Here is a 71,574-nt window from a genome sequence, read left to right as displayed (position 1 = left end):
ATCGTACCTATACTTGACACGCTACTCTGATCTATACAGTTGAGCTCACACAGCTTCCTCTTTTTCACTGCATTTCAAACATAACAAAATGATTCTTTGGAATGGTAAAAATAACACAGGATGACAATATAAATTCAGTGCCTATTATCTTTTTTCATTTCCCCCTTCATATAAGAGTAACCCTGCTTTCTGCCCACTATTTTTTCTGCTATATAAAAAGTATGTGTTTTTTTTTTTTAAAAAATGGAATCATTTCAAATACAGCTATCTAGAGAAAAGTCCAGCTGGAATGATCCTTAGAAGCATGACTAGAATTCACCCCATATACTTTGGACATGTTGCCAGGAGAGAGCAGTTCCGGGAAAAGGACATACGGTTGGATCAAGTGCAGGGTCAGAGATCAGAGAAAGACCTTCCTTGAGGTGGGTTAATGCAATAGCTGCCACCGTGGGCTCCCGCATGTCAACACGTGTAGGTGTCAGGCCAGACAAGTCACTCTAAGTCAGAACCAACTACGGCAACCAGCCAGCAACAATGACAACCATTTCACAATCCAGTTGTCTAGCCTTTTCTTTTTTTGCTCAATAGTAAAACTCAGCCATAAAGTATTCACGGAGCATATTTCTGTATGAAGAGTTTTGTTATGATAAGGCCACTGTGTTTCCCTCCCTCATGAGCGCGTGCTCAAGTTTCAACACTCATGCAGGCGAAGACACGGGCTGCGGGGAAAGCTCCAGGCTGGTCCTGGAGAATGGGGTCTGGGAAGACTTCCCTCTGACGGCGAGATTGAAGTCAAGTTCGGGAGAATTAGCAGGAGTTAAGAGCTAACATGCTGATACTGTCCATCATCACTGGACAGCCCCTCTGAATGGGACAACCCATTCCTTCTTCCACGCAGGATTGCATTGTGCTCAGATTCACAATCAACGCTCCTGGAAGCGACACTCAAGACATCGGTGGATCCATTGCATTAGGTCAATCTTCTGGACAGAGTGTTGAAGAGCAAGGGTGTTCATTCAAGGAACGCCTGCCCCAAGCCAGAGTATACCGATGGCCTCCTACGCATGTGAAAGTTAGACATCCAAGAAGGAAGACTGAAGAAAAATTGATGCCTTTGAATGATGGGGCTGGCAAAGAATATTGAAAATACCACGGACTGGCAGAAGAGCAAATGCATCTGTCTTTAAGAAAGTGCAGCCAGAATGTTCTTTAGAGGCAAGGACAGAGAGACGTCAACTCAGGCAAGACCAGTCCCTGGAGAAGGACATCCCATTTGGTAAAGTGGAGAGGCGGCGAAATAGAAGCAAGCCCTTAACAAGCTGGACTGACATGGGGGCTGCAACGACGGACACAAACAAGCACAATTGTGAGGCTGGTGCAGAACCAGGAGGCGTTTCTTTCTGTTGTACAGAGTCGCTATGCATCAGAACCGACTCATCGGCACCCAACAACAACAGCAGCAGCTGACACTGCCTGGGAAATGAGGAGGGACTGTTCTAGGTCAGTCCCTGGGTGATGCGAAAGGTTACTGCATAAGGCTGCCAGCTGAAAGGTTGGAGGTTAAAGTCCATGGCGGGGTCAGAAAGGCCAGGCAGTCCAGTTCCAAAAAGTCAGCCATTCCCTACTTGTGGAGATCTGTTCCACTCTGACACACACACGGGGTCATCATTGAGAGTGAACTCAACACCTATGGGTCCTGGTAGTGGCTGTAGGCAGAGGGGACAATGTGTGCCACCCAGAGGGGGAGGGGCAAGGGACCTATGGAAAATTCAATCTAGAAACGTAAGGTAAGATAGATGGTTGAGTCTATGTTTTAGCCTAAGGACAATGGGATTTCCTTTTGAGCATAATCAGACCTGCAGAGCAGACCATTCAAGTTACAGTCCTAGAGAATGGATCAACCTTTTTATGTGATTGAGTACTAACACTTTATAAGATGATTTGCATTGGCAACATAATCCAGTAAGTGAATGTACCAAGATTGACTTAATCATGGTTCTAATGTTATCAATATTTCATAGTTATAAACAATGTTGTAATAAAGTTATTTCTCTTGGGCTCTGTTCTGTACAAGAACCCTCCCACCCCCTTCTAAAGCTTTAATCCAATATATCTTTTTATAGATAAATAATGTTATCTTTCCTGTATTTCAAATCTACTAGTTCATATTTCATGCCTCAAACCCAACCCAAACTGGTGTTCTAATTTGCCAAGCCCTATTAGGAATCCTGGTGATGTAGTGGTTTATGCGCTGGGTTGATAACCATGAGGTCAGCAGCTCAGAACCACCAGCTGCTCTGTGGGGAAAAGATGAGACTTCCTATGCCTGTGAAGAGGTACAGTTTCAGAAACCCACCCAAGCAGAATTGACTTGATGGCAGTGAGTTTGGTGATCTGTTTCGTTAATGAAGAGCCCTGCGGGTGTCGTGGGTTGATGTACAGTCAGCACTTGGAAACCACCGGCCGTTGTGCAGGAGAAGATGAGGCTGTCAACTCCCATAAAAAGACAACGGTCTTGGAAACTCACAGAGGCAGTTCTAGTGCTATGAAGCAGCATTGACCTGATGCCGTGTTTTGTCTTGTTTATTTTGGGGGGCTTAGTTTATGAAGAGTAGGGGTCATCGGGTGGTGCCAGTGGGTTACACCAGGGGTCGGCAACCTGAAGCTCTTGAGCCATGTGCGGCTCTTTCAGCATGTGGCTCTGAAGTAAAAATGAAAAACTTTAAAGGATATTATACAGATAACAATGATTTCATTTGTTTGTAAAAATACATGTATGAGTCTCGACTAATTTTTAAATTGTTGTGAGGAACAGGGTCACCGCTCCCATCTCAAAACATTGCCAACCCCTGGAGTAGACAGTCTACTTCCAACAGGAAGGTTCGTGGTTTGAGTCCACCCAGAGGCACATGAGGAGAAAGAAGAGATGACCTCCTTCTGACAAAGCAGCGACTTAAAATGGTAGAGAGTACAATTCTACTCGGACACAGATGGGGCTGCCGGGAGTCGAAATCAACTCAAGGACAAGTGATGTATTAGGAGTAGTGGGAGCAGTGGGGACTCTGTAGTAGATTGATCACCTTTCATGCCAGGTTATGCGTTGGGCTGCTAACCCAAGGTCAGCAGTTCGAAACTACCAGCCACTCTACAGGAGAAAGATGAGGCTCTCTACTCCCATAAAAAGTTGATGTCTCAGAAACCCTGTCCTATACGGTTGCTATGAGTCAGAATCAACTCAGTGGTAGTGATGAGTCAGAATCAACTCAGTGGTAGTGAGTGTGTAGATGCAGGAGACCTTGGTTCCAATCCTGACCAATTCTCTTCACATACAACCATCACTTAGCTGCCAGCATAGGCTTGCGTGGTGCCACGGTGTTGAACTGGTCTCAGTGATGGCTCCAGACGAACACGGGCTATAAAGAAAGACCCGCTCATCCAATTCCCAAATTAGGAAAGAAAATCAGCCAATGAAAGTTCTGGTGACTCAACAGTCTGATCCCATTGTGGGCGGAGTCACCATGAGTCTGGAGCCTGACCCCATGGCGCTTCACACCAACATCAGGAGTGGCCTCGAGATCCCAGGTCCCACCTGAGCACAGCCCCTGCTGGTCACCTACCTGCCCCCACCGCAACCACTCCATATAGCACGAGAGACACTCAACCAGCACATTTTACACCAAAAAAGGAAGCTCTGTGGATTCATTTGCATGTGTTCAGAAAACAGTTAGCTTTGTGGGAGGGGACATGGGAAGGGATTGACAGAGTCTAGAGACTCTGACCAAAAATGTATTGAAACACACAGCAAGCATCTTTGAGCACTTCTTCTTTTTCTGTAAGCCCTTTTTTAGTGATCTCAGCTGAGTTCATAAGAAGAGGAAGGAAGCCAAGACCACCCCTCTTGGGTGGTGGGGCTATTTTCGGTCAGACATGATGGGCCACACTGTAACGTATACCAGCAGTCTCATTAAGCTTCACCGAAGTGTTGTAAATCGCTAACCCACCACTCTCAGGTTCGAGTGCCAACGATCCAAAACGTGGATCGGAGGGCCTTTCCTCCTTTACGTAAGAAGGTTGCCCTTCCTACCAGGATTATTATCCATGCCTGGGGGCCCTTGTTAGCTTGCCATCTTTCTTGGCCATCAGCTTCCACTCAGCTTTTATTCATCAGGGACACACTCAGTGCGCATGGTTCATAATTTCTTGTTAACTCTGTTGTGTACACCAAGAGAGGCAACCAACCGTATGCTAATGTTTTTAAATCTTCCTGAAACCCTATGCTAACCATCTGTCGCATGTCCCGTAGGCCTTTAGGGGTTGATTTTACATCCTTTATAACCACTTTGCCATAGGGTCAAATCTGCCTCCCGACACCCCAGGTCTGAGAATGGAACTGTGCTCCATAGAGTTGTCTGTGCGGTAGTCTGAGGGAAGGAGACTGTCAGTCTCCCAGATCGCTGCCCAGCGGACTCGACCCACCAACTGCTGGGTGAGCATCTGAGCACAGAGTCACCCACAGGCCTAAATCCCTTCTGAGACCTGTTTAAAATCCACGTGCTCCATTCAGAAGAGGGGTTACCAGAGAGACGAGTTCTTCATTCATTGATTCATTCACTCATTTGTACAATAAGTAAGTGTGGAGCACATGTGTGACCTTTGGTGATGATTGTGCATGTCGTATTTACCTGGCTGTGGGTAACATGAAGAAAGGAGGCAGGTTTCTTTCAAATCTCACTTCCAATGCACATGCTTCTTTGCTGACCCTGACTATTCCGTATTTTGTTTCGTGGTTACCACTGGACATCATTTTCTCCTCTCAAACCAACTCCAGCTCACGGTCATTGAGTCGACTGGGACTTGCTGCAGCCCTACAGGACAGTGTAGAACTGCCTCTGTGGCTTTCGGAGACTGCAGCTCTTTCTGGGAGCACAAAGTCTCATGCTTCTTCTGTGGCTGGTGGTTTCGAACTGCCTAACACCTAACCACTATGTCCCCAGGATCAAGTAGAGGTGGAGAAAAAGAAAAGCCATTTGCTGTTGAGTGCACTCTAACTCCAGGCCAGGTGTCCTCAAACTACGGCCCACGGGCCACATACAGCCAGCCGAGGACATTTATCCGGACCGCCGGGTGTTTTGGTCCCATTTGGTTTTTTACTTCAAAATAAGATTTGTGCGGTGTGCATAAGAATTTGTTCCTAGTTTTTTTTGAAACTATAGTCCAGCCCTCCAACGGGTCTGAGGGACAGTGAACTGGCCCCCTGTTTAAAAAGTTTGACGACCCCTGCTCTAGGCCATCCCACGTGTGTCAGAGTGGAACCGTGCACCATAGGGTTTTCAATGGTGGAGTCTTCAGAAGCACATCACCAGGCCTTTCTTCCAAGGCGCCTCTGGCCAGATGAGAACCTCCAACTTCAAGGTTAGCAGTCAGTGGCACTAATTGTTTCCACCATCCAGGGTGGTAGTAGAGAGGTATTAACTATGAAGGGAAGGAAGAAACCTCTGTAGAAATGCTAATGATGTCCAGGTTGTCATCCCTTTGAAATTAACCCCAGTGGCTTTCAAAGAGATGGTCACTTTGAGATTAACCTCAGGGGGCTTTGAATTAAAAATAATGATTCCTTTAAAATATCTACTCCAGAAATTCATTATGGATTTCTACTGTACCCATACTGGTCTGTATGGATTTCTACATATATACACACATGCATATATATAATTATGAAAATTTTCATGTGCAGAAATCAGGTAAAACAATGGTGTGATGGTGAAAATTCCAAGTTTTCCTTCTGCAACCAAAAGCAGGGTGAATAATGGTGATAAGGGTTCCCCTCTTCCTGGAGACCAGTGTTCAGGGTATGAAAAAGTGAAGGGTCATTCAAGGCTTGCCATTTGGGTTTCTTCTAGCAATGGAAGGTCTACGTCTTTTGTTATTATTCCACCTTCTTCAAAATCGAATTCTCTTTACTAGTGTCTCCAAGCACAAAACACGAACCTGTAGGAATTCAATCTTTCTTTTGCTCCAGGTGAATTTACTGTCCCGTCCAAACAATAATCTACAACCATCTTTCTGACTGCTACCTTCACCTCCGAACTGTCCACGGTCACTTCTTCCTGCCATCCCAAGAGGAAACTGGCCTGTCTGAGCTCGAGGCTCTACAAACCATGACCGTAATTCTTCCCAGCATTTCCCATAATGTTTCATCTTCTATGAGGCCACAACCACCCTAGACCCCACAAGCTCTCCTTGCTTGTCTCTGTCTCCATGCCTCCTCTTGCCCTCCTTCCTGGCCTGTGCTTCTCTTTCGTTTTCCCAGCCACCATGGAGTCATCTGAAACCCTCTCTCCTGGTGCGCTCCTTTGAGCAAGCTATCTCATCTCCCATCAAATAAGCAAGCAGATGGATGGCTGAGTGACTGAATGGCAAGACTGAGGAAGCCCAGACCCTGTGCCAGATATCTCCCATACACACCCCTCCCTGGACTCGGCTCTCCCTCGGCCTTGGGGGCTGACTTGGGTGAGCCCCATCAATCGACTCTCACTGCACCCGGCCGAAGTCAAGGCCCAGCGAGAAAGCGGGTGAAGGAGGAAAGTGAAGTTGGCCACTGAGTTCTCTATTCGCTTCTTTGTGGGGTCACCTTAAAATGGAAACCATAGCAATCCTAGCAGACAGAGAAGACCTGCCCCTATGCGTCTCTGAGATGGTTTAACTCTTTATGAGAGTAGGAAGCCTCGTCTTTCCCCCTTTGGATCAGCTGGTGGTTTCAAACTGCTGACATGCTGTTAGCAGTTGACCAATGCATAAACCACCAGGGCATCGACCTGGGGGTTGTGACCCCTTTGGGGGTCGAATGACCCTTCACAAGGGGTCACCTAAGACCATATTTCCGATGGTCTTAGGAACCAAGACACTGCTCCTCTAGCCATCTCCAGGCGGGTCAGCCACATGCAGATACGTCCACATGCGGGCTCACCACAACATGAGGAACTGCATGAAAGGGTCCTGGCATTGGTAAGGTTGAGAACCACTGGCTTAGAGGGTCACTGTGAGTTATAATTGACTCGATGGCAATGAATTTGGCAACGAATGGTTCGTCTTTCTGAATTCAGTGATAATCCCCTATGTTAGTCTGGTTGTCTAAAGAAACTTGTGGTAGTCACCTAATCTGGTATCAATTTAAGTATTAAGATTGTAGGGGTCGAGTCTAGGCTGTCAATATGGAGATAGCCAATGAGACTTCTGTGTGGGCATGGCCTTCTCCTGAGAATTCTGGGAAATCTGGTACTTCCTCCTTGGAGGCAGAAGACACCTCTCTCTCTCTGCCGCTCCCTGGGAGACATTGCAGAAGACAAGCCACATGGACGCAACCAGACCTCTGAAGCTGGAGAAGCCACAGAGAGACCCCTGCCAGCTCTGAGATGCTTACAACACCACTGAACCCAAAGACTTTCTACCCACTGGCTTGTGATCATCGTGCATTTGTCTTCATTGCTTGTGTTTCGTGAGTCTGAAGAGGATTTTATAGATTTGTATTGGACATATGGGCTAATATCAGACTTATGGTCTTGGACTGGACTGGGTTGGGATGTTTTCTCAATGTTCAATTCCTCTAGTATATAAATCTCTTTCTTATGCACATCTGTGTGTCCATGGATTTGTTTCTCTAGCTTATCTAGACTAACACAAAACTAAACCAGTGACAATCTTGTATGTATAAGAAAGAACTTGAATTCAACTCTAGTTCATGGGTCCAGTGCTGCCTCGAGCCTTCTTCACACTCACGTCGCTTGTATTATATTATTCATAATACATTATATTATGTATTGTATTCAGTGAGGCCAATGAAGCAGAAGCAGGGACACCACAGCCCAGTGGGTGCAGTCATGTGGGGCTGCCCCTGGAGGAAGAAACAGAATCCCAGCAAGCAGGCAAGGTGAAGGGCATGAGAGAAAGAAGTTCTTATAATTGTGTCTCTTCTGAAAAAAGCCACACCCCCAGGAATGCATCACCAGGCTACCACCTGATTGACAGGTTGGACTCCACCCCTTCACAGGTACCATGTAGCAGGCATCAGATCTAATCACCGTTCTCTGCTTCCTAAATCCCCCTGCCTGGACTTTGTAGGAGCTCGGTTGCCTTGCTGAAGATAGCTCATGTAGCCAAGAAATCAGCGGTGTCTTTTCCTGAAGCTGTGGCCAGTTCGGTATTAAATTACTTCTTATTTGCTTACCCTCTTTTCCTGCCTTCCTTTTTTCTTCCCTCCTTCTTCCTGCCCTGGAATTGGCCTTCCCATAAAGGGTTAGAGCGAAGCCTTGCCACAATGTCTTCTGCTGCCTGGGAGGCCCAGTCTAAGACCCTCCCTGATGTCGATCCTTCCCAGGCCTCTGAGCTTACTGTAGCTCTGATGTTTCTACTTCAGAGCCCTGCACACTCCTCTGTCAGGCCGGCGCACGGAACTACCCCAGGGAGGACACTAAAGGTGCTGCTGGGAATATGTCTACCCGTCCTGGTCTTGTAAAGATGGGAACTCTTGACTAACTCGACCATGGTCTTACACAGTTCTGAATCTATGAATGGAGAGGATATGTTCTGTAGCATAGGTTCACAAATATATTTGGCCAACCGGTTATATATGCATATGTACTATCATATAGTGTAGTACAATATACCATTGCATTGTGTTTTCTATATTATATAGATGATCTGATCTATTGTCTATATATTATATTATTATTGTAGTATACATCACATTATATGTTATATTGTATTATACATCGTATGATATATATTGCATATTTATATATAAACACAATTTTATACTATAGTGCATAATGCAGGATTAAGGACAGGTATCTGCTTTTGCAGCTCCCTTGGATTGTTCCATCTGCCCCCCCCCTCGGGGTTATATTGCCCACTTTGGGAAACATTGTTCTATAATAAATCAAGGAATCCATTCCCATAGCTGGGGATAATATAGGAGAGGATTTATGTTCTCCTCTTTGGCTGGAAATTTCTTTCTTCCCTTCTGTTATGGTTTGATTTGCCTTCTCCCAAAATGATATGCTCCAGTCCTCACTTTGATTCCTGTAAATCTGACCTTTTGTTTTTCGTGTCGATCATTCTCGAAAGAGGAGAAGAGACACAAACAGAAACACAGAAGGAGGACAGTCACGTGAAGGTAGAGGCCGAGACTGGAGTAATGCATCTAACAGTCAAGGAATGCTAATGACTGCTAGCAAGTCTCGCTGGCCCTCATTCCTGGGGCGCAATGATAGGGGAGAGGCATGAGGCAGATCCTCCCTCAGAAGGAAGCACCCTCCTGACACCTGGTCCTCAAACTCCAGCCTCATTCATTCTGGGAGAAGACAATTCTGTTTCACAGCTGTGATTGTTGTCCTGGTGGTCTTTTAAGTCGCACATTTGTGGGCCTTTGGTACAGCATCTCTGCGATAGGACCTTCCCACCTTCCCTCCAGTCATCCAGTAAAGTTCTGTGAGTTGGCCATGAACTTTGGAGTCAGATGGACCTGGGTTCAAGTCTTGGTTCTGCCATTAACTCACTGTCCTCGGTCTGCTGCCCCAACCCCCAGCCTCGGTTCCCCAGTGGCTTGTGTTGATGTATGACAGCAGCAGCCACACTGTCGGTCACAGATGTGGTACTCCATCTGCATTCATTTCCACTTCCCCTATGGTTTCCTCTCCTGATGGACCAAGTTAAAACCGTACATGACTATGTGTGCACGCTAATCTAGCCGGATATATAAGGTAGAACTGGGTCATGGTGGTGGGGTGGAGGAAACATTCAGGAACTAGAGGAATGATGTGTTTCCCCAGTGCTATACTGTACCCTGGTTGAATTGTCCCTTCCTTGTAACCCTTCCATGGGGGCATGTCCAGTTGTCTACAGATGGGCTTTGAGTCTCCACTCCAACCCCCGTCATTCCCATCCATATCATTGTTTGTTTGGGATCTCTTGATATCTGATGCCTGATCTCGTTGACACCTCATGATTGCACAAGCTGGTGTGCTTCTTCCATGTGGGCTTGTTTCCCTGTTAGATGGCTGCTTGTTTAACTTTAAGCCTTGAAGACCTCAGGCACTATGTCTTTTGATAGCTGGGCACCATCTACTCTCTTCACTGCATTTGCTTATGCACTCATTTTGTCTTAGTTTCTTACTTATTAACACAAACCCACTGCCTTCTAAGCTTCCTTTCTGATCTTTGCGTTGCTGTTGTTACCTTTATCCCATATAGATAGTTCTTAAAAGAGCTCAAGGCTCAAGGCAGACATTCTTCACCAGTTAATCGGAACTTTGGGGTAGAGCAGAGCAGTGGCAGTTAAGAAAACTTCAGGGACATTTTTGGTTTAAGGATTAAAGAATACCTCAATGTAATTGTTTCCATTCAACCAACCTTAAGGGGTCCAGAAAATATGGGTACTATGAGAATTTGAAATCCTGAAATTTCTCAGAATTGATCAGAATTTTTCTGAGTCCCATTTTGCCATCATCTAGAACTGCAATTTTGTAATGTCGATTCAGAGTCTGAGGTATCCACAGGTGATGTATGTGCATAGGCTCTACCTGAAAGTCAGGAGTAGTAGCAGTTGCTTTGCTGTGCCCATCAGAGGCCCCAGGCAGAATCAGAGGTGTTGTTGCTTGTGTGTAGACAAGCAGAACTTTATAGATGAACTCACAGGATCCAAATTATTAATCCTCACTATTTCAAATATGGGTGAGGGCTGGCTAAGCCTATGACTAGTCTCTTTGCTCTGAAAATCAAAAACCTGCTACCATCAAGTTGATTTCAACCCATAGCAACCTTATATCGGGTTTCTACAGCTATGCATCACAGAACCATCTAACTTTTTATTTCTCCTGAAGAGCTGTTTGGGGTTTGAACCTTCAAGTAAACCATTATTATTATTATTATTATTATTATTATTATTATTATTATTAAGGCTTCCTTGTGTCACTCTAAATGATATTGTATCAAGAAAAACATTTTCCTCAGCCAAACAGAATCACTCTCCTTGGCTGGTTGGCATGCCTTGCTTATGACAAGACCTACCTTCCTATGCTCTCCTTCTGCATTGTTTAAGAGAATATTCTGAAAGGAAGTTCTAGGACGCACATGAATCAGAGATTATACAATTAGCGTATGCATTGGGGCTCTTCTAACAATAGATTGGGGGCATGTTTGGGAAAGGGGCACAGCAGATGGGGGTCATAGGCACAGTTAGCAGCCTATGAAAGAAAAAGCATGAAGGGCAATGGGGACAGAGTGGAATGGGACCATGAAAAAATGATGAGCCAGAATAAATGACGAGCCGGGGCTTTGAACTATGGTCTGCTGGAATTCAAAACTGCACTCTGCTAAACTTAAAGTGCAATCGGAGCTCTGCTGTATCAGAAGTTCAAAGGGAGTTTTGGTTAAAGTATGTTCTATTTGGATTGTGGTAATGGTTGCATGCATGTTAGTATGCCGAAATGATTCAGTTGCACACTTTAACACGTGAATTCTATGGGATGTAAATTATACCTCAATAAAGGTGATTAAAATGGGGGGGGGGGAGAAACATCTTATATAGCCTTGGCTCAAGCAACACTCCCCTCCCTCCTCCCGCCTCTGCCAATTTGAGAGTTCTGACCATAGCACTCCCCTGCTGGGCCCAGGCACCAGCTTTTAAATTTTTTATATTTTTAAGAAGTTTTTTAGTTGGGAGTTAATACACATATCATTCTATAGTTCTGTCATGTCAAGCAGTATTGTACAATTGCTACCACAACCGGTTTCCAAACATTCTTTTTCTTCCTAGACTCCTTGACATTGTCTCCCTTTTATCCCCTCCCCCATCCCCACCCCTCCCCCCACCCCACTGTGCTCCCCCACCCCACTGAAACCCTTATTCTATTTGCTGTCCCTATGGGTTCATCAATTCTGGGTTTCATATTTCAAAAACAGAAAAATAAGACAACTTCAAGAGGGTGACCGCCCCCAATTACATAACATCTCTGAAATAAACCCTAGTCTGAACAAACAAAACTACGGAAAATGTTGAAAACCAGATCAGGTCCAGCATGCAGTAGCAGAAGGGGAATCCACTGACCGAGTTTGATCTGTTCGAGTCAGGAAGACAGGTCTGTGCCACGCTGGCCTACTTCACCTGAGACCCACCCACCAATGGAAGCCACAGGGGAGGCCTGCATGTCTCCATTCTCGTGTTATCATCTCCCCAATTCACAATTTCCTGTGGCCCTATTCATCCCAAACAGAAGTGTTAGCTACTGTGGAGTATGCCCCAACTCATGGGCACCCCACACAGGGGAATCAAATGTTGTCTAATCCTGAACCACGACAGAAAGGCAGGGCTTTCTAGTCTGTAAACAGGCAGTCTCAGAAACTCACAGGGAAGCTCTCTCCTGGTCACCACAAGGGGCCAGCCACTCAGTGGCAGTGAGTTGTGAGTGAGTTCTGCAACCTCTCCACAATCGGGGGTGGCTCAGACCACTGAGAGCCAAGGCCTTTGTGCCGGATGATTTCTGGAAGTATGCTGGCAGGGCTTTCTTCCTTGTTTTATTGGCATATACTTCACATATCATACAATTTAATCGTCTGACCATGTCAAGAAGAGTCGGCCAATCTTCACCATTACCAGTTGCAGAACTTCTTGTTTCATTGTGGTTCCAGCCCGCTGTGTTTGTAGTTTACTGATTTCATTTGAAAGTTTTTTTAACAGGTGAATTTACATAGATGCACTGTACCACTTGATGGTTTGAATCTTTATCACAATCAATCACAGGGCACTTTCTTCATTTTTGTGCTCATTATTGGTTCCCCTTACCTACCCCCCAACCTTCCCTGTTTTAATCCTAAAACATTATTAATATAGTTATTGTCTATATAGTCTTACCTATCCTGGATTTCACATAAAGAAATCACACACACCCCCCAAAAAATCCAACAATAATAATGAAGTAAAACACCAAAAACCAGGTCAAATGAAAGCAGAAAATAATAAAAACTAGACTATATTGGTCCAAAGGGAGAGCACATTGTGAGGAGTTCGAATTTAACCTCGCTCTATCTGCGTACTGACAGTACGGACTACCAAAAGAACAAACCACCCTGTCATGGAAGAAGTACAGCCAGAAGGCTCCTTAAGGCAGGGATGACGAGACTTCATCTCAAGCACTTTGGACAGGTTGTCGGGAGAGACCGTGCTCGGTAAAGTAGGGGAACAGAAAAGAGGAAGGCCTTCGAAAAGACAGATTGGCGCAGAGGCTGCAACAAGGGGCTCAGGCATAAGAACAAGTGGGAGGGTCGCGGCGCAGGACCAGGCAGTGTTTCCTTCTGTTGTACGTCGGGTCGCTGTGGGTCAGACCCAACGGGACAGCACCGAACAACCACAGAGCCGCATCGATCCACTCTCTGACGCGCTCTGTGTGAGGGCAAGGCTATTCATGTTGACAAGGTTTTCTTGCTTCTCCATCTTAGTCTGGAAGCTCCACCGTTCAGTGTTGTAGCAACATGCAAGCCTCCGTGGACAGATGGGTCATGGCTATGCCTGGAGCATCAGATTTGCAACTTCAACCTGGGACTCCCACAGAAAACATACACCCACCAAACTCACTTGCCATTGAGTTGATGCTGACTCGTAGTGACTCCATGGAACCATGTAGAACTGCCCCTGTGAGTTTCTAAGACCATCACTTAACGGGAGTAGAAAGCTCCGTGTTTCTCCCATGGAGCAGCTGGTGGTTTCGAACTGAGGATCTTGAGGTTTGTAGCCCAATGTATAAGCATATGCCACCAGAGCTCCTTTGGGTCTCCACCTAGAAGGTGAGAATTCAACCGTGCAACTACCAACGCCATATCAAACCACCATACACTGAAAGGGGAAAGGAAACGAATCGGCATAGCGGGTTCACTGGAATATTCTTTGTCTCTATCCACAGCTACATCCTGCAGGGCTTGAGGGCACGGATGTGGTCTGGTAGCATTCTTTGCCGCTGTTGGCATGAATGAGGAGCTCGGGCTTTCTCTTCTTGCCCTGAACACTGTCATTCCTTCTATGTCTTCCACCCGGACCACCTAAAGCCTGGAGTGCAGACCTTCTTTAAATTAGGAGGCTGGGAACTGAGTCTCTCTCTTCCTCTCTCTCTCTCTCTCTCTCTCTCTCTCTCTCTCTCTCTCTCTCTCTCTCATCATAGAAGCCTCCATCCCTGTTCTGAGCACACAATAACTTTCTCTGTCTCTCACACACGTGTGAGCATCAGATAACACCTGGTCAACCCCATTTCTACATCAGGGACTGGGGTCTCTCTCCACTACAGCATAAGAGGGTGCGCATAGAAACATCGCTTCTGCACCCATCCCCATGGGGAAACCCGCTGGCCATGAAGAGCAGCGTCCATAGGTCCATAGGGAAGGTGAGCTCACTTTCTCTTCTATGTGTGAGGAGCCCAGGTGGTGTAGTGATTCTGCACTGGGCAATGAACCCCAAGGTCAGCAGTTCAAAACTACCAGCGGTTCCACAGGCGAAAACTGAGGCTTTCTATTCCTTTAAAGTGTCACAGTCTCAGAAACCCACAGGGGCAATTCTACCCTGTCCTGTGGGGTCACTAGGAGTCAGAATTGACTCGATGACAGTGAGCGAATAAGTGTGAGTGAAGTCTTACTCGGGGCACAAGCAGAGTGGGAGAGCAGCCTTTTTGTCTTCTTCTTTGGAGGGGGGGAGGAGGGACAGCATGGAACTCCGATCCAATGCGATGGCTTGTTACCAGCAGAAGGGAAACTTGATGAGCTTCCTCATTAGTTCTCCACCATGACGGGACACACCAAAGTTTACCTGAACAGAGACTGGGGCCTGGTGTCTGCTCTGGGATTTCCCAGGCTCCAGGTGGCCTTAAAGGAACAGAAAGCTGTGGGATGGTCAGGAGCCCAGATCCAGAGGCCCGAAGTCAAGGGATCTGGCTTGAATATTCTGTCAGGTGCGATAGTACCTATTCCCCCAAAGGGCAATACAGGCTTTGATTAAAAAAACAATCGACCGCTGAACCGCCCGCCAACCCCTGCTTGGTACAGCATGAAGCTTAGACGTTGGCGTTGGCGTTGGTGTTGGCGTTGGTGCTGGTGCTGGCGTTGGCGTTGGCGTTGGCGCTGGCGTTGGCGTTGGCGTTGGCGCTGGTGCTGGCGTTGGTGTTGGCGTTGGCGTTGGCGCTGGTGTTGGCGTTGGCGTTGGTGTCGGTGTCGGTGTCGGTACTGGTGCTGGTGTTGCTGCTGCTGTGGAGTCAGGTGCCCGAGGTTTTCACGGGTTCATCTTCAGCGTAAACCATCCTCGCTAGGAAGTTCCCGGGAAACGATCGCCATCAGCGCAGCGCGTGGGCTTCCGCTCCTGGATTGGCTGTGAGTGCGCTGAGGGGCAGGTGCCCGGGGGAGTAGTGGGTGATAGGTCGGGCTCCAAACCGCAAGGTCAGCGGGGTCAACCCACCAGTGGCTCTGGGGGAGAAAGTCGAGGCTGTGTGCTCCGGGCAGATTTACAGACTCGGGTATCCAAAGGGGGCAGTTCTACTCCGGCCTGCAGAGTCGGAATGGACTGGAGGGACAGGGCCTCCGTGGGTGCTGGAGGTGCCTGGGACACCCACGTGAATGTGTCTCCGGCAGGAGGTGAGAAGCCAACCCCGGAGCCCTTGGTGCCTTAGCGTATCCAGAGGTGAAGTGTCCTTCCGTAGAAAACTAACTTCAAAGGGAGCAACTTGACAGGTCTTCTGACCCCGGCCCTCAAATTCCAAATGAAGGACCAGAAGCATACAGGGAAGGCCGCCCCACGCAGGGCAGCAGTGGTTTGGGGACGGCTCGGGCTACAAACCAAACACCAAACCAAACTCACTGCCATGCAGTTGACTGTGACTCACAGAGGCCCTGTGGGACAGGGTGGAACTGCCCCCGGGGGGGGGGGGGGCTTTGAGACTCCAACTCCTTAAGGAAGGGAAAGCCTCGTCTTTCTCCCAAGGAGCGGCTGGTGGTTTCAAACTGCTGATCTTGCAACCAGCCGCCCATTGTGTAAGATTGCTCGGATTAAAAAACTTCCTTCTGCAAGCTCTGAGAAAGGAAGGAAGGCAAGATGTAAATCGATGTGGAAAGCAGGCTCCCGCTTGTGCAGGGGGTTTTGTTGTTGTTGTTTAACCAAAAAAGGCTGCTGGGCTCACAGATGTTTGCACGTGTTTAGACCATCTCTGCTGGCGGCAGCCGGTCTCTCTGCAGGGAGCCAGCGAGTTGTGGAAGTGGGACCCGGAAGTGGGGAAGGAGACCGGTTTGACCGTGTGCGAGTAATTAGTTTCTCCAAAAAGGCACTATGGAGTTTTATGACAAGTGCAATCCAAGGGCGATGGGAAATTTTGGAAGCAGTGGTAATGGTCGCATCACATGGTGAATTAATGTCGCGAACTTTCACATGTGGAAAAATTTTGAAATAGAAAAGGTTACCACAGTTTGAAAAAAACAAAAACTGACATCTGTTTGGTTTTTTTAAAACATTTTATTAGGGGCTTATACAACTCTTATCACAATCCATACATATACATACATCAATAGTATAAAGCACATCTGTACATTCTTTGCCTTCATCATTTTCAAAGCATTTGCTCTCCACTTAAGCCCTTTGCATCAGGTCCTCTTTTCCCCCCTCCCTCCCCACTCCCCCCTCCCTCATGAGCCCTTGATAATTTATAAATTGTTATTTTGTCATATCTTGCCCTATCTGGAGTCGCCCTTCACCCCCTTTTCTGACATCTGTTTTGCTGGCCTCTCGGGAGGAAACAGGAAGAGGGGAGGGATGAGGATGGGAAGGGGCAAATAACATGGAGGGGTTATCAGGATATTGCTGTTGATTTCATTTCTTGAGATGGCATAAATACATAAATATATACACACATATGGTTTGTTTCTTTAAAAATAAAAAAAATATTATTAAAAATCCCTCTAGATTCCTTTTCTCACATACTTAAATAGTGGTTGCATGGCTTTAAAAAAGAGAGAGAAAAGTGAAATTGAAAATGGACTTGGAGTCTTTAGTGACAGAGTCATTTCAAACAGACAAACAAAAAATAATAAAGAGAGAAGGAAAGTCGTCCCAGATGAAAAACCAGAGCTGTGACCACTGCACTCATAAATGACAAAAATGGAAACTAATAGTGTTGGGTGGTGCGGACGCCCAGAAACGACACTTCTCCTGAAGCCAATAAGGCCCTGGTAGCTCCCTGGTAGAATTCTCTCTTCCCTCGCTGACCAGAGCTGCGCAGGCAGCCATCATCTCTCTGCCCGTGGTGGTTTGTTGACTACTACGATGCTGCGTTCAGGATCTCTGGTGGCACAGAGACGGAGCCCTGGTGGTGCAGTGGTTATGCGCTGGACTTCTAACCACAAGTCCAGTAGTTCGAAACCAGCAGCCACTCTGAGGGAGAAAAATGGAGCTTACAGTAAAGCCGTACGGTCTCAGAAGCCCAGGGGGGCAGTTCTACCCTGTCACATTGAGTCCCTTTGAGTCGGCATCGACGAGGTGGCGGTGAGTGAGTGGTGGTGGCGTGGGTTATGAATTGGGCACACTAACCTTAAAGTCAGCCATTAGAAACTACCAGCAGGGAGAAAGATGGGACTTTCTGTACCTGTAAAAGTTATGATTTCAGAAACCCACAGGGCAGCTCTACTCGGTCCCATAGGGTCTCTTTGAGCCAGAATCGACTCGATGGCTTGAGGTTAAGCTGTAACGATGCTGAATGCAGAGCTTGCAGACTCCGATGGAGCCGGCAGCACTGTGTTCCATGTGCCTGTGGCCTCTAAGGTTGAAGTTGGGGCCCAGGGTGGTTTTGGATGAGTCCTGCCTAGACCTTGAGCAAGAGGCTGAAGAAGCAAATGAAGACAGCAGCTAGCAAAGCTGGCTGCTCTCTCTTGCCATGCAGCAATCCCCAAAAGGGAACTTTGAGTTGTTGTGTTTTTTTCCCTTCCCTGGAACTTTGAGTTTTATTGGGAAACTCTAAAGTAATTACCTTGGCCTTTCTCTTTCTTTTCCATGTAACTTAATTAAGACAGAAACAATTGGAGCATTCTTGCTCTCTAGCCTTGGCAAGGACTCTTCATTAAGTCCACAGACAGAAGTTGAGAGAAGGGCAAGGAGGGGCCTCTCAGGGAGGTGTGCTCTTTCCTTACCGCACAAGCTGAAAGTTGGCAGAAGACCTCTTGGCACCGACCACGGTCACCCTGAGGCCTCTCTCTGCCACCAGCGGTGCAGCTGACTGTAACCCAGGCATCCTTCCAGAGTTACCAGCTTTTTCCCAATGGATTTGGACTAGCCAGCCTCCCCACCACAACCATGTGAGCTGATTCTTTAAAATAAATAAATACTTATCCGTGTCTGTGGATATGGAGCTCTGGAGGTGCTGGAGGTTAGGCGTTGGACTGCTAAGCGTGAGGTTGGTGGTTCAAACCGACCAGCCACTGCTAAGGAGAGAGACAAGGCGATCTTCTTTCATCATGATTTCACAGTATTGGAAACCCTATGTAGAGTTGCAGCGAGTTGAAGTCGGGCGGGCTTGTAGTTTTGTTTTATATGTATGTGTGTGTGTGTGTGTGTGTGTGTGTGTGTGTGTGTGTGTGTATATATATAGAGAGAGAGAGAGAGAGAAAGAAACAGATTTCATTGCCTTTGGAAACCCTAATAAAACTACCAAACAAATTGTAGACCCAAGAAAAACCTTCTCTAGGCCCTCCGGAAAACACTGACTTTTATATTGAGTAATACCATGTTAATGCACTATGCATAACTGATTAATTTTGGGTCAGCCAAAAAAGTAAATAAGCAATAAGAAGATACTCCCAGGGGAGAAGCCCCTGTGATATGGTTGACATCTTTAGGTGCAAAGACCCACTGGGGACCCCCAGATAGGAGCCATCAAATCACCAAGCCAATGGCTGTCGATTTCCTTTCAGGGCAACCCCAAAGGATGGAGTCAAACAGAGTCAGGGAGTTTCCAAGACTAACAGGCTGCTGCATCATTCTCCCGAAGAGGGCTAGGTGAGTTCGAACCAACCTTTTGATTAGCAGTTCAGAACTGAATGGGTTTTGCTATTGCACCATCTCTTCCCAAGCCCTCATTGGCCAGGCGAGCTGCTGGTAAGCTGTCATGTGCACTCGTTTCACGTTATTTTCTAGAGTGCAAGACGGGCACAAAGGGCTAAAAAGAACACAGCGGGAGGAGTGGGAAGGTCGTGAGCATCGGAAGGGGAGGCTCTCTCGCCTAGGCTGTGTGACGTTCAGCCAGCCATGTCTCGATCTGCCCAGGAAGGGTCCTATCGAGAACAGCATCTACAGGCAAAATTAGAGGAATCCCATCTCCCTTACACATCCATCTCAGGGAACCTCTCACTCAGGGATGCTCCACGAGGGCAGGTTTCAGGATGGGATTCTTCTCTTTCAGTGACACTCAAGCCGAGGATCCACTACCCATTTTCTCAGGGTGCGGAGTGACGGATTCGCTCAGAACCCAGTCAGTCAAGCCCCTTTGCTTTTCTTAAGAAGATCCTGTGTCTCATGAATCAGTCAAGGGACAACTGCCTCCCTTTCAGGTGTATGGTTCTGCCCTCAGTTTCTCTTATGACCCTCACGGCCACTTCCTCTGCCGCTGCCACCATTGACCATCTCTCAGAAAACAAGTGTTCCAAAATCTCCCTGTGAGGGTTCCGATTTAGAGAAAATGAATGCATAGGTAAGACTGTGTGTTTTATTGGCTTTGTAGGTTCGTCACTGTTGCTGTGGGGTTTGTTGTGTCCCCTTGAACCAGGGGCAGATCCGGGCTTCGTTGAGTCCCCTTTTGGTCCACAAAAGGGACTTGTGCAAGTCAGGGATGCTAAAGCGAAGGTTTTCTTGGCTTCATGGAAAACTCCCCTCTGCCTCAGACTTGGGGACTGTGCTGCCTCTGTTGAGATGACAGAGCACCATACTATGAGGACAAGCAGGAGCTTTGGAGTCGGAAAAGCCAGGGTTCAAATACCAGTTTTGCTTGCCCTGTGACCTTGGCCACAAAGCTCCCTAGCCTCTCAGTGATTCAGGGTCTTCTCTAAATAAAGAATGATGCACTTTTCGTAAGTGCACATGAGGGTTAGAAAGCATGACATTTTCTGTAAAACAGTGTGACATGCTTTATCCAATGCACTCAATGCCTGATGGATCAGACTCCCATTCAACAGTGTACAACAGAGTTTGATGCACGAGATGTCAGTCGGCCTGATAAAGACGTAAGTTAGTTACTAACGGTGGTAGTTACATGATCTGTTGTTGACCTGAGACTTATGAGTGAAGGGGTGGCGTTTACTTGTCAAGCAGACCCCCCCCTTGATGACCTCACTTAGAGGTGCTAAGATGAAATAGCTCACTGGAGGTGCACAGGACACTCACTCACTCTGCGAGACCTGGCTAACGTGAAGCCACATGAAGCTGCCCTGATGTAGCCAGAGCCCTATGACCTGGCGGAGCCCTGTGGAGACCTCTGCCAGCGCTGAGATGCTTACAACACCACTGGATCCACAAGACTTCCCACCCACAGTCTGTGTGTGATCTTCCTGCATTCAGCATCATTGCATGTGTTTTGTGAGTGTGAAGATGACTTTATAGATTAGTATTGGACATATGGGCTAATATCGGACTTATGGACTTGATCTGGGCTGGGATGTTTTCTCAATATTCAAATGCTCTTGTAACTAAAGCTCTTTCTTATACACATATGAGTGTCTGAATTTGTTTCTATAGAACAGTGGTTCTCAACCTTCCTAATGCCATGACCCTTTAATACAGTTCCTCATGGTGTGGTGACCCCCAACCATAAAATTATTGGTTGTGACTTCATAACTATAAATTTGCTACTGTTATGAATCATAATGTAAATATCTGATATGCAGGATACATTTTATTGTTATAAATGGAATATAATCAAACATAGTGATTAATCACAAAATATATATAATTCTATATTGTGAAATATTTATTTCTAATTACAAATAAATGAAATTTTTTCTTGAAGCATGGGTAACCTCTTAACATAACAACAGTATACTACATTGTTACATTTTGCAAGTGTGCATAAAAAGCCAATGTCACTGAGAAGGTTGAGATAGCTTCTTTCTCACCAGATCAGCATTTCTGCATGTAGGTGGACCCACCTGGAGATGGATAGAGGAGCAGTGTCTCGGTTCCTAAGACCATCAGAAATATGTGTTTGCAGGTGGTCTTTGGCAACCCCTGTGAAAGGATCGTTCAACCCCCAAAAGGGTCACAACCCCCAGGTTAAAAACCGCTGTTGTAGAACAATCATTAATGAGTAAAGAGCGTGCTATGTATGGTCAAGGCAGTCTAAATGTAGGGGTCCCCTGGGTGGTGCAGTGGTTGGGAGTTTGGCTGCTAGCCGAAAGGTTGGAAGCTTGCAGCTATCCCATGAAAACTCCTGGAGAACTACTGCAGGAGAAATAGCCATGAAACCCCTATGAGCACTGTTCTACTCTGACACACATGGAGTTGTCATGAGACGCCAACTCAACGGCAATTGATCATCATATCGATGTATAAGAACAAGACTCCCAGTCAACCAGGGACTCACAATGCTTTTCCCCCCTCAGTATTCCAGAGGGGTTCGACACATCCCACTTAACAGGGGCTCAACCCAGCAGCAAGAGAAGGCCATGGGTCATTACTGTCACACAGTTTCAATAACCCAAGAACAGAAAATGGTGGAGAGAGGGTGGTGAGATCGGGACTCCTAGCCATTGCTGGTAGACTTGTAAATATGTACAGCCACTGTGGAAGGCAAGATGGCGATACCTAAGACAGATGGAAATTGAACTACCATATGACCCAGCAATGCCCAAAGGAAAAAGAAACAGGTCATGAGCAGACGTTTGCTCATGTCATGTTCACAATAACAAGAAGCTGAAAACAGCCTAAATTAGAAGAAACACCCACCAATAGAAGAGTGTATAAAAAAGCCTTTGGGACATACACACAATGGAATATTATACATCCCTAAAAAATAGCGATGAAACCATGAAGTGCCTCAAGGTGTGGAGGAATCTGGAAGACATTATGCTGAGTGGAATTCGTCAAGCACAAAAGGACAAATACTGTGTGAGTCCACTGTGGTAGGAACAAGCAGACGAATGGGCACAAGCTCCAGCTTGCAGGCCATCTGGTCTTCTGGATGGGGACCAGACAGTCCGGAGAGGAGGTGGACCAGTGTCTATGTACCACACACCATTTGCTTCAGGTAAGGCTAGTCTAGGACACTTGGCCAAAAAACACCTCACATCAGCCAGGATCAAATGGTCAGGGAATGCTGCCTGCTGAGTGGTTGCCATGCAGATCTGGGGCGAGGTCTCCCAGAGAGGGAGACGGGCCTGGCAGAGGGATGAGGTTTATTGATGGGAGGGAAGTGTGGAGAAGGAATGATCAAGTTTGGGGGGGAACATAGGGGCATGTCTGTAGAGGGGAGGGGAAGGAGGGCTAACCTCCATGTGAGAGGAGGAAAGACTGAAGATGCTCTTGGGAACATTAGGAGGGGAGGATCTTTAGTGGAATGCATTGGGTGGGCAGAACGGATCTAGGGCATCTGGGGTATTGCAGGAACCCAGGCCGGTTGCCGTAGACCACTGGGATACTGAATCCTGCATCTTCAGGGTGCATGGCATGTTCCAGAAGCTGCATGAGTGGGACATTTATACGGGAACCCCACTGGGTGAACTGAACTCTATCTCAGACACTTGTAGCCTGAGGACTTAAGCAGGAAAACACATGGTATCTGAGGAAGCAAAAGACAGCTGTACACAGAGTGGAGTACAAACACCACTTGTTAAATCAACGTGTTATATGCCTTACTGATAGGCGTATTATTCCGGCAATCCATTCTGTTATAGTCTTCTTATGCTTGTGTATAATAGGTTGTATCTTGGAAGCATGCCACTCTTGAGGGTCACTGTGCTATTTATTTCTCTGTTTTTCAGTAAATGAACTCCAGGGACATTGAGCCGACAGGGAAAGAAAACATAACAAGGGTTTGGAGGGAGGGGCAATCTAGAGGAGCAGGGGACATTAAAAGAAGAGATAATGTCAATAAGCCCAGGAAGGAAAAGTATGTTTGGAGATTGATTATGGAAGCAATTATACAGTTGTTTGACATGACTGAACTATGAAATGATAAGACATATGTATTAATTCCCATGTCCCAGAAAATTGAAAAAAACAAAACAAAAAACGTAGATCCGGGAATGAGTTCAGGGCTCACACTGAATCCAAGCTCTAGCTTAAGAACAATTACTTCTTACATCATGGCCCGGCTCCACACTCACCTTCATGAAATGGTCAATGAAGATAAGGGTGCTACAGCAAAATGTGACGAAGAAAATAGATGGTGCTTGGCTAACAATGGGAACAGTGTCTGGGGTCTTAAAGGCTTGTATTCAACCAAGCAGCCGTCTAAGTGAGGAGTCAACTAAGTCCACACAGAAGAAGCACACCAGCTTGTGTGATCCAAGGATGTCAAGTATAACATTTGAATATGGCATAAAGTATCACAGCTAAAATTATGAAAACCCAATTTGTAGGCAGCTGTGGAGGACAGGGAGTGCCAAAACGCATCTGCAGAGGGTCTAGTCAAACAGAACTGCTGGCAGATCCGCTCCAGCCAAGGGCAAGAGTCCCGGAACAGCCTCACTATCGGGCAAAGACCACTGTCATCTCGATTATGCTGGATTGCACTCACCACTTGACCTCTCTATAGACACGACCTGAATTTGTTTCTTAGATGTTCCGTGATGGCACTTTCTTCCCTGGCTTCATGTTGACGGGGGTCTTCTCCACGTCAATCAATATTTGCATTGTTGTCTTGATACTAGTATGATCGTATCCTTGCCACCTTAGTTCAGTTTGTTTTCCAGTTTTCGGTTAATGCTATTAACTGACACAAGGGGTTATCGGGAATGCAGCAGTGGGGGCTGGGCCATAGGGAGGGAAAGGGATTTCAGGAGTAAGTCATAAAAGTGGAAAGAAGGCAGGAGCACTAGAACTGCTTATGATTGCACAACTCATTTTAAAGGTGATTTAACAACTGGGGCAGGAGCGGTGTGGAGATGCTCCAAGAGCTATGTGGTGCTGGTTGTACAATTCCCCTTGAGATAATTGAATGGTTGAATGATTCAGTTGTATGATCTGTAAGTTGTGTGCCAATAGAAATGTTGAAGAGAGAAGGGGGGGCATGGAGCTTCCAAGAAGCTTCCTCCTTGTGATATGTGTTCTCTTCAAGTCTCTATCCCATCCCTCAGAGCCCCTCCCCACCCAGTCCTGATGGAGAGTCACACTCATCACAAGATTTAAGACAAAATACTGGATTTATTCAGTTGACTTAACCAATCACACTGGGGAAAACATCACTTCTATGGACATAATGTAAAAACATACTTTGAAGTAGAAGTATTCACAAACTTTACAATGTCAAAATACATTTATATATGTATATTTATATGTATATCTCGGATAGTTTCGTGAAAGCATCTGATACGGAACATACACAGTATGCTCTTTTCCTATCCCAATGCTCAAGAGAGAGAGTCGGAGTTGAAGGAATTACAAAAGTAGCATCACTCAGAGTTTACGAAAGTTTCTGCTTTTCCTTTAAGGTCACATTCTCATCCTTTGGGATGTACAGAAATTATGTGATTTACACAGTTTTATCCACATTCAAAACGTTGTGTTTTAAATGTTCTAAGCATAGCCCGTACAGTACAAAATGTTTCCATAGGAACATAACAAGAGACGTGCGGTCGGGCAGCACCGAACTCACCAGTTAGTCATCTTCCAGACACTAGTTCAGCTTATTGCTACAATACTCAAGTTCTTCTACATATCTCGGGGGGGGGGCAGTGTAAGGCATTCAATTTGTACTAGAATCTACCATCAAAGGCTCAAGGAGTTAATGATACACTGTTGGCATCCAACAACTATTCTAAGTAAAACAAAAGACCCCACCCTTAAATTAAAACCGATAACGGTGATGATTTCAGGCTAATATATTACTTTTGTGATTTAAAATGGGAACAAAGTGCAAAGTGAGTGGAACCGGTCACCCCAAATGGTCCTTCTATGGACTCTTCCCGTGAGTCACACCCCTGAGAAAGAAGAACCCAGAGACGGAGTGTAAACTGGTGGAGCCCCACAAGCTCCCTCTGCAGGGGCCGATCGGAGCCCAGCCATCCCTGGGGTGGCAATGGGAGGCTAATCAACAGCGCAGTTCGACAACGGAGCCTCTGTGTCATGTGGGCGGCATCATCTTCCAGTAGAAAATCTTGGCGTGCTCACAGTCAACAGACATGAAGCCATCCATCAGCCATACTCCAGTGTGGGGGGGCCCCGGACAAGGTTGAAATAGCCAGCCAAGGCCCCCAGGTCTATGTAGAGAGAGCGCTGCCTCTTCAGCATCTCCGATTCCTCCGCGCTGCCGGTGCACGATGAATCTGCAAAAAGGGGCATCCAGAGCGATCAAGAACCGGGCAGGTGCCCTGCGAGACAGACCTGCTGTTCCCGCGGACCAACACGCTCCGGGGCCTCCAGCCATTGCTTCGAGGCTCTGCTTTCATCCAAGACTGGTCCAAGGGGAACCATGGACCAACTAGCTTGTGGTTATTACAAGAAATGATTTCGAAGCCCTGGGGTTGTGACTAAACGGGTCAAGAATGCCAGACTTGAGTGAGAAAAATGGAAGGCCCTCTCCTCTACAGATGAAAAGCTCCTGGGGTGCTTACGGGGTCCCCTCAACCAAAAGGCCCCACCTGTGGCAGAGGTCCCCGGAGGAGCCGGGCAGAAACCTGGGCTGCCTTAAATCTAAAGGTTTTAGCTGGGCAGAAGCGCGCTGTGGTATTCACAACAAAAAGTGGGGACCTGCCGGGGGTGGGGGTGGGGGGCTGGTTTGTAAAACCAGGGTGCAGTCTCTGCCGCGCCAAAGCCAGCCACCGCATCCTCTTAATATGCGCCTCGGAAACCTACGATCGCTGGGAAACTGGCCGATAGTCAGGATATTTTAAAATGCTTTTAGTGGGGGCCGAAATGTCTCCAAACAGCTGACAGTACTCAGGAACCCCCCTCTGTCCTTTCTCTGCGAATTCCCTTTGCAAGCCTCGCCGACTCCCGACGTCCCAGAGAAGGAAGGGGCGCCGGGCGATGCGATGCCCACTCGGAGCAGACTTACCAGCAATGTTCTCGGGAAGCTCCAGCTCTTTCCGGCTCAGCAGCCTCTTGCGCTCGAACAGAGCCGAGTCCAGGCTCTGGCAGCGCGGCTGGTCCTCCCTGGGGGGGTTCAGGGCTTCGTGCTTTAGCAGGTCTGCAGCCCGGGGCCGGTGGTTGGGGTTTCTCTCCAGGGCTGCCTGAATCAGCTCCCTCATGCCCGGACTGCAGTCTTCGGCGATGTCTTCTAGCGGAGGTGCCTGTTTGTGAATCTGAGAACATTCCAGCTCTCTTAATGGCAGTGGTGTGGACGCATTCCCCGGCGGGAACCACAGGACACAAAGGAACTGGGGTCCCACAGCTCTGATCCTTAGGCTGCCCTGCAATTTCCTAAGGACACCCCGTTAAACCTTTCAGTTTGGTCCTGTAAGACTCGGGCTAGGCTGAGATATTTATTAGATCTCAGAGGGAGGCCGATGCTGAAGTACTGGACTGATAGGCAAAACTTGAACCCACCACGTAGGCCCCTTGAGCATGCTCCTAGGTGCCTCAGAAACTAGGTCTTTCCCAAAGTTTCGGCCCTGGAAATTCTCTCCAGCAGGGAGAAGGCCCACGTGGGGCCTCTGGGTGGGAACTCACTCAAAGACACTACCACCGATAGGTCTGAATAAGCCGTCCCAGTTCCCATTGTTATATATTTATGGCTCACAAATGAATACATAAAAATAGAAGCGAGACCTGGAGGCAGAGTGGGTTAGGTACGCATTGTGGGGCTAACCACAAGGTTTGCAGTTTGTGGCCACCAGCCACTCCTCAGGAGAAAAAGGAGGCTTTTTACTCCTACAAAGAGTGGCAGTCTTGGCAACCCACTGAGGCAGTTCTACCCAGTCCTATAGGGTCACAGTGAGTCAGCATCGACTCAAAGGCAGCGAGTTTGTATTCACAGCGACCCTTGCAAAGGCCACCTGGCAACAGTGGAGAAATGTCTGCTCTGGAATTTCTCAACAGTAAAGTAGGAGTGGCAAGCTCTCTCGAAGTGGATCAATACATACCCTGATATTCTTTTTGGAAAACGCTCAAAGAACATATATAAATTCCTTGGCTCCCAGTTTCAATGCTATTCTGATGGTTCCAAATGGCATTATATACCTATACACATTATAGGTCATGCAAACAGTTCACATAATGAGCAGAACATTAACAGAATGGAGGTTCAAGTCCACCCCAGGTGCCTCAGAAGAAAGGCCTGGGGATATACTCCTGAAAAATTGGCACAGAAAACCCTACCGAGCAATGTTACTCTGACACACACAGGGTTGCCATGCTTCCGAGTGTACTGGGCAGCATCTGGCTAGTGGTCATGTGCAACAGTGCTTCTTCATTTAGACCTCATGCACATTTAAATTGCACTCCCACCGAAAGAGCAAGGCTTTCTCTGTAAGAATGGAGCTCCTCTTCCACCTGGGAAGAACGTGTGGTGGCTTCTCCCAGATCCATGTCACCCTCATCCCATTCAGGTGTGGACGTCAGAGGAGGTGTAAGAGGGCCTCAGCCTGGGGGGGATCTTCCCCTGTCCCCGGGTTTAGTTTTACCCCCACTTACAATGTACAGGTAGGAGGGGTAGGCTGAGCGAGGGTAGCGCTTCACCCAGGGCGGGGTTCCCGTCTGCATGTGGATGAGCATGGCCCCCAGGCTGTAGATATCGGCTTTGGTGGAGTGGCCCCGGCACAGAATCACCTCTGGGCTCATGTAAATCTGAAAAACAGGAGGGAAAAGTCACGGTTGAATCTCTTCCTTTGTCTTTTGTTTCCATTTCCTCTCCAGTGAGGGAATCTGGCTCATCGCTCCAATGCCTTTATTGCAAACTTTATCACCCTGGGCAGAGAATGTGCTCGTCTGGTCCCCCTCAGCTAAGGAGAACAATGCAGACAGTATCCGGAGCCAAGCAGCTTCGGCTGGAGGCATTGGAGCAGCTGGCAAAGAACACCTTGGACCACAACCTGCACACACGGCTCCTCGGGCCATACGGGCCTGGAAGGAAGAACCCCTGGAAATCCCCCTCATCCAAGTTCTCTACAGCACTGACCTGAGGCCATTAGTCTGTCAATAGAGACGCCTAAGCTTTTCACACTTAAATGTGCGCAACACAAAGTTTGCACAACCTTGCCTTTCGATTTCCAGGCCTCTCTCCTCAGCAATAGAAGGTCTACAGCACAGGGGTCCCAAAGGTATTGGGCCTACGGCCACTCTTTTCAGACACAGAGCCAGTCAGTGCCCCTCGCACCACAAACGTCTGTACTGTTGCCCACAATGCAGGATAAAGTGACCCCCCCACACAGATGGTTCCAGTGACCCACCCCCATGCAATGGTATCACCCACTGTGGCAGAACACTGGTCCCCAGGGTACTCCACCAAGAGGAGAATTTATGGAATAAGACATATGGTTGCAAAGGGGATTGTAGTTATTTCTCTAAGAACTGCTACTTCATTTCTACCTGCCATGTTGCTTGGGGATTAAATATTACATGCCTACCGCCTCATAATTATGTAAGAGCTCGGTTTCCTTGGGAGATGCTGAGCAAGTAAGCTTAGTTTACACCGGCTCTCTCGCACGTGTTTGTTTCTAACTTGAAATTGGGAGAGCGAGAAGGCACGGAGAGGGGGATCGATGGGGCGATGTGGTCGTCAAGACGCTAATTGCCACTGCGCAGATTTAAGACATTTTCAAGTGGTGTCATTAGAGTTTGGAGGGAGGGGCGCTAGTGTTCCCGGAATACACTTCAGAGCAACTAAGTGAACCTTGTATAAAGTGGGGGAATTGCCCAGTTTCCTCATCCTTACCCTGCCCAGCTCGTTCCTACAGCACACTTCCTGTCTGGCGCGTGCGTGCATGTGTGTGTGTGTGTGTGTGTGTGCACGCGCCCCTTGCCGAGTCAAGGGCTTTCACAAGCTCATTCACTCTCTCTTTCTCTCTGCTTACTTCTTCTCAAACTTTGCTTGCAAGGAAAATAAAAAACCTAACCAAATGCAATCCAAGTTTAAAAAATAAATGCAGCGGTAGTATTAGTACCGGTTCTCAGGGTCTAATGAGAACGCCTGTTCCTCCCAGCCCCAACAGAACAGGCTCAGACCAGGTTTCTAAGGTGGACAGCAGGGGCAGCAGAGGTAGTGCTGGGGGGTGGGGTCATATGACTGCAGCCCTGGGAGTCACCCTGAGCTTCTGCTTGCTCAGGCTCTGCAGCAGCAGGCGCAGTCGGGCATGTTGCTTGGGGACAGAGCAGCCCGTCTGGCTGCAGGCCTGAGCGAGGAGTGGCAGAAGGGCGGAGGCTGTGGGACAAGGCTGTGCTCGGCCACACACACAGGGACACGGGACACGGGGACCGACACCTGCCTTGAAGCCCAGACCTGCGTCTCCCACCGTGTTTACTAGACAGGGGAAGCAACTGTCCCTGCGTGCATGCGTGCATGCATGTGTACATGCAAGAGACCGTAAATGTATGTAAAGAAAGACCAAGCAGTCCGGAGGAAAATAAGACCTTCTTAAAAAAGACATGCTTTTAAAAAACCGTAGTTCTAACTGGCTATTGCCATTCACTGCTTAATCTATGTGCCCTGGTCCCTTTAAAGTCTATAGATTCCTCCTGGTCCCTTTAAAGTCTACAGATTCAAGTCTGAGGGGGATTCACAATGTTCGTAGGGGAAGGCCATTATCTGTTATCTTCTCCTTCTGTCTTTCCATACTGTCTGCCGAATGCTCCCGACAAAATATCCTGACTGCGCAGGCTGCGACAGGGCACCAGAACCAGGGCGAGCAGTCCGGCTGGGTCCACGTAAGCCTGTGTACGCACACTGCCAGGATCAGAACTCACGGATCGGAACTCATCAGAACTACTACAGCGCAGTAGCCAAGAGATCAAGCCTTAATGCAAAACAAATTTGCCAGGCCGGATTTTGTTTAATCTTGTTGGGTTGTTTTTAAAATTTTTTAAATTAAATAATATTTTTATTGACACATCTTACTCATTCCAATAGATCCCTTCCCAGACAGTTCGGTTATTCAGTCGTTGAGCACCACGAATAAAAACAGATGCTCCGGGGTGGCTCCCCGTTCATAGCAGACTGTTTACAGCTGCTGAAAATCACTCGCTCTAGCGCTCCTCGGCAGTGAGCACGATGTTAGCATTTCACACCCAAGCACGCATTCTCTTTCTGCTCAAGCATCCCAGAAAGGACGTGCCTTTATCCAGCATTGCAAAATGTCCAATTTAATCATGCTGCCAGGAAGAGAAAGGTATTTCCTATCTTTAATACCATAAACAGTTTGTTTCTCAAACTGGCTCCAGGAAAGAGGGTGGAATGTCACATAGCTAAACTCCTCACGAGTGCCAAAATAGGCTGAAACCATTTCCAAGGAAAACATGTACTAAGTATTAACTCTTATTAAGATTCTGTGCTTGGGGGTGAGGCATTCTTAAAACCTGGAGACGACAGCATTCTTTTAAGATTTAAACAAAGAAGAAAAAGAAAACCTTTAGTTTTCTCATCTGATTATTATTCTGCCCAAAGAAAAAGACTATCAAAAATCCTCTCCGAGTATTTCCCAGGAAGAATTTTGAAGTAACGTTAGTAAACATGCCTGAAGGCATCTCTCCTCTGACCGTTAAGACGAGGCTTACAGAATCCTGGTTTGAAATGAAGGCATTGTTTCACTCACTTCAGCGCAATTCAGCACAACACACGAGCTAGCTCTGCACACATGAGTGACATTAGATTCGATTGAACACCAAGACTGACCTGGGACTCTTGAGGCAAAAGGTGCAGCTAAGTTCACTTTTTATTCCCCACAGCACAGCCACCGAGGAGGGCAAAGAACATCCAAGAGGGGCAGAAACGCTGTTTTGATGTCTCTCTACCTTCCCAAGGGGTTAGAGGCTGGGCAGTGTGAACCCACCAGTCATCTGAGGGGGTAAAAACCCAGAGCCTCGGAAACCCTAAGGGGCAGTTCTACGGCGCCCTGTGGGCTCACTGTGACATAGAGGGAGTTGACAGCGCAGGGCTCTACCCTCGCATGTGCATCTCACCCCAGCATCACCTGCTGGGCCCTGGGCAACTGAGAGGCTCATCTTTTCAGCAAATGAACAACAGGTCCTCTAAAGGGCCACCGAGACCCCTGCCCGGCTAGGTCGGTCCAGAGTCTTATCCACATCAGACACTGCTACACTGCAGATGTGCAAGCAATATGAACTCCATGCAGCCACCAGCAGGTCGAGGAAGGTGATTGAAGAGATTATGTGAAAGCCCAAAGATGCATTTCTCGGAATCTCAGGTAGATTCTGGGGCAGTTTTGTTAGTTTGTTTGTTTGTTCTTCACTAAGGAGCTAAGTATTTTAATGTGCTCATGTCTAGTTAATGCGCGGTACTTGAAGTTAATTACAGTATGTCTAGGTAGGTGTGTGTGTGTGTAGAGAGAGAGAAATATATATACACACACACACATACATATATAATGGCCATGACACTCAAGGGTGTAACAGGACCAAAGCCATGTAGCACTTGTTTAGTGAGCAATCTACTCTAGTGGCTGAGCTACCCTGAGACATTGTGTGGCAGCCAAACGTAAGACTTTAGGCTCAGAAAAAACTGGGATTCAAGGGCCAGATGTGTTTCTACTTCAGTTAATGTTGGGCCCTTAATTTTAACCTGCCCAAGCTCGTGTCTTCAGTTGTACAATATAAATAATAGTAGTTGCTCACAGTAATAATATGAATCCATACAGAGTAATTCTGAGTATTAAATAATATGAAGGGGCTTCAAAAGTTCGTGGAAAAAGAGAGTTATAAGGTAACAGAAATGTCCCCCAAACTATTTGAAGACCCCCTCCCTTCTCCCCACCCCATATAATGTACTAAAATTGCAAACTGCTAACGCAGGATTTGGCACAAGACCAATGGTTTGTCGAAGTTGTCAACCATGATTTATTGCAACAGCTTTAACCTTCTTACCCACATCATTCTGGGCCTCTTTCTAAAAAGAAAAAAAATTCTTACTGAGATATTAACCGCTCTCGTGTCAATAAAATTACCTCAGTTCCGCGGAGATCCTTAGGAAAATAGGTATCTTCAGTCATCTGAACACTTAGTCCAAAATCCACCAAGACAGCTTTTGTAGACATGAAAACAATGTTGCTAGCTGTAAGAAGAAGGAAAAGTTTCATGTTTCTATGACACTGTAAACACAGACATAAGGAGGCGGGGAAACATCATTCTGAATCAGAATTGACTGGATGTGCTTTTCCAACGGAGCTGAGTGTATGACACACAAAAGAAGGCAGTGGGCCCTGGCTCCAGTCCCGGTGAAATCAGTTAATATCTATCAAGAACTCGGTGAGTGTGATAGCACAAAAACAACCCATCCAACGGCCAATAAGGGTTGATTCTGACTCACAGTGACCCCAGAAGGCAGAGAAGAACTGTGTCCTAAGGTTTCAGAGGCTGTAAGTCTTTACAGGAAGAAATAGCCTCATCTTTCTTCTGTGGAGCAGCAAGTGGGTTTGAACCACTGACCTTGTGGTTAGCAGCTCAACATGTAACTCACTACACCACCAGGGCTCCTTACAAGGTTGGTGACCAATAATAAAGTTTAAAAGTTCGAGGTTCACATTCTTATCAGCATGCTAATATTAGGCCACTCTTCTGAAAACAGCAGATGGCTGTTTGTGTTTTAGGTAAAAGTCTCACTGGCCTAATTTAGCTGAAGCAATTAGGATTTATACTGGGCCTCTCTTGGATATTTCCTCATCATGTGTTATTCCTAGAATGCAGTTAATGAAGGCTTGTTTAATGGGCTCTTGCCCAATTGCCCTTTAAAATTAAAAACAAAACAAAAACATGTGTTTCTCAAAAAGATGTGACTGGGTGTGTTCATGCATTGGTTTAAGCAAAATTAATTTTAAAGCAGCGTTAATAAGGACACAGGCAGTACTTAACAAATCAGGGGCTTTATCTTAATTGACAAGTGGGTCATCGCCCTCCTTGTGCATTGCGAGCTCTAGAGACACATCTTGATCTTTAACTTTTCTTTCCAGAGCTCGGGGGGGGGGGGGAGTGGAACTTAGACCATAGGAGCGGTCACCCCTACCCACAGAGGGTCTACAGGCTGAAGGGAGGAACCCCTTGGCCTCCTGTCTAAGCCCATGTCCCTCCCACCTAACTAATCTCTTAAAACCCAGAGGTGTGTCTCCACAGATAACTCACGTTTAATATCATGGTGAATCACTTTCTTTGAGTGTAGGAAATCAAGTCCTTTGAGGACATGTTTTGTCACCCAAATAATTTCAAATTCCCTCATAGGTCCACAGCTCTCCAGCTTCTCCAGAACGGACCCTCCCTCGCCTGCTTCCATGAAGAGATGGACAGTGTCACCCCACAGGACTGCGCCATAGAGCTCAGCGATGTTCTCATGCCGGAAGCAAGCTTGGATCTCAACATCTGAAGGCTTAAACTGATCTACTGGGATCTAGAACGGAAACATATATGTAAGATTCTAGACGATTTCAAGATAACAAAAAAATACCTCATGTAGATCAACCCACATATCAGAAAGCTAGTCAGCCCACACGCGATACCCTGAGCTGCGTGAAACTACTGCAGAATTTTTTTCTAATTGTTCAACTCACATTTGTCTTCACATCATGTCAGCTGTAAGGCATACAACTGACAATCAGGAAAGGAAGACAAAACAGTAAAAGACTCTTTTTGTGGTTTAAAGAAAAAAATCCAACCCAGATTGCCAATGGCTCAGGATAGAACCCGAAAGAGATGAGTTTCTTCTAGATGTGGAGCTGAAGTTTCTGTTTTCAATCCTTCCACTGGCTGCGAGACAGTGAAATCGTGGGTTCCACAGCTAACACTCTCACAATGCCTTCAAAATAAGGACTTGCTCTTGGTCCTTGGAATACCAGACACAAGTAGACCTTCATGTGCGCACGGATACGGAAAGGTCTCCACGGCAGGAACAGGGGAAAAAAGCAAGATGCACAGGTTTCCACTTAGAAACTAAACGGAACTAAAACGACATGAACTCATATATACATTGAAAAATTTGTGAAGGACTCATAGGCAATCATGAATGGTAGTCACTGTGATATTACCTAGTAAGCAAGGTAAGCATGGGCTTTCTTGTGCTTACTGACTAATCTGCAGTGAGCAATTTCACCTATCTTCACCACAACACACCAAGGATTCAGTGTTTAGGTATTCCTGACAGCTTGGCATCTGCCCCCAAACCACCACCACCACCCCCTGCCTAGCACCTTCTTACAGAATCGAAGGACAGAAGACTCAGTAAGCAGGGGGAGCAAGAGCTTACTTGTGCTTACTCACTAATCTGGAGTCAACAATTTCATGTGGGTTTCCCCACAACCTTCTGAACCAGTTGCGGGATTTTAATCATCTAGAATCTAGATGTTTTTCATTCATCAGAAAAAAGAATTCTGGCTTGAAAATTAAATACACCTATCAACAGATCAATGGACAAACAACATGTGGTCCATGCAATAACTGAGTAGCAGAGTAGCATTCCGCCCTAAAGAGGAATTGTTATGTGGTACCACATGGTGAACTTGACAAACATGCTCAGAGGAACACGCCACTCACAAAAGGGCAGATATGCCGTGATCCCACTACTTGACGCATTAAGGTAAGCACTTTCACGCAATGATCAGTGGTTATGGAGTGTGTGGGGAATGGGAGGTGGGGGTGGGAATGATTTCATTTTTCACCAAGTACAAAAAAAGCACTTTCAGATTATTTCCAAATGATAAGATGTGCTAGTTCCACTTCTGAATCTAAACCTCCCAGCAACCAAGCAGGGGCTAGCTAACCAGTGGTTCTCAACTAATGGGTCGTGACCTCTTTGGGGGTCATGTGACCCTTTCACAGGGGTTGCCCAATTCATGACAGTAGCAAAATGACAGTGATGAAGTAGCAATGAAAATAATGTTATGGTTGGGGGGTGGGGGTTCACCACCACCACATGAGGAACTCTCTGTAAGGGTCGTGGCACGAGGAAGGTTGAGAACCACTGGTTTGATCCATGAATATACCCAGTTAAACAAAAATGCCCTTGTTTTAGGACATCACCTGCGATGGCTGGATGGAGCCTTATCTCTTAAAGAAGTGAAATGTAGCAAACCCTTATTAGTGAGCGTCTTCTAGGATTGTAAGTTATGCAGGCTTTCTACATGATCTCAGCAAAGGAAATAGACTTTAATATGCGTCCCCCCAAATTGAATAAAATACTATAAGGAAAATAAGGACACGAAGCTACTTTTCAAAGTTTTTGTGGGGAGGAGTATGTGTGTGAAAATTGAAACACAAACAAAAAACAAGAGTTAGGTTCTTGATTTTTTTAAACCACTTTTAACACATAGCCTCTCATGGCCAGCTTCACGGGGCTCCCTGAAACGACACGTCTTTTTGACTATGGGTACTCTAGCAAGTATTTTTAGGAACGATTTGGTGAAACCCACGTTATGGCTCTTTTAAAGACGATGAGCGAGTGAGCGAAGCAAGATCTTCGACAGTGCTTTTTCTTTCTTTCCTTAAATCAGAAGTGGGTTTATTTTTATGTCACTGCACTTTAAAATTTTTCATTGAACCAACCAGGTGCACATAAAAGTGTAAACTTGGTCAGCGTGATACTCCAATGAGTATCAAGGGACCTCAGGGATACACACCTGCTTAGACCTCTGGCTGTTGTCTGGTCACTGTTCCCCAGGACGCCCTGCCATGCTGACATCCACTAGCCTAGCCTGCCCTGCCTGCGTCTGCACTTTATAAATATGAAATCCCACAGTAGTTCTCCTTCTGTGTTTGGTTTTAAGGCTCATCGTCCTGGTTATGAGTTTCATCATGTAGGTCATCCTCTTTGTTGGACTGTGTTCCATCATCTAAACATGTCGTTGCTCAGCCGGTGGGGAGCTCCCAGTCTGAGGCTACTGTGAACATTCCAATCCAGCCCAAAGCCACTCCCTGCCGTCAAGGCAAGGCCAGGGCACAGTGGCCCTGGGGGACAGAGTAGAGCTGTGCCTGAGACCTTCCCACCTGGTACATCTTTTTCTTCTTCTTTGCATTTATTTTGTGGTTGTTAAGAACATACGTGGCAAAATGCACACAGGTTCAGCGGTCTCTATGTGTACCTTTCAGCAAACCAAGTACGTTGTAGGAGCTGTATAACCACCTCCCAGTCTCGCCCGCCTTTCCTGAGTGGTCCTCCCTCATTCAAACAAACCCAGGGCCCTTCACGGCTCTATCCGAATCTTTCAAAGTGTTGCTGCCAACTGAACCCCGGAGAGATAGCTTTGACAAGAATCTAAGGCTCCAGGCAGACCTTTATTCTCCAAGTCCTGCTAATCATCGCTTGGGTTCAACTTCAGGGGACGGTGTTAGTTTAAGGGTTAGCAGTTATCTCAGGCTAATAGCTCCAGGGGGTCCATCTGCCTTCCGAGGTTACAGAAAGGCCGGAGGATGTGACTATTGGAAATTTGGTTCTGCATTTCTCCCTGTTAGCTCAGCAGTCTTCCACAGATACTTTGATCACAATGTTCAGGAATGGTAGCCAAGTACCAATCAGGTTCTCTGCTCTCATGGCTGACAAGAGGGCAGGGGCCCACGGACAGTAAGTAGCAAGGACGTCCATGGGAACAGCTGCTTGGTACAGAGTCCTCTCAGATGAGCTCCACCTGGAAGCAGTGTCCCTAAGGGAAGGCCATCATGTCATCCATTAAGGCACACTGCCCAGCTATCAAGCACTCACCAGCTTACACGCCATCCTTTTCTTGGTCTTGGTGTCTTGTGCTAGGTACACTTTTCCGAAGGCCCCCCGAGGAATGAAATCAGAGCCAATGTTCCTGTAAGTCAGCTTCCACGGGATGAGAAGCACATCGGAGTCGATTTGATAACGCCCATTTTGGGGGGTGATGACCTACAAGCAAATGAAAGGGGGGGCGGGAGAGTGAGTATCTCAGCAGACCTGTCATTTTCTGAGGGCCACACACTGGGAACGGCTTATGTTAGAGCATTTTTGCCTGCAGCACTTAAGAGGCGCGCCACCACGTGTTGTCGTAACACACTTCCAAAAAAACATAAATCAATACTAGCCCCCTGGCAGCTGAGTCCGTTCTGACTCAGAGACCCCACAAAACACAGCAGAACTGTCCCCCAAAGCATTTCCAACGCCATCATCTTTACAGAAGGAAGTGCACGACTACATCGTTCTCCTAAGCGCTTTATCCACCGCACAATCAGGGTCCCTCCTCCTACAGTGCACCAGGCCTCTGTTTAGAACGTCAGCAAGCTCAAGAAAGCACGTAACAGAAACAGATCCGTGGTCAGGCCCGATCGTATTTCCATCTCCCCATGAGAAATTAACTGCCCGATCGGACTTTTGAAAAGGTATTTCTCTGAGGAGGGCAGCTGTGAGCCGAGGCTAAAAATAGAGATGATGTAACCATAGGCTACGCCTGCAGGTTGCCTGGTTTCTAATTGAAATGCGCTAACCGGCCCGGCCACATAGCTATGACTCGCACGTGATGCCGAGCCAGCTTGCAGAGGCGGCGGGGATCGTGGACCCCAGCGTGGTATGCCCGAGCGATGAACTGACAATGCTGCCCAGATGGAGCAAGGGCAGGATGATTTTCTTTCATCCACTTGCTCATTTGAGATCTATGAAGTGCATAATGCATACTGGGCATTGTGCTCAGGGGACCGCCAGGAACACGGCCTTGGTGTTCCCGAGCCAGCCAGCACCGCCCAGGAGCAGCTGCGAGACGGGGTTAACCAGTTGTGGTACAGTTCGTTCCCAACTCATGGCGACCCCATGTCTCAGGGTAAAACCAGGCTCTAGGGCTGGCGGGGGACCGGCGGCAGGGTATGGCAGTGGCCTTTCAGAAACAGGTCGCCAGACCTTTCTTTGGCAGCACCTCTGGTGGGTTCACACTGCCGGCTGGACAGCAGCCAAAAGCTGAACCAATAGACTACACGACCGGGGACTCCTGCATCGTAGGGTAGCCCACCACGGGATCTATGACTTCCAGCCCAGGACTGAAACAAAAGCTCTTCTTTCGAGCGTCTCAAAAATCCAGTTTTCCCTAATGTAATTAGTGCTCTGTTCTGATTTTGGATTATGCCAGGGATTATGAAACCACCAAAGTGGCATGATGCCATTTGAACTACAGAAGCCGCTCAGGAGGAAACATGACAAACCTGAGCCCAGTGCCCGGGAGAGGCGTGGGTACTGATTCATACACTGGTGCATCAGCCTCTTCTGGCTGGCTACAGCTCCGAGTACCCGGCAGAGTTCTTCACCCCTTTTCCTGCTAATTTTAGTTGCACGTCTGCAGACAGAGGTGCCCACTGTTAGTCAGAGACTGAAGCAGAGACTAATCTGACGTTTATAAATTAGGGTAAAGGCACTAAGTTAAGACATGCAATATTTACTGAGCATGCCCTCAGCGTGGGGCCCTAGAAGGAAGAGGTCCAGGGACCATGGGCTCACCTCGTTGGACATACGACCTCCTTTGAAGATCTGCATCTTCTCCACTAGCTGGGGGCATCTTTTTTACATCAGGCTAAGAACACCCTGGATGGAGTCTGTTTCCACATTTCAACAAAGCCGTCACTGCACTCCGCTGCACTAGCAATGGTTTCCTCTGATGATTACATATTTACAGACACAATTCCACCATCCCCTCTGCTCCGGTGTCTTAGCGAACCTTTTTACTCATGTCAGAGCTCAGTTCTTTGGATGCTAATTGGCCTGGTGTCCTCCAGATCTAGCCAGGAGGATATCCAAGGATAATTCCAGCAGCCCTGTGTGGAGGACTAACCACAGGCCAGGCACTGTGGTAAAGGGACATGCGTGTATTTTCTCACTGAGCCTCACAGCAAGTGCTAGTGACTGTCCCTTCTACAGACGAGCCAGCTGACTTCAAGAGCTTAAGCAACTTGCTGGTGACAGCTCTGGATCCTGATCCCAGAGTTACACCTCTGTGCTTTGGGTAAGAGCCCTTTTCTCTTCCAGGTGGCAATCAATTAAAGCCGAGCCAGAATCAAAACCCAGTTATTTAAAAACCTGCATGTCTATGGCACCAAAGGAGCCCTGGTGGCGCAGTGATAAAGCAGCTTGCCTGCTCACCAAAAGGTCGGCAGTTTCAACCCACTGGCCACTTCACAGGAAGAAGAGACCTGATGATCCACGTCCAGAAAGATTTCAGCTTCTGAGACCATGTGGGGCAGCAGTTGTACCCTTTCTCTAAGGTGCAAACGAACCCAGCCAATAGCAACTGTTGTCAAGTCCGTTCTGACTTGTGGTGGCTTTAGAGGGCAGAATTAGAGGTGCCCGAGCTGATGTCTCTGAGGCTGTGGAGCTTTCTGGAATGAGATGGCTTCGTCTTCCCTCAGTGGAGCGGCGGCTGGGTTCCAACTGCTGACCACCTGATGAGCGCCCCACGGCATCACCCACCACCCGGGATCCTGTCCTCAGAGGTTTCTGGGTTGTGTCCGACTTGACGGGACTTAACAACAAGCATTTCCCAGGCATACCCTGCATTCTTAGCCTTTCCCCACTTAGTTCAAACCTTGGCCTTCTTTGGAAGGCCTTGCAAGTTCTCCAAGGCTCTTTGTTGACAGAGAGAGATGCAAATTCAGTGGGATATGCAAATCAGTATGTAGCACAGAGAAGTCCCTGCTTCTTCCCCTAGTCTGGCTGGTGTTGCTCCTGGCCCTGGACTCCCTCCTGAAATCTCTGGGATCCCCTCCCTCGATCCTCTTCCTCTTTGGGGGTGGGATCCATTTTTTTTCTTCTCTCCAGGGACCCAGCTAAACAATCCCATGGGATGCTCCACTGATTATCCCCACCAGCTTCTTCAAGGTCTGCAAGTCACCTTTCGGTGCAGATGTTATAAACATACTTTCTATAGCCTCATCTACAGGGCTTTCTCCACTAAGCAACTCTGCGTCCGTGAGCAGCACCTGAGGAAAACGCTGTAGGTAAAAAGACTCTCGCTAAGCGGCCGGTATACTGCGAGGAGGGGGGTATGGAATGGATGGGAACATGGGCTTCATTAAGAGCAGTACAGTAACTAGAGCAAAGGCAAGAATGGTCTGCCCTACTCTGCTTGTCACACAACAAATGGGTTGGCCAAGACCTGTGCCCAGGCCCAGAGGGGCGTCACCTCTGCAAGGAGAGGAGCAGACACACTGAGAGGGACGATCTTAGGAGCCTGAGCTTTTTTTAAACAGTGGGAGAGCTGCCCGATAAGGGAGGGAGGTGCCCACTGTACATAACTCCCAGCTGAGAGCTCACACTCAGGAAGCTGTGTGTGTAAACAGGTCCCAAGCACACTGTTGGTTCCTATGGGGTAAATGACAGGAGGGTGGGTACTCATTTGATAGAGCAGTAAATGGAGACATGGAACAGTGAACTAACCAGCCGTGGTCACCCAGTGAATCCCTTTCAGAGCTGAGACATATACTGAGTAGTCCCTTTAACTCACAGGCCTGTAGCTGTAACCACTACCCATTGTCTACAACAGTTTCCCAAAGCGGGGATACCACTGGAGGCTAAGACCCCAGGGGGTGTCAGAACCCTCCTAGCGGACTGCAAGCACAGAGACCTGCACTTTATCCTGGATTGTGGGCTACAGTGTATAATATATGTGTGGCATATATCTTTTGATGGCTCACAAGTTGAGCCAGCCCTAAGAAGAACCAAAGACACATTTAGGGCCATGTAAAGAAGAGCTCTCTTACACGCAGAACTGGCTGACTCTGAAACCACGTGCCCAGGTGTGTAATGAGCTCCTCATCACAGGTGTTCAAGCACACAACGAAAGCCTCCACCAGTCCCTGGGGAGTCTGAATGGTGTGAGTCCGCAGACAGAAAGCTGGATTCAAGAACCTCTAAAGCCTCTTCAGCCCTGAGAAGCCACGGATTCAAGATAAGCTGTTGAAAAACAGAACTCCGTATTCACAAATAGGCCCTAGGCCATGGCCCGTCAGCTTCTTGTACACCCATCAGAGGATACAGGGTTTGGTACTTCAGTACTGAGGTACTTCGTCCCCAGATCAGGTCATGAAGCAGGCCAAGGGAAAAATCACTGGCTCTTTCCTACAAAGCAAATGCATAGATCAGCATCCCAGCCTCAAGTTTCTTCTCCAGGTCTTGCTGGGTGTTGATGGAAATCTTTAGTAACAGATAATATTTCTAGCAAGACAGCACATACATGCATGTGCAGAGAGACCACCATCCAACATGCCTGAGCTTCAGGCTATTTGTGTCCTTCCTGGCCCTCCGCCCTGTTTAATTACAGTTATGGTCCTGTGGTTGTTGGTTTCCCGGGACACGCCATACCCACTCTGCCCTGGGGCCTTTGTCCATGCCATTAGTCCCTTTATCTGGAACATTCTTCACTCTCCACAATGCTTCAAGCCTCAGCTCAGGCATCCTCTTAAAAGCCTCTGCAGACATTCTCCCCATCCAAGCTCCAGGCTGTGTAAGGCATCTTGTCTGGGCATCCCCATAGCAAAGAGGGCATAGTTTTATACTTGGGCAAGTGTCACGCGTGATTGCTGTAACCGCCTCCTGCATTCACTAGGCAGGCAGTATGTGCACAAAGGGTACAGACTGTCCTCGGGGCTCAGACTAGGCACCTGGCCCACTGTGGATGCTCGAACACATGCAGCAAATGAATGGATGAGTTTCCATCACATGTACTTTATCGATGGATTTTCACCTTGGAGCAATCCTTTTGGTAAATGATAGGAGGGTCATTTTGTAAAGCCGGGAAACAGTAAGCAGCAAATACATGCCGGAAGAGAAACTTTTTGATAGGCTGGTGGATGGGGAGAGGAAAGTACAGACACAGGGCAGCTCTAATTAGATCTTCATGTCAGACACTCTGTCATCACAGCCCATAGAGATCCCAGAGAACTTCCCCTGGGAGTTTCTGAGACCGTAACTCTTTGCAAGAGCAGAAAGCCTCATCTTTTCCCCTCAGAGTGGCTGGTGGTTTCAAACTGCTGACCTTGAGATTAGCAGTCCAATTCATAACCCACTTTGCCGCCAGAGCTCCCATATGTAAGGAAAAGACACCAAGAAGCGTGGGTAGGAGTGACAAAAGCCAACCTTGCCTCCTGTACCATTTTGTCTCAGACTGGCTAGGATCAGGGACGGTGACTCAAGGCTCCTGTGTCATTCTTCCTGACACACAGCTAAATAACACATAGGTACAGACCCGACCACTCAGGTCACTGGCAGCAGGCAGACTCAACCACTGCTCCCAGAGGTATCAATCACTGGACTGACTTGTCTAGGAAGAAACACCCAACCTCCTTGTGGTCTTGGAGATCTTCTTACTCTGTTTTTACATCTTCTTGTATTTGATCTTGATTGCTTTTTAAATAAGGTGAGGTTTTTTTTTCTAAGTTTCAAAAACCCTTCCCTGTCTTTCTGCTCACAACTCTCACAGCCATGGAGTGCATGCCAACTCATTGTGGGCTGATAGGACAGGGTTGATCTGTCCCTGAGAGTTTCCGAGACCATAACTTTTTGTGGGAGTAGAAAAGTCCTGTCTTTCCCTCTCGAAGTGGCTGGTGGTTTCAAACTGCTAGCCTTGCAGTTAGCCGTCCAACCTGTAACCCCTGGGCCAGCAGGGCCCCTGCCTTTATGCCATGACCTAGTAAATTTTCTTAGTCACATTTGCTCACCTAGGGGTTACACAGGCTACCCAGCCACATGAACAGCAGTCCACTCTCACCCTGAGCTGACAGTTCTCGTTTGCTTTGCATGTTTGGGCTTCTTTTCTGCATTCGTTTCTCTGGTCCCACTCCTAACCTCTCTGGCAGCCATGGCTTTGTACTCCATACAATTTCGGAAGTCGAACCCCAAGCCTTTCTTCCCAGGCACTTCTGGTAGAGCTTTCCCCTATGATCTTTCAGTTGGAAGTCAAGCGTGTTTAATAGGTTACACTCTTCAGAGACTCCTGAGCCCCATTATTACTGACTCATCGTGACCCTACAGGACAGGGCAGAGCTGACCCTGTGCGCTGCCCAGACTGTTAACTCTTGATGGGAGTAGAAAGCCCGTCTTTCTTCTGAGGAGCATCTGGTAGTTTTGAACTGCTGACCTTGCAGTTAGCAGCCCTATGTGCAACCATTGACACATAGTAGTTTGGACCACATTCATGCTACTATGCACTTCAGCTAACAAAACCAGCCACCCACCATCGGCGGCACTGCTCCTAGCTGCAACGATGATGTCCCATGCGTAAGAGGAGGTAATACTGCCAAGGTTAAGTAGACAGTCAACTATCAAATACAATTTGATATCTCTAGACCAAACCAGGTCACCCAACCATGCCAATACAGCCTTGTTCCACGGAGACCTACAGCTGGAAGCCGCTGGTTCTACCAAAACAAACACTTCACCTGGAGCTTACCTAAATCATGGCGGTGCTTTTAATGACCTAAGTGGATTTGGCATGCGAAATATAAAGGAAAAGACACTGTTTCCAAACTTGCCCTCATACAGGACTGGCCCTCCCTCAGCAGCAGCCACCTTGCCAGTTGGGCATTTGGAAGGAAAGGGAGTCCCTTTCAACGATAAGCATGATTTGCCACGTACCACCAATCCTTGGCAAAGGATTCTGTGTAAAAACCGGATTGTATGCAGCCAGCGCCTACACATTTACCTTTGACATAATTAAGAACCTGACCCACTCCCGGGCACACCCAAGCACACCTACACAAATCACCTGATCTATTTTTGCGGCAACAAGTGTCGCCACAATATTTTGAATCGTACGCATTCTCAGATGACTAAGCATATCTAGCCCTCGTCACTCATGCTTGACCAATTAACGAGAGTGAATCTGTGGATAACTATTCACTGCCCACAAACTCCCCTTCTGCAAGTACTAAACTTAGTCAGGAGCATCACAGGGGCCCAAAGAGAAGAGCTAAAAAGCAGCCCTGGGAATGATCGATGGATTATCACGAAACCCTTCTCTTCCGCCTCAAGGGCAAAGGAACTGTTCGGTGAAACCTCACCATCAAAAGACATTCTTTTATTAGTATTATGATTATTTAGAATTTAATACAGCTATCAATCCAGATTTCAATCACATCAAGTAGAATGTATAATTGCTACCACAATCAGTTTCCAAACATTATTTGTTTTCTACATGGGCTCTTCGACATCATCTCCCTTTTCACGCCATCTCCGCCGCTCTACGCCCCTCTCACCGAGCCCTTTATTCCCCATTCGGTCCCTAGAGGTTCATCCATCCTGGGTGTCATAGGGCGACAAAAGGGAAAACTTATAGCACAGCTTCAAGAGGTGACCTCCGCCGACGTTCTTCTGAATCACCTCTGTGTAAAACTACCCATCGTGGGTGCTCCTTGCCTTCCCACCAAATTTGTCCTGAAGACTTCTTCTTGGATCGTTTCACAGGCAGGGAATTCTTTCAGATATTCCAAACCAAACTCATCGCCATCCAGTTGATGCCGACTCATAAGGAGACTGCAGGACAGGGTGGAACTGCCCCGGAGAGTTTCCGGGACTGTAACTGGAGTAGAAAGCCCCACCGTCTCCCAAGGAGTGGTTTTGAACGGCTAACCTTGAGGGTTAGCAGTCCAACCTGTAACCACTAGGCCACCGGGGCTCCTTTCTGTCGCTATGACATTAAAAAAGAAAAATCAGCCCTGACGGCGAATGGAAACGCGATTCCAATGCGTAAAGTTAAGCTGCAGCAGGGACAACAGAGGAAAGCGTTCAAGCGATCAGAAGGTAACATACCATATTTAATAGCACCCCAGATTCCTGTGGCCGGTGTCCATAAAAATGCTTGGCAGTGTTGGAGATGTGGTTGGCGAAGGCCAGCAGGTCCTCCACCGTGCCATACCTGACTGAGGACAGCCAGGGCACCTCCTGGCCGCTGCCGCGCAGCAGCGACTCGGAGCGCTCCTCCTTGTGGTTGCTGCCCTGACACAGGGTCAGTAGGCTGCGGTCGTAAACAGCTGGCTCTTCACTCGCATAGAGATTTTCCATAATGTCTATGACATCGGACACGTGTAAATGTTTAATTAGTAAATCGATTTCCTCCTTGTGGTCACTTCCGGTGCTCATGTACTCCATTACTGTTGCGGGTCCGCGGGAGTCTGCGTGAGAAAAAACACCGCGACGTTTATTTGACTCTCTGGTTCACTCTAGCACGGAGGCCCACTGGCATCGATACGAGAGGGTTAGGAACAGGCCTCCCATATCTGCCGCGCTTGGAAACGGAGGGCTTTGTGCCAACAGCGAGCGGGGTCTTAAGTTTACAGACCACGGAGAGTTAAAGGGGACCTTAGATCACCTTGACTCCTAGCTGCTTTCTCTGACAAGAAACCTGAGCCCGAGACAATGTGCTCGCTGCCCCTCAGCTTGAGCCACTGACACCAAACTTCCACAGACCGCATGCAAAAGAGCGGGGTGGGCAGCTCTGAGGACCAGGGGCCCTTCCCAGCAGCCAGCCGTCAAGGGATCCTGCTGTTTCCCTAGGGTGGCCCTCTTCCCTGGAGGATCACGTGATGGCTTTCATACTCAGGGTGACCTTAGAGACAAAGGAGCCAGTCGACCGACCGTGCTCTGCACCTCCTTTGGAAGAAAGCCCTCAAGTCCTGAAGCCAGGGGCCTGAGAGATGGATCTTAATCGGAGAATAAGTGAGGAATAATCTGGAGCCTAATGAGTTTGGCAGCAAAGTTTAAAACCCCTAGCTGGGCCAGGCCTGTGGCTCCCTCCCTGTGGAAAAAGGCAATGACTCATTTAACCTCTGAATCAGCTGTCTCCTGGGACCAGGACTCCTTAAGAGCACAGAGCTTACATCTGAAAGGGGGCCTAAAACCAAACTCACCGTCTTCCTGTCACCTCCAACTCATAGGGATTCTACAGGGCAGGGGAGCACTGCCCCTGGGGGTTTCCCAGAATGGAACTCTTATGGGAGTAGAAATCCTCATTTTCCCCGCCCCCCCAGAGGAGAAGCTGCTGGTTTTGAACTGCTGACCTTGTGGTCAGCAGCGAAAGGGGTTAGCCACTATCCCACTAGGGCTTTTTAAATTCTATCTATCTATCTATCTATTTATTTCAGAAAGACAGCCTTGTAGAAGTTGTGGTAGTCAAGAAGCCCGGGAAAGGTAAATCCATCATTTATATGACCCGGGGAAAGCCAACATCCTACATTGGCTAGAACCCCGTTACCTACAAATCAGGTGGCCCACGCAGGGGTCTGCCAAGACAAAAAGAATGGAAGGATGATTTTAAAAGAAGAGAGTTACTTGAAATGTTAGCACAATTCCATTGGAAGGAGAACAGACGGGGGAATCTATGAGCATTTTGAAGCCAGTCTTTCTACTCCAACCACTACTCCTAAAAGCATAGCCTCTCTCTCTGAAACGTGTCTCACGGCCTTAAAACCACAAGCTCTGAACCCACGTGACAAACTCCACAAGCCTGGCCTCTTGGTTCAAAGCTCCAGGGGCTGCCGGCATAGCAGGGCATGCCTAGCCCGATGAGCTGCCTCAGAGTGAATTTCATCTGACAAAGCGACCGCCCAAATCAGTATTGTCATTAACTTGCTTGCTAGTCACTCTGACACGTGGATTATGTCTCAGGAGAGCAGTCCAGCATCCTGGCTTACAGCAGTGACTGGGAAGCTGTCTCCACCGAAAAGCAAACAAACAAAAACCAAATTCACTGCCATCGAGTTGATCCCGACAACTTGCAGTGACCCACTGAGACACCATGGAACACCCCCTGCGAGTTTCCGAAACTTTACAATCTTCAGAGGGGCAGCAACCCTGCTGGACGTGGATTGGCTGCTGGACGTGGACCCCTGACCATCGGGTTAGCAGCTCAACGCATCGCCCCCACTATGCCAAGAGGGCGCCTTAGAAGCTGCCTGGCAGGGGCCAAAGCAATACCTTAACCTCTCAATACACAACGTTCCCATCTGTAAAACAGAAGCAGTAATAATGCCTACCTCACAAGGTGGCTATACAAATTGGATGAGGTCAGCACATAGGTGCTGGGGCACGGTCATCTGAAAGAGGCCTAGTGGTTATGCCTTAAGCTGCTAACCGCGCCCTATAAGGTTGCTATGGGTTGACATTGACATGAAAGTATGGATGTTGTTGTTGTGTGCATAGGGAGCTCCTGGGTGGGGCAAATGGTGAAGCCCTCAATTCCAAGTCAAAGTGTCGGTGTGAGAACCCACCCCTAGGCACCTCAAAAGAAAGAGCTGGTGATCTGTCAACAGCCAAGAAACCCCCGTGAAGCAGTTCTCAGGGCTAAACTCACTGCCATCGAGGTAGTTTTAACTCCTGGTGAGCCTGTAAGACAGGGTGGAACTGCCCCTGTGGGTTTCCCACACTGTAACTCTGTAAGGGAGTAGAAAGCCTCATCTACCTCCTGCAGAGCAGCTGATGGTTTCGAACTGCTGACCTTGTGGTTGTTGGCAGCCCCACCCCTAATCACAACAATACCAGGGCTCCTTGGAAGGAAATAACCACCACTATTATGTAGGTGGAAAAGTAGTTTTGCAGACATTATATTAGGCCTTCCCTACCTGCAAACAGATCGTGGCTACCGAGTCCCACAGTGTCTTTGCTCGAAAAATTCACTGTCATCAAGTCGATCTGACTCACAGCTTCTGCACAGTGAGGTCTCTGAGATTAGATCTGAGACTAGAAACCAAGCAAAAAGGAACGACAGAAGCTGATTCAATGCTTCGATGGCTGTTATCACCACGAGTTAGAGCTGAACAGTGAGTGGTAGCTTGGGCTCTTGGGAGTCTGTGGAGTTCTGAGAGGAACTTGTTGGGGGAATGGAAGAAACGTTTGACCTCAGTTTCGGCTAGAGGTTCAGTTGCACTTTCTGCTCACACAATTTGGATGTGGAAAAAGAGAAGTTCAAACAAAAGCAGCCTCGTGTTAGAACCCCGACTGGCTGAGACGACCCCAGGCTTCTGGGCTGACTTGTCAAACAGATGGCTTCAGAGAAAAGAAAGTTCCAGATATGAACAAGATGCCAGGCAGAAAGAGGAAAACTCCCGTGTAGTTTACAATTCAGTCAGCTGATCCAGACAAGAAAAGAAGGATCGGGGGTTTTCAAATCCTGCAAAAAATCTCCAGCATGTCTTGGAAATAACCTAAAGTTAAAGGCCCAGCACACGCCTGAGCTGGGGGTGAGGGAATAGAGGTAGTAACTGCCTTCAATGCCTGCAATACTTCCTTAGCAACACAGGCTCTGGGCAACTCAGTGCTCCCAGCAACCCTGCTGACATGCTAAAGGCCAGCAAAAATCCCTGCAGTTCCCAGCCTTCTCGAAGGTGACCATCTGCTGCTGATTGCTGAAGGATTACAGCATCCATCTAGAAGTGTCTACAGTGACGCCATTCTTACTATAGGGCTATTATTGTCCAAAAAAATCCCCCCACCCCCAGGCACATTCTTACTTCTCCGATGTTAGGATTGGAGAGGTGGGCAGGGACTGCCAACACAGTTGACTTTGAATTCTTTCAGAACTCAGCAATAAAATGATGGGGAAACCCTTTTCCTAAACATGAATGGAATGATCTCTCGGCTAGCCCCATCTATACAAACAAGTTGAGGATGGTGACCAGACGAGGGTGGAAGAAAATGGCCAAGAGAACAGGCGCACACAGGCTTTCTCCTAACAGGTTTCCCGTCCTTGACGATACCTCCCATGTAACCCTGCCAAAACACCACCTTGCCCGCCGGGTCACGGGGAGTCTTCTACTAATTTTGGTTTCAAAAAGTTCCCCAAAATGATGCGTTGTCGTCCTAACGAACAGATAAACCCAAACTACTAGATGCCTCCCCTATCCAACTTGCTCTGCAGGGCACATTGCTGAAGGCCCGGCTGCCAGAAGGGGCTGCAAGCAAAATTCAATTCCCCACCCGAAAGGCGTCTGTGTGTGACAAACCACGCTCCCCGAAAAACACACCCGGCGGATGCGTTAACTCCACTCACGATTCTCCCTCGGCTTTTAGGCTGCACCCGAAATGTGCCTTCCCAAAGATGAAGCCATCAGCAAGCGCCTCAATCTTTCTTTCACTTCGAAACAGCTCGCCGGCTATTCCCTCCAGCTCCCTACAGTGGTTTCCTTCTAAGCGAGGCTCTCCACTCAGAACGACAAAGATTCCAGAGTCCTAAATCGCATCACTGCCGGGAAAACTTCTGTGGCATTCCGAATATTCTTTCTTAGCCCCCAAAGCCCGCGTTTCCTGTTCTGCTAAAACCGCTGTTTAGACCCAGACCGAGAGGTCCAGGATGAAAGGGTGAAATTCAATTTCAGCCATTCGCGAAGTTCTTTGCACCGCTAGACCCGAATCTCCCTTCTTCTTAAAACCAAGAGTCTCGGAGGGCTTGCAAACTATAAATGCACGCGTTCTCGAGAGGGGGAAGGGGGGGCCGGCGGTCAGGCCGCCGCCGGGAAACGGGGTCACCGAGGCTCACTCACCGGAGCTCAACAGGCCGGGTGCAGCGGTCCCCAGCGCGCGCCCGCGGCGGGGGGCACTGTGACAGCGGGTGGCTGCTTCCCCGCGCCCTGCCCAGGCCGGCACTGCTCGGGCTCCGGGGATCCGGGAAGGAGAAGGAAGGGGGAGGAGTCGCGAGGCAGCACCCGTGAGACCCTTGCGCAAGGTGCTTTCCAGCTGCGCCCGGCTGGCTGCCGATAGGCGAGCCCCGCTGCCCCCCACCTGGAGTTCTCCCCTCTGCGGGGACAACGTCCGTTTCAGGGCGACAACTCTGGACCCATCCCGGAGGGACGCGAGGAGAAAGACTCCCCTGCGCCCCAGAACTCTCGTTACCTGCTGCCTGCGCGCGCGCCCGCGGGCCCAGCGCGCCGGCCGCGCTCCCCCGATGGCCGCGTGCGAAGCTGGTGGCCGGCCCTCCCGAACGGGGCGCGCCGGGGCACCGAAGTCCGGCGGGGACAGAAGTGGGAGCCAGGGCGACAGGCCCCAGCGCTTGGCGCGTCTGCCGAACGGTAGCGGACAAGTGCGCCCTGGCCACCCTCGTCCGCCCCTGACTCACAGCCGAGGGGCGGCGCAGCAGACGCTGGCCGCCGCCTCCCCGCGTTTTCCATTTCCCCTTTCCTCCGTAAACAGAAAGGGACTGCTCGGTTACCAGCGCGCCCGAGCCCCCGCGTGGGGAAATTCCGGCCCCCTCCCGCCGCCCCGAGCGCGGGCGGAGCTGGAGGCGGGGTCGGAGGAGGAGCCCGAGGCCAGGGTGCTCGCCTCTGGAGTCGGGAATGACCGAACGGTCTGGAGGGCTTGGGGCGACCAAGCTGCCCCGCACTGGAGCCCGGAAAGCAGCGTTGGCCTCGTTCAAGGCCTGGGACACCTGATGAGTTTTACCCTGGGCCTGGTGACCGGAAAACTTGGTGTAGAGGGTGCCCCAGTGGCGCAATTGGAAAGAGGGCGAACGTCTGTCTCTCTCTACCCCTGACCGGGCCATTCCACGGAAGACTGGATTTCCTAATCCGCTGGCGCCTTTGGCGCTGTTCCAGTAGCCCGGGCCCCGGCCGGGAGGGTACGCGACCGGGCAGGCAGCCGCGGCCCTTCTACTGGACCCCATGCCCAGCGATGGGACGGACAGGCGGTGCCTGGCCTTGGCCTTGGCCTTGGCCCCTGCGGTGCAGGAAAGAGCCTGTCCTGGGAGCCCGCCCGACGGGCAGCTGAGCCCTGGGAGGTTAGCTTCTGGTCTCGGAACAAAGTCTTTTGATCCCATTTCCAGTATCAAGTACTGACCTCGCCCAAGTTTCGGTACAGGCCCGCAATGGTGCCAGGCTCCGTGGTCGGCACGCAGATACTCTGCCACAGCAAACCTTTGCACGGAGCCTGCGGTCTGCAATCGGGAGGGAGGTGGGGGAGACGTTGCTCAGCCCGCAAGGAACCTAGTTTTGTTTTTGGCAGACATTATTGGAACTCATTTTGTGTCCAGCTTCCATGGAAGCGCGTACTTGTATTGGACGCAGCTGGGTCCTGCTTAGGGAAATCAAAGTTGGCTTCTAGCGTTTTTCCTTTTTGGGGGTATTTCGTCCAGGTGGGCAGTGGCCACATGGCTGTGGTGGAATTCACCGCCCCCTCCTTGTCTCCCCATGGAACTCCTGGACCTGACCATGCAGAATTCTTTACTCGTGTTTATTATCCGTTCAAGTCATAGGGTAAATTGCTGAAAGGTAACATTTCTGAGATGACAGTGATTATCGACAAAATTATTGTGTAAATCCTTTCTGCATTAACCGCCTTCTTAGCCACTGGGCACAAGGCTTTTTCGTTCTTCAATATGACTTCTTTCTCAAGAAAAGCTACTGATCCAGGTTCACAAATAGCACAGTACTTACATGATTGTAGCAAAACACCAAAGTTTGACAGACATCAGCAACTCTATAAACGCACTGGCAGCAGGGAAAGCCGCTTCGCAAAACATCAATGACAGCTTTGACAAGCGTGCCTTCCAATAAAAACCAAGCTCAGTCACGGAGTCCGTGTGGACACAGCGCCCCTAGGGGACACAGTAGATCTGCCCCTGTGGGTTTCCAGAGGGTTAATCTGCAGGTGTCGAAAACCTCCCTTTCATTTTCCTTCCCAAGAAGAATGTGAATTACAAAGTTCAAAACATAAATTAGCATAGAAATTTAGGCTTGCCGATACATGTGAGCTGGGCGCGTGAAAAACGTTTTTGTTGTTATAACTAACTACAGGAATCATTTTCTTAATTTTGCTCTTTCTTCCTGGAAACAAATTTTATTAGAGTCATTTCAGGGTCACTTCCTCTGACAGTGTCACCTAGTGTGATCTGCACTTCCTACCCACTTAGGACGCTGTGGTGGAGTCAGAGAAGAACCCAAGGGAAATTTTAATTGCCCCCGCCCCACCCCCACCCACCTGCATCTATGGGAGGGAGAAAGATGAGGCTTTCTACTCCCCTTAAGCAGTCGGAAACCCACCTGGGCAGTTCTACCCTGCCCTGAAGGGTCACTATTGAGTTGGCACTGAGTTCAGTTTAGGTTTGGCCTTGAAACCTCGGCGGGACAGTCTCAGGAGTATTTGGTTGCTGTTGCCCCCGAATTAGGTATTTTGCATGAGTGTCTGGAGAAGATCTCGTGCGGTAGAGAACGTCGACGTCCTACCTAGAGAAGTCTGAGCATCCCAGGCCGCATCCAGATTCAAACGCAGTATGACTGAGGGCCTTACCCAAAGTCATCACCCCTCGTGAAGTTTTCAAGGCCCGGGAACATCCCCAATGTCTCAGGGGAGGTTGCAGCCCTGGAGGAAGTGGTTGTGAGAGTTGCTGGAGAAAGTCGAGACTTCCTACTGCTGTGAAGAGCGAGTTTCAGAAAACCCTGGGGACAGTTCTACCCTGCCCTGAAGGGTCCCCCGAGTCAGAATGGGCTAGATGGCAGAGAGCGTGAGGCTCGCTGAAGGAAGAAGAAAGGGTTTGCTGCAAGGTGTTAAATCTCATTTTGTTTGTTTGTTTTTTGGGAAAAGAAGGAACAAGGAAGGTAAACAGAGTACTGAGGCAGTCTACTAAACTTGAAGCACCAGAGCCCTTAGCCCAGTGGTTCTCAACCTTCCCAATGCCACAGCCCTTTCATATAGTTCATCGTGTTGTGGTGACCCAGCCCAACCATAACATTATTTTCATTGCTACTTCGTCACTGTCATTTTGCTACTGTTATGAATCGGAAGACCCCTGTAAAGGGGTTGAGACACGCTGCTTAGCATACACAGTGCTGAGGACCAACGGACTGAGCAGCCCTAAACCATCCCCACGGAGAACAAGGTGGTTGCTGTGATGTGATATGAATGATGCAGGGCATTGCTCACCCTCTGGAACTCCCAGGAAAGAACCCTGGTGGCACTGTAGCCTACACGTTGGGCTGCTAATCCCCAGGTCTACTGTTCGAAACCCCCAGCTGCTTCACAGGAGAAAGATGAGGCCGTCTTGCTCCCAGGAAAGATTCACAGTCTTGGATACTCAGAGGGGCGCTTCTGTCCTATAGGGCGGCGGTGAGTTACAATCGACTCCACAGCACTGAGTTTGGTTTGGGGTTGGAATTCCAAGTTCGGTGAGTTACAATCGACTCCACAGCACTGAGTTTGGTTTGGGGTTGGAATTCCAAGTTCAGGAGAAAGATGAGGCTGCCTGCTCCCATAAAGACTCATGGCCTCAGAAATCCTGTACAGGGTTGCTATGGGTTTGGTTTGGCCTTGGCTGGACTCTAGTTTGTCAAAAGTGCCTAGAAGAGAAGCCGTTCTCTAAGGACTGGGCTTTTCTGGCTTGGGGAGAGGGCAACCTGCACCAGCCCAGCAGCACAGACTTGCAGAACCAGCCTGCAAGGAGCCGTGGGAGGAACCGGGCCAGCGGGCATGGTCAAGGTCTCCTTGGAATTTGGCAGTGGCCCAAGAGCTGGATTACCCCAGTTTCAGCTGAAACTGAAGTCTATTACTGCTTTTGTCTTTGCCCTGAGAACCAGATTGGGGCTGCTCGTGACCATTTCTTGCATTTTGTGAAATCTCTCCCTCCTTTGCAAGTTGTCAGACAACAAGAATGAGCTTTATAAGCAGTTTAAAAATAGAAACTCAGAACCACCCCTTTTGCCTGTCCCTGCCTCCAAACCTCCACCCCCCCCCCTTTGGAATGAGCTCATTAAAACCACACCTCATCTTCTGGGAACTAAGTAGTAGGCTTACTTCCTCCATAGAGGCCTCCCAAATATAGCTGCCGTTGAGGGCCCTGGTGAGAGGGCGGTGTTAGCACAGTTAACTCCGGGGTGGCTGTTGGAGACTTCTGCAGTAGCCGATTTCACCTGTTGGGTGGAGTTAGGTGGAGGTTTTAATCCCCAAACACTTGGAAAGTTGAACACAGTTTGAACCTGGTGACCACCGAGAGCGAAGGAAGAGAAAGAATAAGTGAAACCAAAATGTGTGTAAGCGCAGCACGCTTTTCCTGGCCGGCTTTCACCACAGAGGCGCACACAAAACAAAAACCAAAACCCTGCTCTAATGGGAGTTTGCAGGCTACCTGGGTTTGATGCTTGCTGGTGAGCAGCTCGGAGCTGGAGTATGCAGAGCGCAGGGGTTTCCTCCAGAGGCAGAGCCACATGCACCACCAAACAGCTCTTTGGACCTTTTGTACAGCCAACAAAAATCACTTTGAAATCAGGTTGGCACAGGGTGGCAGCTTACTAGTAAAAGCTCTCTTCCCAGGGAGGCTGAGACAATCACGTATCTGTATGCATGGTGGCATCGTGCTTGCAGAGGGCTAACTGCAAGCTCTTCAGCAGTTCGAAACCGCCAGCAGCTTATCAGGAGACAGATGGGGCTTTCTACTCCCCCACAGAGCGTTACAGTCTTGGGAACCCACAGGGGCAGTTCTCCTCTGTCCTATAGGGCCGCTGTGGTGGTGAGTTTATCCTTGAGAAGCCCTGGTGGTGTCATGTTAATGGTCCGGCTGCTAACTGACAGGTAGCTGGTTCAAAGCTACCTTGAGCTCCCTGGAGAGAGACGAGTAGGCTGTCTGCCCTTACAGATCTCAGCGTCGAAAACCCTATGAGAGCATTCTACTCTATCCTGTAGGGTCACTAAGAGTGGCAATAAACTCAACAGCAACAGACTAGGTTTGATATTGGTATAGCTGTACTTTGGAAATCAGAACCCATTTAACCATAGGGGGAAAAATTACTAAAAGAACTGATTTAATTATAGACAAAATTATTCACAGGGGGTAGGCTGCCAGTTCAGCCTATTAGCTAGTCTTTCTTTTGCATGTCACACATAAAACATAAGCTTCTTCCAGAAAAATGACAGAAAAAAACCCTGGAATATCTTGGGGTGTACCTACCTGTGGTTTAGTGCGAACAATGGGTTTCACGTTATTTTTTTTAAGTTGTGCCAATAACAATTATAAACAAGGTTTGGGTGGGGGAGAGAACTAAATACTGAACTTGCATAAAACTTCAAAATGTTTTTTTATTATGCTAAGAGGAAATTGAACTTGACTTCAGGGGCATTGAGCTTTTCTGTACGGTTTTATTTTGAAGCTTTATACAAGCGATTCTCAACCTGTGGGTCGCGACCCCTTTGAGGGTCGAATGACCCTTTCGCCACAGGGGTGGCTCGATTCATGACAGTAGCAAAATGACAGTTATGAAGTAGCAGCGAAAATAATTTTTTGGTTGGGGCGTCACCACAACATGAAACTCTATCACAAGGTCGCAGCATTAGGAAGGCTGAGAAGCACTGCTTTATACTAATCATGACGCTTGAGTAACGGGGTCTCTTCCAATTTCTAACCACAGAGGAGAACTGCAAAGACAGGTTAGTGATACGTTTTACCCTTTAAAGCATTTTAAATCAAGAGTTTATTTGACAGCATTGGTAGTTCTTTCCCTTTCTCCGGCACAGGTTTTTTTTTTAACATCTATGTAAGTGTTATGATACTGCCCATGGAGTAAGACAATCACTAGATCTTTTGCCCCAAGAGGTGTTTCAAACGACAAAACTTCATCTGCAAGCCCTGCGGGCTCCCGTGGGAGCAGTTGGCATTGCTATTGGTGGTGCAGGCTGCCGTCCGTGACCGCTGCTCCCCACAGGAGGGAACGGGCCGGGCCCAGTGCCTTCTGCACGGCTTTTGCTGTTTGACCCCAACGCGGCAGCTGCTCTGTGGTGCTCTCTGCCCGAGGGGGGAATCTCGCAGCCAGCATTGTGCCTGGCTATGTTCTTTTAGCATCCATAGGTGTCCCTGGTTCATTTTCTTAGAAGTCATCCGGCTTTCCCCCCTGTTCTTGAGCCGAAAGCTTGATTGAAACCTTTCCATGATAGAAAACACTCCCTGTTGGTGTTTTTAAATATGGGCAGCATAGCTTCCCAAACCATGGCAACATGACGCCGTCACAGGGAGGTTCTCAAACTCACTGACTCACCGTCAGCCTGCAGGATTAGAGCCCGGTGGGACCGGCCCTGTGGGTTTCTGCGATCTATTGTAAAGCCACATCGTTCTCCCGTGGGTTCAAACTGCTGACCTTGTGGTTAGCAGCCCAACTTGTAACCCAGTATGCCACCAGATAGTGAGCTTTTAACAACAACGATGACAACAACAACCAAACAAATCTGCTGCTGACTAGTGCCCAGTATATTCGTTTTCTCTCAGGCGGAACCCAGCTGCCTCCACCAGAACCCTGTCTGGCCCACCCACCAGTGTCTGCCCCTGGTCCTGCCCCTTTGCAACCTAAAACAATAACACAATCCCTTCTTCCTCCCACACTCACTGGGCCCCCTGTTTTGCAGCGGCTGCGTGCTAGATGTGCTGTTTGGTCTATTCAGCAACTGAGGGTGACTCGGAGGCCTACAGAACTCATGGGGTGCCAGGCTATCACTGGCCTCTGCTCTGTCCCAGTCGCTTCCTACGGTGTCTCTGAAGGGGCCTGAAGCAGCCTCAGGCCCCACTCAGCTGCCACAGGGGAGAGACGAAGGAGTATCTAAAGTACACTCAGGGCCCAGGGTGCAGGGCTGTCTCCTCGGCTGCTCTAGCCTTCTCCCCTCTGACAGGCCCAAGGGCCTGCTAAAGCGGGGTACAGACTAGCAGGGACCTGGCAGGGTTCCCTGTCGTCCTTTGTCTCTTCCCCTTTGGGGATATTGCTGTACTCGCCATCTTTTCCCATCTCTGTGCAAAGTGGGAACAGCAACTGACCTAGGGAAACGGGGTCCCTGGAGGAGATGGAACCCTCCCCTGGGGGCAGGGGAGAGAAATCCCCCAGCAGCCCTGGGACTGGAGGGGAGTTCCTAACTGCAGTCAGCTGTCGCTGTGGAGCTGAACGTGGGGCGGGGCAGGTGGGGGGGGCAGGTGGGGGGGCACGCCTGGGTTAAAGCACCCCCGCTGGTCTCAGGTGCAGTGCAGAAAGCTAAAATGTGGGCAGCTAAAGTGCTCTGAATGAGAAACTTTGTGTTTTTCTTGCTTGGTGCTGTGACTTCCCTAAATCCAGCGTCCTCTGCCCAAGCATTGAAAACTGAAACTACTCTCTGCTTCTGGGGCGGAAATTCCTAGTGTAGCATTTCTTCATGGTGGGATTACTCCATCTCTCACAGGGCTCCGCATGGCTCCTGGGAACATGCGGGCCTCTGCAGGAGCTTCCGTTTCTACATTCGCCCGCCCTGGACAGACTCCACTGGGGGGCCCTCTCTCTCTACCACTCACAAGCTACCCAGGCGGGATTCAATTCTGGGGGAGTCCAGGCTTCGATGTGTGGCGATTCTCATGTGCCTTCTGCCATCCCTTCCTCTATCGACCTCACCGTCCCCGGAAATACTAGGCAGTCCCTGCAAACATGGCACAGAAAGGGTGCTGCCTAAACTGAGACACTGGGGGAAAGGATCACTTAGTTTCTGGGTGGGGGTGGGGATGTATGGACAGTCTCATCGCCACTCTGTAAACACAGGTCTATCTGCTTGCTGACGGGTTGGAGGTTTGAATCCACCCAGAGTCATTCGGGAGAAAGGCCTGGCAATCTAATTCCAAATATCCAACCATTGAACACCCATGGGGCACAGCTCTCCTGGGATACACAGGGTTGCCATAAACTAGGCAGCAGCTAGCTTTGCTGATGGATTGTGTGCATAACTAGCCTCTGGCCTGGGTGGATTCTGCAATGTTCATCCCAAGTGCCCCATCTCTCTTCAGCAGAGTAACCACTGAGCTTTCAGTTAACGGCTAAATGCTTAACCACTGCACCACCAGGCCTGTGCCTAGGCACTGAACTCACTGGTCATCCTGTGACTTCAACTCCTAGTGCACGCCTTGACAGAACAGAGAACTACTGTTCTATACACACACACACACACACACACACACACACACACACACACCTTTACAGGAGCGGCCAGCCTCTTTCTCTCAAAGAGCGGCAGGTGGGTCCACACTGCTGACCTTGTGATTAGCAACCCAAGGAGAAACCCACTATGCCCCCAAGTATCCTGTTATCCCTAGCAGTAATTGGCTAGCTTCATTTGAAATGGCATGCTTCATGCACAGCCTGTTAGGACATGGATGGGATTCTTGAGACTGGCTCAAAAGGGGTGGGGCACACAGTTACACACATCTTTGTGTTTGGGTTTGTTTATCCCACTATTCTTGCAGTTACATTCCAGAACACCAAATTCTGCCATCAAGTCGATGCCGACTTCCAGTGACCCTATAAGACAGGGTAGAACTGCCCCCTCTGAGTGAGTGTCAGAGACGGTCCTGGAGCAGAAAGCCCCATCTTTCTCCCGAAGGACAGCTGGTGGTTTTGAACCGCTGGCCTTTGGGATAGCAGCCCAACACGTAACCACTGTGCCACCTGGACTTTCCCTGAAGGAGCCTAAGGGATACAAAACCATTGCCCACCGTCACCATCTCCCGTGGGTGGTGGAAAAAAAAGGCTAATTCTTTCCTTTTAAAATTAGGTCAGGAGATTGATGTTCATTAGAACTTTCAGTGTCCAAAGTGTTGACAGATGGGATTCATAATCAGGAAGTGTCATTACACAAACTGGCCATATTAAAAAATAGTCATCATAGTGATGGTATTTTAAGCACAGCATTGTGGCAGGCACGGTGCTTACTTCAGATGGGTCTGATTCTGGGAAGAACCCTAAAGTGACCTCCACTTACCTGGGTTTAGAGAGGTTAGGGCCGTGCCTACGGAAACTGGAGTCTGATCCATGCCCATGCGATCTCGAACCCAAATAAGCAATTTGTGCCCCAAGGAACACCCATGAAATCGCTCCCGGTGGTTTTCCCTCCCAGTCATTGAAAGGTGGCCATTTCTTGTGAGGCTCCGGGAGACAAAGAATTCCAGGTAGTGACCTCAAGCAGTTATTCACAGTTTGAACCTTTTCTCTAACTAGGAGGGAAGAGGCTAAAGCGGCGGTTCTCAACCTGTGGGTCGCGACCCCTTTGGGGGGGTCAAATGACCCTTTCACAGGAGCTGCCAGATTCATAACTGTAGCAAAATGACAGTGATGAAGAAGCAACAAAAATAATTTTATAGTTGGAGTCACCACCACAGGAGGGACTGTATGAAAGGGTAGCGGCACTAGGAAGGTGGAGAACCACTGCTCTAAAGGAATCCCAGCGATCTCCCCAGGACCAGATGGAGTAGGGAAGTGGGGAGGACTGTGTGCGGGAACCCTCACAAATCGATCAATTGCTTGTACTTCACCTTAATGCTACTGAAGGGAGGAAAACTCGCTCCCCACTTCAGAAGGAGTTGCAGTCTCAGAAACCCACCGGGGCAGTTCGACCCTGCCCTATAGGGTTGCTACTCAGCTCGATGGCAGCGATGGTTATTTTTTTTAAGGCCACTCAAAGGCATTCGACGGTGTGGATCCTAAAAATGACGGATGATGTTGCAACGATGGGCAGCCCCCCCAGAGCCCGTCACTGCATCCATGCAGGACAGGTGCCTAGACCAAGAAAGAAGCATCCATCCGGACAGAACCAGAGTTCTGAAAGACGTGTGTCAGGGGTGTCTCCTTTCGCGATACTCACGCTGTGTGCTGAGCAAATCGCCCAAGGAGCAGGACTATATGAGAAGCGGCAGCCCCGGGTTTGGAGGAGTAGAACCTGGGACACGCAGAGGAGACCACCTCCCATGCTGAAAGGGAAGAGGACATTGAACTCTCGCTGATGAAGGTCAAAGGCTCCAGCCCCAGGATGGATTGCACCTCAATGAAATACAAAGATCCTCACGGCTGGTCCAATAAGCGGTGTTATGATGCATGCATGAAAGAGCAGAGTTGTCAAAGACTTCATTTTACTTGGGGCCACCAGCCATGCCCACAGAAGCAGCCATCATGGAACCAAATGACGTATCGCCTTCGGCGAATCAGCTACAAAAGACCTTTTTGAAGTGATAAGCAGCAAAGATGTCACTCTGAAGACCAAAGTGCCCCTGACATGGCGTTCTGACTCATCTGAGACGCATGCAAAAACTGGACAATGGATCAGGAAGACCGACCAAGAAGGATGGACGCCTTTGGATTGACGACGTCGGTGAAGAACATTGAGTACACCATGGACTGCCAGAAGAACAGACACGCTGCCCAGGAGGAGGCACAGCCAGAATGCACCGCCTTCCCCGCAGCCAGGATGCCGAGCCTCTATCCACGTACTTTGGACGTGTTATCAGGAGGGGTCAAGCCCTGGGAAAGAACATCGTGCTTGGTAAAGTAGAAGGGCAGTGGAAGACCTTCAATGAGATGGACTGGCACAGCGGTTCCACCTCAGGGCAGGGTTTTCAGAGAGCTGCTGGCTAACATTTATCAGCACTACCGGTTTGGCTTTTTAAAAAAAAATGTTTTCTGGCCCCTGGGACACATGGTTAAGTATAGGTTATGTCTTTCTGCCATAGCCTCCCTTGTCTAACGATCCACGATTATCGACGTGTCTGCTTCCCACCCAGGTAACAAATCACAGACCCTGAAGAGTGACCATGCACCTCAGGGGCTCTTTGCTGGTGGAGGTGTGGCTCCAGTCTCATTCGGCATCCCTGCTCCAACTGTGGAACCCAGGAGGGAGGGGCCCGCGGCCACAAGTCCCATCCACAGTGGCAGGGAGGCAGGGATGGTGGTGGTGGGGATAGCAGCAATTTCCCTCACATCTTAATTTCCATACTGATGTTGGGTTGGTTTTATGGTCACTGTTTGTGGTAGATACATAATCTGATGTCAATTTGAGGATTAGGAGTGAAGGGGTGGAATCTAGTCTGCCAATCAGGATATAGCCAATGTGGCCTCTGTGTGGACATGGCCTTCTCCTGAGGATTCTGGGTACTCCTGGATTTCCTCCTTGGAGGCAGGAGACACACTGTCTCTAGGAAAATGGTTCTCAACTTTCCTAATGCCTCAACACATTTATACAGTTCTTCATGTTGTGGTGACAACCCAACCATAAAATTATTTTTGTTGCTACTTCATCACTGTAATTTGCTACTGCTATAAATCGGGTGACCCCTATGAAAGGGTCATTTGACCCCCCCAAAGGGGTCAGGAGCCACAGGTTGAGAACCGCTGCTCTAGGCTCACTCCCTGCAAGACATTTCTGTGGAAAAGACACATGGAGAGAGGCTGATGGAGCCAGACCTCTGGAGCAGAGAAGCCATGTGGAGACCCCTGCCAGAGCTGAGATGTTTACACCACCACTGGATCCACAAGACCTTCTACCCCCTGGCCTGTGATTGTTCTGAATTCGGTGTCATTGCATGTGTTTCATGAGTCTGAAGAGGACTTTATAGATTTGTTTTGGACATATGGGCTAATATCACACTTATGGACTTGATCTGGACTGGCTGGGATGTTTTCTCTATACTCAATTACTCTTGTATATAAATCTCTTTCTTATACACATATGAATTTGTTTCTCTAGTCTACCCAGACTAGCACAGTTTCTCTCTTACTTTGTAAGTATCGCTAGGAAATTCTCTCCCTCAGAATGGGTAGGCTTGGACCCAGGAGTCTGAACTCTGGAAAGAAGGAAAGGGGGGGGGAGTGTTGGGGAAACACCACCCATGGGGGGGGAAAGCACTCTGTGGAGTTCCATCTCTGATTTGCCACTTCCCACTCAAGCACCTGAGGGCAAGGGATTTGAACTCACAGAGAGCCGTTTTCTCAATACCTCCAAAGGAAGAGGGGGAAACACCTGGGTTTTCTCTGCTTTGTGATGGCCGAGCTGTTTATACGCTCCAGGGACCATTGGTAGTGCAGCAGTTAAGCGTACGTGGTTGCTAATGTGATATGAGGACAGAGGTTACATCATCATTGCCTGCTTTGACGCTGGACTCAAATACTTTTGGGGGAAAAAATAGAACAGTTCTTTCATTTACTTGTTAACTATATCATGGACACAGTGACCCTGAATGTCACGCTCCTGAACCCCTTTTCCACTTGAAGAATATGATGGTTAGAGATAAGTAATTCGTCTAAGATTGCTCAGATATCTATCTCCTAAACACTCTCCCATCCAGGTGGTTCCAACTCATAGCAATCCTATTGGACTGAGTAGAAAGAACTGCCACTGTGGACTTCTGAGACTGTCATCGTGACGGGGGCAGAGAGCCTCATCTTTCTCCCGCCATATATGTATCAAAACCCTAACACTAAACCCACCACCGTGGATTAGACTCAGACCCCTGGCAGCCCTGTGTGGCCAAGTAGAGCAGCCCCATAGGTCCCCTAGGCTGTCCTCTTTATGTGAGCAGACCACCAGTCATAGCAGCTGGTCACTTCCAACCTCCGATGTTTCAGCACCCAGCGCTTAACCACTGTGGCACCAGCCCTCCTCTTAGCTCCAGTTAATTGTCGAGAGGGAAGCTCTAGACTGTAGGTCCCCAAACTTACTTGGCTTATTTCCCCCTTTAAAAAAATTACTCATCCCAGGGGGACAGACAGCAGAAAAGTTGGTGAAATGAGGCAACGGTGGGTATAAGACATGAAAAAAATAAAAGTGAATAATTTATAAATTATCAAGGGGACATGGCAGAGAGGTGGAAAAAGTGAGGACCTGATGCCAGAGACTCAAGTAGAAAGAAGATGTTTTGAAAAAGATGATGACAATATATAGAGAGAGCCAGCTGATGGTGACGGGTCTTATGTAAGCAGAAGCCGGAGAATACAAACAATTAATGTGCCTGACTGCTAGCCGTAAGTCTGGAGGTTCAGACTCACCCAGAGGTGCTTCTGAAAAGTCTGCGATCTATTTCTGGGGGTGGGGGGGGGTGGGGGTGGTGGTGGTGGTTGGAAATCGACTATTACAAACCATGGCATTCGGTTCTAACACAGCTGAGATTATGGTGAGTGGAGTCAGCTTGGCACAGCTGGTTGGTTTGCATAAACAGATGCCTGGGGAGAAGCTGGCTTGGGCTCAGGGCTCTGGGCTACAGACTCAGCAGAGAGGGCTGGCCAGTGGTTTCACACACTGGGTGGCAGATGGGCAATGTGAGTGGTTGCTTGGGCACCTATAGCGATTCTTGGTGCATCCTGATGGTTGGTCATACATGTCTCTCGAGTAAGCCGTTCAGTATATATTCCGTGGATTAGCAGTTAGGCATTGAGTTGCTAACTTCAAGGTCAGCAGTTCGATACCAAGTAAAGTAAGAAAAACAAGGTTTCCTACTCTTGTAAAGAGTTAGTCTCTGAAACTCACAGGGACTGCTCTACCCTATCCTAAGAGTCCTTATGAGTCAGAATCAACTTGATGGCAGTGGGTTTGATTTGGTTTTAATGGCAAGAATATAATAGTTTAATGGTTGCGTAATTTTGAACATGATAAATTAAGGTTACTATTCTTGTGTGTGTGTATGTGTGTGTGTCTGAGAAGCCCTGGTAGCTCAGTGGTTCAGTATTTCACTGCTAAATCGAAAGCTGGCTGTTGGCACTCACCAGCAGCTGGTCCAGAGGACAAAGATGGGCAGTCTGCTTCGTTGAAGATGGAAGCCTTGGAAACTCTCTGAGGCAATCCCGGTTTGTCTTATGGGCTTGCTAGGCGTCAGCATGGACCCAATGGCAATGGGTTTGCTTTTGATTGCTTTCCAATGCAAAGAAACGAAGATTTTAATGCCTTTTTCTTTGGTTTTTGGTTTTCTTTGGTTTTTCTTTATCTTAGTTACCTAGTGTCACCATAATAACAATAATAAAAATAAAGTGGATGGTATATTTTAAAATCATTTTATTGAGGCTCATACAACTCTTATCACAATCCAGACATACATCAATTGTGTAAAGCACACTTATACATTTTTGCCCTCATCATTCTCAAAATTCGCTTTCCACTTGGGTTCCTGGAATTAGCTTCTCATTTTCCTTTATCCCTACCCTTCCGTGCCCGCTCCCCCCTCCCTCACGAATCCTTAATAATTTATAAATTATTATTTTATCTTATCTTACACTGCCCGGCATCTCCCTTCACCCACTTTTCTGTTGCCCATCCCGCCAAAGAGGAGGTTATATGTAGATCCTTGTGATCAGTGGATGGTATTAAATGAATGTATCCTCTGACACTTCAGGAGGCTGCAAGTCTACAGTTAGGACAGCAGCTCTAGCAGAAGGCGTCCTCTCTCATTGGCTCGAGGGAAGGGCCTCTGTCTTCTCCCAACATCTATGGTCCCAGAATCCCGGGGAGATCTCCATGTATCTTGGCATCAATCTTCCACAAGGTCTAGGAGGTTCTAGTGCAGGGACCGTAGACCCAAAGGATGTGTAGTGGAGTGAAATGTCTTCGTATGGCTCTTCTACCAAGTCTCTGTAATTTCCATCACATGATTGGGTGGGACTATGTAAATGTAAGTGATAGAAGGGATTGATCAGTTTTCTTTACCAAGCCCCTGGCTGTAAGAATGATCCATCCCTGAAGCATCAGAAGAGAGAAAAACTTCAAGGAGCTTGGAAGAACACGCTCAAGGTCTCTGTGGCAGAGCAGATGAATCAGAGATTGGCATGGAGACTCAGATGACTATGGGGGTGCCTTCTCCTCATCTGGCCAGAGACAATCACCTATGGGACCAGGCAAGCTGCCTTCCTGGCCCATGGAGGCAAAGGCCAAGGGACCATGTGGCTGAGGACCAGAGAGAGGTTGAGTTGCTGGTTGAGGAGATTGATGACTGTATCCTTACTGTTTGCTGATTCTGACTTATGGTAGGTGACGAGTTAACTTTCCTAATCACCGCCCTTAACCTAGAGTGTTGTTTGTGTGCGCTGTGTGGCCATTGCAATTAATGATGGGACCCAACATAGATGCAGGGCAGCGTGGGTGGAATGGTAGGGGTGGAAGGATGGGCCATGGAGGCTTATCTGACCACCGCCTCGTGGCCACAGGGAAGGTGGGTGGTGGTGGGTTAGAAATGCCACGCCCCTCTCCCCCATGCCCATAGCTATTTAGTGTAGCATGAGCTCCGCTCTTTCTTGGTGACCCCGAGGCCCTTCCTCCCTGCTCCTTCTCTCTCCTTTGACTTCTTGGAAGATCATAGGTGGTACAGGTCTCACCCCAGGCAAACTCCACTGAGATGGATCACAGCTGAGTAAGGGTCACGTATCCCACCCTGATCCTTTTCCAACTGATTGATCGATCATATTTAGCACATCCCATTTTACGATCCATCGATTCATCAGATCAGATCACAGCCCGGAGGATGATTAACTGCTAAATCACTGGGACTCATGGGCCAGCCAAGTTGCCACATGTTTGGGGTGGGTGGTGGTGGGGACAGAGTTTAGTCCATGATGAAGTTACCCTTGAAAGTGAGAAGACTAAACATTACACAGTTGAACGCCGATGCGCTTGTTCTTTTATCCCCCAAACATCTGAGTGCCCTTTCTATGCCAAACAAGCAATGCAAAAGTAGTGGGTTTCGACTCCATGGCCCTACGGCGCTTGTGGTTCAATAGAGGGGCGTTGGTGGCGCTCTTGGATAAGCAGAGTACTACTAACCACAAAGTGTGAGTTTGACCATGCAAACCCACCGACTTCTCCCCGGAAGCAAGATGAAGATGACGTTTTCTGTTCTGGGAAAGACTGGAAGTCTCAGAAATCCTATAAATAGTGTCTAGGAGTTGTAATTGACTTGGTGCTAGTAGTTTGGGTGTAGTTAGGTAGCATTTAGTGGATAAGAGGGAGATACATTTGTACAAATAAATATACATGAAACTACCATTTGGAACATGCATTATGAAGGAAATGAGCAAGGTGAAGGCAGTGAATGGAATGTAGGGAGAGGTTCATGGGCCAGACCTCAAAGAGGTCAGAAAGCACTTTCTGAGAACAGGCTTCTCAGATAAAGATAATTATGTAAATTATGGCGACTTGATATTCATCAAAAGTCACTGTGGCTGAGAACCTGTTTGTCACTTAGATCCCTGTTTGAGTTTTGTCATTAGCTGATACAGCTAGAATCTCAAGCAAAAGTCTTAGAGGGGATTTAACCCAAAATCTTCATTTTGTAAATGGCAGAATTGAAGTTCAGGGAGTACTGATTCCCTGGAAATGAAAAGGCCAGGTCCAGAGGCAGGCTTTTGTTGACCCACAAATCTCCACTATTTCTATGGTAACATGCAGCTACATTTAATGTGCTTGGCTGCTAATCAAAAGGTTGGTGGTTTGAGTCCCCCCACAGGCACACCAAGAGAAAGACCAGGTAATTTACCGGCAATGAAAATAACCCTTTTTCAGGCAATGAAAAACCAGTCATTGAAAATCCTATGGTACACTTGGACACTCACTCAGTCACCATGATTCCATGATGACCATATCTACTTATTTTCTTTTTTAAAAAATAATTTTATTAGGGGCTCATACAACTCTTATCACAATCCATACATCAATTGTATAAAGCACATTTGTACATTCATTACCCTCATCCCTTGTGTATGTTTTGGTGGCTGGAACACTTTTCTGGGAGTAGCAGCCGTCTTCTTTATCCTGAGATAGGTGCCAATGGTTATATATTTTTGACCATTTTTTTAGCAGCCCCGTTTTACACCCATTCCACCACCTGGCCTCCTGAATTGTGTTAAAATTGGGGGGGAAGGTGGCAATCTAACTGCTCCCACTCTTGGCGACCCCCTATCTGTCATAGATCTCTGCTCTATTGGTTTCCCAGGGTTGAGAATTTGTAAGTATAACACCAGGCCTTTCTTCTGAGGGACATCTGGATGGATTCAAATACCCAGCCTTTTGCTTAGTAGCCAAGCCACTTAACTTTAAATAACCTATAGGCGTGTTTAGTTATTTAAGTGACTAACCACAAAGTGGATGATGTGGGGAGAATTACCAACCCCATTTTTCAAGCAAGGAAACTGATGCACACTAGACACCGCTTGAGTTGGAAGAGCGCTCATGCAGAACTAGGAAGTTTGATATCTAGGCAGTGAGCCCTCCTACTCAGTCACAATCACCGACTACTCAGAACTGTTTTGGTGTTAGGAGAGACTGTATGAAAAGATCCCACAAAGGATCAATGTTCAGGCTGGATTCTCGAGGGATCAATGTATTAAAGATACTTGCTTTTTTTTGCATCACTTTTATCCCTATCAATCTTCTCATGCAACCAAAACTCACTCCCAGGCGGATGGCAACGACAGTAACCAGACTGTTCTGTCTTAAACATTCTTAAAACATTTGATGCCCCTGGCATCAGCTCCTCATTTCTCCCCCTCCCTCCCTGCTCCCCCCTCCCTCACGAACCCTTGATAATTTATAAATTATTATTTTGTCACATCTTACACTGTCCAATGTCTCCCTTCACCCACTTTTCTGTTGTTCATAACTCAGGGAGGAAGTTATATGTAGATCCCTGTAATTGGTTCCCCCTTTCTACCTCCCTCTACACTCCTGGTATCGCGACTCTCACCACTGGTCCTGAAGGGATCACCCATCCAGGATTCCTTGTGTTTCCAGTTCCTATCTGTACCAGTGTACATCCTCTGGTCGAGCCAGACTTGCAAGGTAGGATTGGGATCATGATAGTGGGGGGAAGGGGAAGCATTTACAAACTAGAGGAAAGTTGTATTTTTTATTGTTGCTACATTGTACCCTGAGACCCTTCCATAAGGGGATGTCCAGTTGCCTATAGATGGGCTTTGGGTCCCCAATCTGCACTCCCCCTCATTCACAATATGATTTTTTGTTCTTTGATGCCTGATACTTCATCCCTTTGACACCTTGTGATCACACAGGCTGGTGTGCTTCTTCCACGTGGGCTTTGTTGCTTCTGAGTTAGATGGCCACTTGTTTACCTTCAAGTTTTTAAGACTCTAGACACTATGACTTTTGATAGCCCAGCTCCATCAGCTTTCTTCACCTCATTTACTTATGGACCCACTTTGTCTTCAGCATTTGTGTCAGGAATGTGAGTATCATGGAATGCTAGTTTAATAGAACAAAGTATTCTTGCATTGGGTGAGTACTTGAGTGGAGGCCCAATGTCCATCTGCTACCCACATAAGTCTATTTTCCCATCCTCATATATAAATATATTTACATATGTACATACCTTTATTTAGACCTTTATAAATGCCCATTGCCTCCTAGCTCTTTCCTCTATTTCCTTTTAGTTTCCTCTTGTCCCACTATCATGCTCAGCCTTCATTTGGGTTTCAGTAATTCCTTTTGGTTACATTACCTTTGATCATGCCCTACCAGGCCTCCTACACCCTCCTCACCACCAATTTGGATCACTTCTTCCCTTGTCCCTGGATTTGTTAACACCACTTCCTTTCCTCCCACCTCCTCCTCTCCCATGCCCCCCAGGAACTGTTGGTCCCGTTGTTTTCTCCTCCAGATTGTTCATCCAGCTTATTTTATTTAGAGAGACCTCTGGAGATAATAACATGCACAAAAACAAGACAGAACAAAATCAAGCAACAAAACAACAACAAAAAAGCCAATGACAAACAAAACACACAACAAAAAAGAAAAGCCTGTAGTTAGTTCAAGGACTGTTTGTTGGTCTTTAGGAGTGTTTTCCAGTCCAGTCGGATGGGGTGCCAAGCCCTAGCCCCCAAATCTATTTTTGGTATTCCCTGGGGACTTCGTTGCTCTCCTCCCCTTGCTGTTCTGTTGCACACCCTTAGTGTTTTGCCTTGGTGTGGTGGGGTCAGATGAGGCGCAATTCCCACACTGTCTCCAGTGTTGTCCCCTGCAGGGCTATGGGTCAGTGAGGGATATCGTGTCTCATAGTGAGGCTGACCATGTGGTCTTCTCTGTGGATTGGCTGCTCTGGGCGGGAATCTTGTCATCAAGGCTTGGTGGACCAGGATGTGCTCCACTCTCTCTTCCTCCCCCTTCATTTTCTCCTGTGTGCTCTGAGCAGACATGTCCCTCTCCCTGAGCTAAAGCTTCAGTGCTATCCTTTGAAATAAATTCTTCTGAGGCATATCTACATATATTCTATACATATACATAAACCACACCAAATACACTGCCATCCAGTTGATGCCAACTCATAGGGACCCAACAGAACAAGGTAGAACTGCCCCTGTGAGTTTCTGAGACTTTAACTGTTTACTGGAGTAGAAAGCCCTGTCTTTGTCCCTCGGAGCTGGCTGCTGGTTTTGCACTGCTGACTTTATAGATCGCAGGCCAATACATAAGCAACTACACCACCAGGGGTCTCTCTATCTACATATGTGTGTCAGTCTGCTAATGGCAGTTAGACTGTTTGTTTTGGGATATATATTCAACTCACTGCATTCAGTAGACTCTGACACATAGCAACCCTGTATAGGGTGTCGGAGGCTGTAAATCCCTATGGACTCCGACAGTGTCTTCTTTTTCCTGTGTCGGAGTGGCTGATGGGTTTGAACCCCTGACTTTGCAGTTACCAGCACAATGCCTGACCAACAGGGCCACTGGGCTCCATACATAGAGATATACACTACCCATGCACATATATAGATTGCATAAATGTGTACATAGTACTGGTCCTGGCTTCCCTGAGGGCAAGTTTGGGAGACAGGAGGGACCTTGGGTAACGTTCAGATGCCAACTTTGCTTTCTTGTTCTTTTTCTCTCCGCCTTTGACTCGTGGAATGGTGTGGGAATGCTACCCAGCCCCTCCCAGCTTGAGTCTTGATGCAAGCAGAAGCCTTGAAAGCGCTATGATGATCCGCTTGGTGTGGAGATGTAGAAACTAGCAAGCGAGAGATGAAAGTCAATGCAGGACTGCCCAGGGTGGCTTCGCGGTAACCCCTGGAGGGCCAGGCGAACAGAGTCAAGCGTGTTGGCAGGTGGTTTTTCTTTCCACCGCCTGGGCCTCTAAGTAACAGAAACCCTAGTACGTGCGTGGAGAAACCCAGGAAGCAGAGCCAGGGGGCTGAAGCCCGGTCGCTGTGGTTTTTCTCTGTAAAATGCCAGACCTTCCGGTTGGCTGTAGCGCCTCTTTGATAACCCTCCGTTGATTGCGTCATAAGCAGTTTGGTAATGGTTTCATTTTGACCACGTGAGCTGGATTATCCCACTGTAAATCTCCCTTGGGCTCTTGGAGCAATAGCTGAAACTGATAAGAAACAGGACATTTTAAGAAAATGCCCACGCTAAGGACCCATTGAAGGCTGCTCGAGGCAGAAAGGCAGACAGACAGAGAGAGAGAAAGAGAAGTGGATTTCCACACACAGTGGCCCTAAAGACAGCAGAGGAGAACGACTCCCCAGTTTCCCCTGCTGCTGCAAATCTCCTCCCATGCAGAAGGCCTCCCCATTCTCCTGCGGAGTGGCCAGTGAGTTTGAACTCCTGACTCTGCACTTAGTCGACCTAGGACCCACCAGGGCTCCTAGCAGACCTTAGAGACATGTTGGCGTGTTGTTTTCTCAAGGTCAGATGAAAGGCGTATTTTTCCCTGGGTTTCGGGGACCTACATGAGGGGTTTGCTCCTTAGAGCAGATGAGTACAAGGCTCACTTCTAAGGCCCCAAAGAGCCATTTGTGGTGTGGCTGCTCCAGCAGCTTTCTTTCCGTGACCCAGATGGCCCGCCACAGACGGAGGGGAAGTGGCTTGACCAGAGGCGGGGGTGGGTTACCCAAGATAAGATGTAAGTTTAGCATGGACACGCTTGTGCTTACTAAACTGTAGTGGACAATTCCACACCACCTCCTTGAAGAAACCCATGTAAAACTGTTCACAACAGATAAGTAAATTAATATGTCAACCGCACCACCAACCTCACTTCTTGGGAATCCAACTCCGCCCAGGGAAGAAAGGTGGGATAGATCCGGAGGACTGGGATCAACTGCTCCCCAGAAGCCAGGCTCCCTCCCACAAAGGAAGAGGCTGGCCTCCTCTACCCTGCAAGTCCCAGGGAGAGACGCCTGCACACCTGAAGACTAAGGTTTCCTGTCACCTTGGTGGCAACAGCACATCACGCAGAGATGGTCGTGAGGCACAGGAGGCAGTGTGGTACAGCAGCCCCCCTTCTCTCTTGCTTCCTGTTCACAACTGTGTTCCCAATCCTGGTATCAGGGGTGTGGCCTTGCTTGGAAAAGGGGGTTCAGAGTTTGTTGTGGGCTAACCTGAGGGCATACTGGGGAGGGGTAAGGATGGGCTGCTCTTCAACGTGGTGGGGTTCCTTAGGAAAAGAAGACCTGGTGATCAGAGGGTTAAGATCCTTGGACTGGGAGCCACCAGGTCAGTAATTCAAGCCCCTCAGCCACTCCGAGGAAGAACGATGGGGCTTTCTACT

General features: G+C 48.3%; 1 protein-coding gene across 3 annotated transcripts; it reads right to left on the bottom strand.

The window, feature by feature from the left end:
• Positions 1-24,421: 24,421 nt before the first annotated feature.
• On the bottom strand, positions 24,422-50,518 carry MAP3K8 (mitogen-activated protein kinase kinase kinase 8). 3 transcript variants are annotated; one of them, XM_075550363.1, is made up of 8 exons: positions 50,178-50,518; positions 45,105-45,466; positions 37,065-37,232; positions 33,503-33,764; positions 32,332-32,438; positions 27,851-28,003; positions 26,274-26,520; positions 24,422-25,542 (listed from the first exon to the last, which is right to left on the bottom strand). In XM_075550363.1, the coding sequence occupies exons 2-8, from the start codon at positions 45,441-45,443 to the stop codon at positions 25,412-25,414; spliced, it is 1,407 nt and encodes a 468-aa protein (XP_075406478.1). In that variant the 5' UTR covers positions 45,444-45,466; positions 50,178-50,518; the 3' UTR covers positions 24,422-25,411. The 3 variants fall into 3 exon arrangements, with proteins under 3 accessions (XP_075406478.1, XP_075406480.1, XP_075406479.1); XM_075550365.1 differs by lacking the exon at positions 50,178-50,518 and adding an exon at positions 49,829-49,962; XM_075550364.1 differs by lacking the exon at positions 50,178-50,518 and adding an exon at positions 49,339-49,717.
• Between the last annotated feature and the right edge of the window lie 21,056 nt (positions 50,519-71,574).

The sequence above is a fragment of the Tenrec ecaudatus genome, chromosome 5 (assembly GCF_050624435.1).
Source record: "Tenrec ecaudatus isolate mTenEca1 chromosome 5, mTenEca1.hap1, whole genome shotgun sequence".
Lineage (NCBI taxonomy): Eukaryota > Metazoa > Chordata > Mammalia > Afrosoricida > Tenrecidae > Tenrec > Tenrec ecaudatus.
Note: the sequence above shows the minus strand (reverse complement) of the source record. Positions and strands in the feature narration are given on the sequence as shown.

Bases quoted from the DNA above. Each gene is read 5' to 3' on its own strand.
- MAP3K8 (XM_075550363.1), bottom strand. From the start codon at position 45,443: ATGGAGTACATGAGCACCGGAAGTGACCACAAGGAGGAAATCGATTTA. The intron at 37,233-45,104 runs GTATGTTACCTT...ATTTGCTTGTAG, and splicing joins CTGGGGTGCTATTAAATATG to GTCATCACCCCCCAAAATGG. The intron at 28,004-32,331 runs GTAATTTTATTG...CCTGTTTTTCAG, and splicing joins AGGATCTCCGCGGAACTGAG to ATTTACATGAGCCCAGAGGT.